Raw genomic sequence first — 72,089 nt, 5'->3', positions numbered from 1 at the left:
GGGTCTCTGGTGGTTGCAATCCCCCCTAATTTTGCTTCTGCGCAAGTGTGGTCGAGGCCTTCTTGTTTACAAGTGCAGGTGGCCTCAAGGAGAAGATATTGTTCTGGTTCTCACTGGACTTATCTCTCCTCTGGTGCCAGAGTTTGTGAATCAAGCTAATTTAGACATCACAAAATTGTTTTCACAGTCCTGTTTGTCTTGGCCCTTCTTTATAATTAGCAAGGAATTTAACAGAGACCTTGGATTTTCTAAGACTAAGTGCAAGCAAGAATCATTGACGACTATAACACTGTTATCACTCCCATAAGCAGACTCTATCTACAAAACATGCAGTTTGCTTCAGAACATACTGTTATTCTCTGTTATTCTAGCTGAAAGGAAAATTACTGACAGGAAAGTTGATTCTGTGTAAAGGTAACACAGAGTAGGCCTTTTAGAGCCTACTCTGAGGCCTACTCTTGCTAAACTGTTGCTAAACCATCTGGTATCAGGAGTGGGTGACATGTACTTTCTTTTTCCCTCAAGCCTTATCTCAATGGCTTTTGACAATTTTGCATACCCTTGGGATGTTTCAACCACCATGCTCATATTGTCAGGCCTTTTGAATGTGTTTCAGTCCTTGCTCTTTCTTAGAGTAGAACATAGGTATAGGGGTGGATACAGCACAGCTGCTGCAACCACTGTAAGGGGCCCCACAGCAGCCCTGGCCCCTACACCAGGCGCCACAGCAGCTCCAGCCCCTATGACAGACACCGCAGCTGCCCCAGCACCCACAACTAGAATCATAGATACTCAGACCCTGCCAGTCCCTAAGGCAGGCATCCTGGCTACCCCAGAGGTTATTCAGGTTTCTGTACTGGGTACTGTGATTACTCAACTCCAGGCAGCACTTGCTGTGATTACCCAGACTTTGGCAACAAGCACTGCAGCTAATCGGTCCCCAGTGATGGGAGGTGCAGCTAACCTAGGGATTCAACCAGTGCTGGTATCAGTTGCCCCTATACAGAAGACAAAAACCACAAAAAGAGCAGGTTGTGATGGCCTACCAGGGACATCAAAGGAGGATGAGCCAGAGGTAACCACTCGATCCATATCCCTCAGTAAGCTGTGAGATATAAGTAAAGATTACAGCCATCATAAATGTGAGCAACTTGTTACTTGGCTGCTCTGCTGCTGGGATAACGGAGCTGATGGTTTTGAGTTAGAGGGTAGAGAAGCCAAGCAGCTGGGACCAATGGCTAGAGAAGTGGGTATTGATAGGGGTCTTGCAACTGGTGCACAGCCCCTCGCTCTCTGGCGGTGACTCCTGCAAAGCATAAGGAACAGATATCCTTTTAGGGATGATGTCATGTACCACCAGGTAAGTGGACAACCATTGAGAGAGGGGTTAAGAATCTGAGGGAAATAGCTGTGCAGAGCTGATTTTTGCTGACCTGGATGATGCACAGGCATCACTAGATCCAGATGCACTCGAGTTACCAGACCCATGTGGCACAAGCGGGTACTGAGCATGCCACCGCTGTATGCCAACATACAAGAATTGCTATCGGGGTGAATATAGTCTCTAACATCAGAGATGTTTTCATGCCCCAGGTATAATAATCAGGTACTCGGACTCCATGCACCGCCCAATCAGGTCGTGCCTGGGGTCCATTACTTTCCCGGTGCCTTCTGTTTTGCTGAGGCGCTGAGAAATTGAACACTCTAGAAGGACACATAGTAGAAATTCCTATTCCACATTGTAATCCGGCATGTTGTCTCACATTAAGATGAGACTATAATTTTCCATTTGAGCATCTCCATAATATTCCCTGTGGGGCAGGGTACCATGCCATATTACGTTTGTAACCATCATCACTGGGTACCCGAGTACTCTGTAGGTCCCTATCCCACACCTGTCTGTGTTCCGGACCATGGCTTGTGGAAATACTGCACCTAATTGCAGTTCTTCCCGTTTTCCAGGTTCCGTTGCACCTTTTGTTCGGAAGCCCCAGGTAGGGTATCCCCAGCAAGTACACATATCCCATATAAAGGTTCAGAGTTCAGGGATATACCATGTCTCAATGGGGACTCCTGCACCCATTGTGCAATTTAGGGTTGTGGTATAGTTCATTAACTGGGAGTATTCTGGGCTAGGGACTTCAACATATTTCTCATCAACTGGATAATCAGGATTGGTGTCTCTATATAACATATATTTGATGGACCAAGCCAACTCATATCTGGTTCTATTAATTTTGCCATATTCCTGGCCTGGGTGATCCGGAATCTGTATACACCATGTAGAGGACTACTTAACAGTATAGGGGTGCTCAAAAGGTTCCGTTTCAGGAGGTGAAGGCCAGTAGGGGATTTTGGTACGTGATATTCTGCAGGGGGTTCACACAGTGAGTTTGGCTCCACCATTTACCTGATGTGTTTTGTATCTTCATCAAATCTTTAGGAAAAGGAGATATTGGCAATGTAGATGGAGCTTCCGGTATGGGAGTTAATGGATTATTCATATTCCATCTATTACATGTTTTGTTCCAAAGATCAGTCAATCTCCCGGGGGAATTTGATAAACGCATCCTGGTTTGCCCTCCAGGCCTTACTAAAGGTGTCATTAAGCTGATTTTCGAATGGAGCTTTCACTCTGCCCCAAGTTGCAATTGGCGTTACAGTCACTAATGATTGTATGTGCAAAGCATTTGACACTGGTCCCGCATGACATCCTTGTCTCTAAATTGGACAGACATGGACTTGATGGATGGACCCACTCAGTGGATAAAGAATTGGCTGGATGGTCGCACTCAAAGAGTTTGCGGTCAATGGCTCGATGTCCAAGTGGACACCAGTGACCGAGTGGCATTCCTCAGGGGTCGGTATTGGGACCGGTCCTGTTTAACATCTTTGTCGGCGACATGGACAGTGGGATTGAGTGTGCCCTCAGCAAGTTTGATGACGACACCAAGCTGTGAGGTGTGGTCGACACACTGGAGGGAAGGGATGCCATCCAGAGGGACCTTGACAGGCTTGAGAAGTGGGCCTGTGCAAACCACATGAAGTTCAACAAGGCCAAGTGCAAGGTCCTGCATGTGGGTCAGGGCAATCCCAAGCACAAATACAGGCTGGGCGGAGAATGGATTGAGAGCATCCCTGAGGAGAAGGACTTGGGGGTGATGGTTGATGAGAAGCTCAACATGAGACAGCAATGTGCGTGCTTGCAGCCCAGAAGGCCAACCGCATCCTGGGCTGCATCAAAAGCAGCATGGCCAGCAGATCAAGGGAGGTGATTCTGCCCCTTTACTCTCCTCTCATGAGACCCCACCTGGAGTATTGCGTTCAGCTCTGGGGCCCCCAACATAAGAAGGACATGGAGCTGTTGGAGTGAGTCCAGAGGAGGGCCACGAAGATGATCAGAGGGCTGGAGCACTTCTCCTATGAAGAGAGGCTGAGAGAGTTGGGGTGGTTCAGCCTGGAGAAGAGAAGGCTCCAGGGAGACCTCATAGCAGCCTTCCAGTACCTGAAGGGGGCCTACAGGAAAGCGGGAGAGGGGCTTTTTACAAGGGTATGAAGTGATAGGATGAGGGGGAATGGTTTTAAGATGAAAGAGGGTAGATTTAGATTAGATAGTAGGATGAAATTCTTTCCTGTGAGGGTGGTAAGACACTGGAACAGGTTGCCCAGAGAAGCTGTGGGTGCCCCCCTCCCTGGCAGTGTTCAAGGCCAGGTTGGATGGGGCTTTGAGCAACCTGTTCTACTGGAAAGGTGTCCCTGCCTGTGGCAAGGGGGTTGGAACTAGATGATCTTTAAGGTCCCTTTTCAACCCAACCATTCTATGATTTTCTAGCAACTTGGAGAGGTTAAGATTAACTATAGAAAAGCCAATACCTTCTCCTGAAGACTTGGGAATTGGAACACAAATTCCTTGGTTAGTATGTTTCCAGATGCATATGAACCCTTGACTTAGTTCCCAGGCAAGGTTTGGAGACTCATTTCCTCTTCCCTCACTGCAGCGGGCGGAAAAAGAAGGCACGGACTCTGCGATCGAGGATGCAAGGGCCAAAGCCGAAAGGCCTAATGTGGAAGACCCTCGGCCTGCAAACAGCTTGTGCTTTACTTGGGGAGCAGAAGATTTGCTTGGGAACACTGCATTGAGAATAGTTTTTGCTTCCTTCTAAGATAAAGGAGCCGAGACCAGTTCACAGGGCCTTTTGAGGCATGAAAGAAGTAAAAGTGTTGAAGGTCAGTTCTGAACACAGAGCTGAAAACAGGGAATGGTTGTTGATGTTTTGAGCCCAGGACACTGTGGCTCTTCCCAGAATGGGTGATGAGTGCTTAGCATGTGAATGTTGATGTTATCTTGAACTGCCTAGTCTGGCTCCTGCATTGTAGCAGTTAAATAGGGTAGTAGAATAACAATAAAAAGCCTTAGGCCTTTCGGCTCAGGCCCTTGCATCCTCAATCACAGAGCCCGTGCCTTCTTTTCTGCCCGCCGCAAATGGTGCCCGAACAAGGTTGAAGATTAACGAAGTGGCAGCGACTCTGTGATCGAATGATTGTCAGGGGCTAGCACGCGCCAGGAACAGAGAGTTCCCAGGAGTGGTGAGAGCGAGTCCCCAGGAACAGCGAGTTCCGCGATTGCAATAAACATAGGACAGCCTAGTTCTCAAGAGCATAAGCTCTACACTGAGGTATTACAGCATGATAGTGAAATTGGTGCAGTTATTAGTATGGATCAAAGACAACTGTGCCTGGTTCCCTGTATCAGGGACTTATGATGCAAAGATCTGGGCGAAAGTGGGGGTAGAAATACAAAAACAGAACACGTTGCAGTCTGATATTCTAAAGGATTTAGAAGCAACGTGGAGGGTTGTTTTATAGCAGTCTCTGCACTCCAGCCTGCAGAGGAGTATTTGCAATCTCTGGCATCCACTCCATTAACACCTTAGTGGATGTGAAGGAGCAACAGGAGCCTGTATATGAAACAGTCTCTGGAGAATCAGATGATCCTTACGATCTTGATTTCACAGATCCAGACATACAGTCCAATTTATACCCACCATTAACATCGGTAAAAGAAACGGCTGCGGCCTCCCTTCAGTGCGGTCTGCAGTCGGCAGCGGCTACGGCTAGAGCACAGTTAACACCAACAGCTCCTCCGTATCCTTCGTCTGCCGAGCCACCTATTGGCTTTGCTGAAAAGGTACCAGAGTCTGTAATGAAATCAAAACGCTGGCAGAAAAATGTAGAGAGGAAGCTGCTCGTAAAGGAGTTTTACCATGCTGACGGCGATGCCGGTAATCTATCACCCAAATCATCCTCCTGAGTATCATACCTTACTTATGAAATATTAAGGAAGTACGGGCTGCAGTGAGAGACTATGGTTTGCACAGTAACTATACTTCAAATTTATAACAGTCATTGGGGAATCCTATACTATGACTCCACATGATTGGAAGTCACTTTTACGGATGATTTTAACACCTGCACAGTATTCATGTGGCTGGCAGAGTACCAGGAGGCTGCTTCTGCAGACACTTGGAAAATAGGCAAGCAGGCTTAGAAATATTTGGGAATTAATCAGTATGCGACACCAGAGGTAGAGGCGGCTACCTCGGCAGTTTACAACAGATCTCTGCATTGGCTTTAAAGTGCCTGAAACGCGTTCCGGAGGCAGGGAAACGACAGCCCTCTTTTGCGGCAGTCAGGCAAGGAGCTCAAGAACCCTATGTTACATTTATTGATCGTTTACAAACAGCATTGATCAGGCAGATTGATGATGAAAATACAGTAGAAACGCTGTTATTACAATTGCTTATGAAAATGCAAATGCAGATCGTAAAAAAATTTTGGCCCCTCTAAGAAACTCTTACAGAAGTATAGCAGAATTTATTAAAGCTTGTCAGAACGTGGGTTCTGAAGAGCATAGAGCTACTTTACTTGCAAGTGCCTTGGCTCAGCAACTCGTTGTGGGACGAGCAGAAATGAAATGTTTTGAGTGTAATCAAATGGGACATATTAGAAAGAACTGCCCAAAGCTGACAGTAAAGAAAAAAGATGAGCAGAAAGGATCAAAAAGACCTAGAACACCCAGAGGATTATGTCCTAAGTGTGAAAAGGGCTATCATTGGAGCAATCAGTGTGATCAAGGTTTGATAAGGATGGAAATCCCATGCAGGGAAACTGGAGGAGGGGGCGAGGCCCGGTGCCCCTCAATACAACAGGGTCTGTTGTGCACATGCTCAGCCCGAGAATCCCATAAACGGACAGTCTCAGAACTCGTTGCCAGCACAGCCGGCAGCGCGTGATTGGATCTGGCCTCAGCCACCGATACAGAATTGAATGATAAAAGGACTAAGATCATAGATACCAATGTATATGGGCCTCTCCCTTCTGGACTGGTAGGATTAATTTTTGGGCGTTCTTCTGTGGGAAAGCAAAATATATTTGACATACAGGAGTTATTGATTCAGATTATATGGGCCAAATTCAAATCATGTTATGGACATCAGAACCACCTTGTTTTATACCTAAAGGTCAGTGTGTGGTGCAGTTGCTATTGATACCATATACTATGCCGGCGGCTAATCCACATCCACGGGCACAGGAGGATTTGGCAGTACTAATACACCACAGGTGTGTGGAATCAAAAGGTAACTAATGATCGGCCTATGCTCACAATAAAAATTGATGGACAGTTATTCACAGGTCTGTTAGATACGGAGCAGACGTGTCCATCATCAGCAAAAATGACTGGCTGTCAGATTGGCCTCTTAAACAAGTAGCTGCTGCTGTGAATGGAGTAGGAGGGTTGCAAATTCCATTGCAAAGTGCACGTACTCTGTGTGTGGGGCCCTGAAGGAAAAACAGCAACCTTAGTTCCTTTTTCTCTTCAGTCTTGCGCTTATTCCCTGAGAATCCAAGGTCTCTGTTAAATTTCTCACTAATTACAAAGAAGGGCCAAAGATAAACAAGACTGTGAACAACATCCTTGTAGTGTCCAAATTGACTTGATTCACACGCTCTGGAATCACAGAATCAACCAAGTTGGAAGAGACCTCTGGGATCATCGAGTCCAACTGTTGCTCTGACAACACCATGTCAACTAGACCATGGCACTAAGCGCCATGTCCAGTCTTTTCTTAAACACATCCAGAGATGGTGACTCCACCACCTCCCTGGGCAGCCCATTTCAATGTCTAATAACCCTTTCTGAAAAGAAATTCTTCCTAATGTCCAACCTGAACCTCCCCTGGCGAAGCTTGAGGCTATGTCCTCTTGTCCTATCGCTAGTTGCCCGGGAGAAGAGGCCAACTCCCACTTCACTACAACCTCCCTTCAGGTAGTTGTAGACTGCAATAAGGTCACCTCGGAGCCTCCTCTTCTCCAGGCTAAACAACCCCAGCTCCCTCAGCCGCTCCTCGTAGGTCAGACCCTTCACCAGCTTGGTCGCCCTCCTCTGGACTCGCTCCAACACCTCAACATCTTTCTTGAAGTGCAGGGCCCAAAACTGGACACAGTACTCAAGGTGCGGCCTCACCAGTGCCGAGTACAGAGGGACGATCACTTCCCTAGACTGGCTGGCTACACTATTCTTAATAGAGGCCAGGATGCCATTGGCGTTCTTGGCCACCTGGGCACACTGCTGGCTCATGTTTAGCCGGCTGTCGATCAGCACCCCCAGGTCTCTTTCCACCGGGCCGCTTTCTAACCACTCTTCCCCCAGCCTGTAGAGCTGCATGGGGTTTGTTGTGGCCAAAGTGTAAGACCCGGCACTTGTTCTTGTTGAACCTCATGCCGTTGGTCTCGGCCCATCTATCTAACCTGTCCAAATCCCTCTGTAGGGCCTTCCTACCCTCCAGCAGATCGACACTCCCACCCAGCTTGGTGTCATCTGCAAATTTACTGAGGGTGCACTCAACCCCTACGTCTAGATCATCTATAAAGATATTGAACAGCACCGACCCCAGAACTGAGCCCTGGGGAACACCGCTAGTGACCGGCCGCCAGTTGGACTTTGCCCCATTCACCACCACTCTCGGCTCGGCCATCCAGACAGTTTTTAACCCATCGAAGAGTCCACCCATCCAAGCCCCGGGCAGCCAGTTTGTCTAGGAGGATGCTGTGGGAGACAGTGTCGAATGCCTTACTGAAGTCTAGATAGACTACATCCACAGCCCTGCCCTCATCTACTAAGTGGTCACTTGGTCATAGAAGGAGACCAGGTTGGTCGAGCAGGACCTGCCTTTCATGAATCCATGTTGGCTGGACCCGATGCCCCGATTGTCCTGCATGTGCCGTGTAATGGCACTCAGGATGATCTGTTCCATCACCTTGCTGGCACCGAGGTCAGGCTGACAGGCCTATAGTTCCCTGGATCATCCTTCTGACCCTTCTTGTAGATGGGTGTTACATTGTGTTAAAGAAAATTGGCAGAGTCCGGGTCTCTAGGTTTGCTGGTTTTATTAACAACTCGGAGTTGGACCACCACCGCAGTGAATGGTACCTGACTCAAATTCACTATCGGTTTATATAGAAACTAATAATCAATTACATCATAAACATTTCATAAGCTTCTGTTAATAATCCACTAACTATTTCAATTCCTCTTTCTTCCTTCATCAAGAGTCCACAAAAGTCCATTCTTTTCCATTGTTTAGCTGATCTTTATGTTCTGGTTCCGCTCCGACTCCGGCCGACACCCTGTCCTCGATGTTCTTGCCGTGATCGGCGTCCTTAATGTTCTTGCCGTGATCAGCGTCCCGTCCTGATCCAGGTTGATCAGAGTCCAGTTCCCACCGTCAGTGTCTCCTAAACATTCAACCTTAAAAACAACTGAAGTTATGTTTAAAACCTTATCTATACTAATTTTTATTTCTAAGTATCCTATATTTCTTTTAAGGTAAAGAAAAGGTTAACCATACATCCCCTTTACTAAAATTATCAGAAGGTAATACTTCTAGGCCTACTCCTGTTTAGCTACTCATTAAGCTTTGATTGATGATTTGTTCAGTCCTAGGTCAGGATTACACAAGGAGCTTTGAGAACAATATTCATGGATTGTGAAAGCCCACCTGTGTTTATTCAGATAGACTTATATTAATTATTCTATTCTTCATTCTATTTCACCCCTATTGATTCTTGTTTCTCTAACTCATAAGAACTTTTTCATTAATCGTGTGGAAATTTCTATAACAATTCCCTCCTTTTGTTTTTTATTGCATCCCTGCAATTATTTGTATCTCCATGATGATTTTATTTTTAAAGCAAAGGAAGAAAAACATCGCACACAGCACTGTCCCAACACTAGTACAATCACAAGGACAATAATTATAAGCGAGGCAATTACAATCAGCTTCTTTATCCATAAGGCCAAGTCTGGGAACCAAGATGTGAGCCAAGAGAGTGTTTCAGTAGATCCTCACGAGGTGTCGTCTTTTTCTACTTTTTGCATCATAGAACTCACTTCCAAATTTTGTGCACATCTGTGAGCAGTTCTCCAGATATGTCTGTGTACGTACAGCAACTGATACTTAAAACTGTACACACTCCTCCTCGTGAGGTTAAATCACATCTAGAGTCATTCTGGTTTGAATTGTAATTTTAGAGAGTTTGTAATTTCTTTTTGCAATGTCAGAAATCCACGCATTGAGGCATTGGCTAATTTTTCTATCATCTCCCCAGATTTATTTATTATCGTTTTTTCCAAATTGATAAATAATTCCTCTGGCTCAATCTTTGGATAGCTAGATGTAAAAATGAGTTCCCCAGTCTTTGTCTTAATTGCTATAACAAAGCCTGCAGATCGCCAACAACCAATTATTATAAAGCACACTAGAGGCATTGGTATTGGAATCTTGGTAACGAATAGCAAATCTTACACAAGGTGAAACAGCAACATTTACAGATGGAAAAAAAAGAACAAACTACTAAATATTTCATCTTTCCTCGGGTTCCTTATGGACATGAGAATGACGGATCCAGGTCTCTTTTCCTGCAACTTTGACAGCATAAAAAGAAGTTAAAAGTACAACATAAGGTCCTTCCCATTTTGGTTCAAATCTATTTTTCCTCTTAAAATTTTTTATCAATACTTTGTCCTCCTGGTTGAATGTTATGTACTTGTATCTCAGGGAGATCCACCTTGATACCAACAGGCATGTTTTCGCATTTCAAAGAAAGAATTTGCAAGTACAGTATATATTGTGTCACTTGTTCATCTCCATCCATCTTTTTGCTGGCAAATAAGTGCCTGGAACAGCCAAAAACTCACCCAAACAATATTTCTGCTGGCGATAACCCAACAGGTTTGTCTGGGTGTGTTCCGAATGTCCCATAGAACCAAATTCAAAAGCCTCAGGTCATTTCAACCCTGTTGTTTACACACTTTAAACAATCTTTTCCCTTTCTGGTCCCATTCATTCTCTCTACCTGTCCAGAGGACTCAGGGTGATAGAGTGTATGTAAGTTCCCTGTGACTCCTAAAGCATTATAAACTTGGAACAGAATCGCTGCTGAAAAATGAGCTCCTCTATCCGAATCAATTACTTCAGGAACTCCATATCGGGGTATTAACTCTTTCAACAGCGCTTTCACTACAGTTTTTTGAATCATTCTTTCTTGCTGGGAAGGCTTCTACCCATCTGCCTGATAATTGATCTACAATCACTAACAAGTATGAATACCCCATTGCCTTTGGCATTTCAGCATAATCACTTTGTAATCCTTGAAAAGGAAACACCGTGGGCCGTCTTTTACCTTGAGGTGGCTGAATCCTAGTGGTAGCGTATTGTCAGCAAAGTTTACAGCTTTCAGTAATCCTTTTCACTGTGGAGCAGACTCCGGGTGCAGCCCACAGCCTTTGAATTCTTTGTGCAAGTCCCTCAGGTCCCCCATGGCATTTTTCATGAAACCACCGAACAACAGGTAGTAAATACCTTTTCGGGAGTAGGGGTTTTGTTGCCCAATGTCCATTGTCCATCCCGTTGTTCCGCTGCAAGTCGTCTCCAAAATTTCATTTCTTCCTCTGGAAGAGCCTCATACATCTCCTCTGCACTTGGAAGCCCGTCAGGTTTCTCTGCTGCACACAGAACTGCCATAACAAGATGAATTTGTTTGGCTGCAGCTTTCGCAGCTTGATCAGCCAAGCGATTTCCTCGCGACAGTGCATCTTGGTGGTTTGTGTGAGCTTTTAAATAACTGTATAGCTTCTAAAAGTTCACGTACCCTCCTTCCCGGGTGCAATGGTTTTTCTAGCTGAAGTCAAAAATTCCTCTTTCTTTCCACAGGGTACCTGTAGCATGACAAACTCCAAAAGCGTATTTAGAGTCTGTGTAAATGTTAGCTTTTAAACCTTTTGCCAACTTTGCAGCCTCAAAAGCGCTATGATTTCCACGCCTTGTGCCCCCCACAGCACTAGGAAGAGGGCTAGCTTTTAACACAGTTTTTTCTGTTGTTACTGCAAAGCCAGTATACCTTTTTCCTTCTTCATAAAAAAACAAGCCATCTGTCAAAAGGTTGATGTCTGGGTCAGTCGGGGTTGGTCTTGAAGATCATTGCGTGGTTTACTGGATACTGCTAATACCTGGGTACAGTCAGGTTGATCTTTTTCCCCTTCAGTCGGCAAAGGTATTGAAGTGGCTGGATTCAAAGTATTGCACCTTTGAAGTGTGATGTTGTCAGCCAAAAGTAAAACCAGTTCATATCTATGTGCCCGTTGCGGTGAAAGTGATTTTTCTGCATATTGTTTCAATAATATTTCAACTTCATGGGGTACGCATACAGTTAGGGGATGTTCCAGCACTATTGATCTACATTTTTCTATCACTTCTGCTGCTGCAGCTACTGATTTTATACAAAATGGTGTTCCTTGTGTAACTGGATCTAACTGGAGCAGAAAAATATGCTACTGGTCTTTCATGTGGTCCTAAAGTTTGGACTAAAAACTCCTCTAGCATTTCACTTTTGCTCATCACAATATAATTTGAAAGGTTTACTATAATCTGGTAAACCTGAAGCCAGTGCTTGCATTAAGGCACCTTTCAGAGTTGTAAAAGCTTTTTGCCTCTCCAGACCCCATTTGATGGGCTGCAATTTTGATTGAGATGCTCGGTGACCTTTTACAACCAATTTATTACACAAATACCGAGTGTCTGTAACACAATCCTTCCTTGAACGACATACTAACAATAACTCATCTACAATATTGTATCAATTCAGACTTACATGGAAAAAAACAGATCAGCCAAATTCCTTTTCAAAATTTGGGAGAATATAGTTGGTGAACTTGTAAATCCCTGGGGTAACCGAGTCCAGGTTAATTGTTTCCCTTGCAAGTGAAGGCAAATATGTGCTGGCTTTCCTCAGCCACAGGTATGCTAAAGAAAGCTCCAGTCAAATCCAATACAGTGTAAAATTTTCCCCAAATAGGTATTTGAGTAACAATCAAATTTGGATCAGGTACTACTGGATGGGGAACAATTACAAATACAAATCTATATTCTGGATTCCCCATCTTTGTAACTTTGACATTCTTTTAAAATCCCCTTTTCCAAAAATGATTTTATTTGTTTTCCAATACTTGGGATAGCTTCTGCCACAATTGGGTATTGTCTAATAGATGGGGGAGTCCCTCCTTCTGTTTTAATCACTACAGGTTCTGCAGATTTTAACGGTCCAATATCATCTCCGGAGAGACTCCATAATTTTTAAGATACATTCTTTAACTCTTTTGGGATTTTAAGCTCACCTTCTTGAATTTCTATAGTTTGCATTCCCATTATGATCAATCAAATTCCTTTGGGAGTTAAATCTATGCATGTTTCCAATTCCTGTAATAAATCTCTCCCAAATAGTGAAATAGGAGAAGTTGGCGAAATAACAAATCAACCTCATATCAAACGATCATCAAAAACAATAGGAAGGGGAAGAGAAAGCGGCAACTTCTCTTCACCCAAAATTCCAGTAACCTTTACAAATTCATCAGATAACTGTGACACATGAAAATTTAACAACGATAAAGTTGCACCAGTATCTATTAAGAACTTAACAGGAATGTCATTTACCTTAGCTGTGTGTCTTGGTTTGGCCTAAACCAGGCCGATTTTCCTTTCAGTGATTTTTACTTTCAGCTAAGTCTCCTCTAAGTAACTGCACTTTCTGAAACTAACTACATGTTTTGCAGACAGTGTCTGCTTCCAGGACTGATAACGCTCGAAGTTTGTAGTTATCGCTGAGGCACCGGTAGGGATGTTGTGCAGTAAGGCTCTTGCTGTAGTTTTTCTTAGAGAAACCAAGGTCACCCGCTGAATTCCTCACTGCTTACAAGTGAAAAGCCGAAGGGGGGGTCGCAGCTGCAGGGGGGGAGCAGACAGGGCAGGTGACCCAAAATTGACCAACGAGGGTATTCCATCCCATACACGTCATTCTCGGTATAAAGCGGGGGGATCACGAGGGTCTCGCTCTTCTTGCTCGCTCTTGCTTTTTCTGCTATGGCCGGTGTCCAAGGAGGGACTCCGACTGTTTTCCTGCTGCCCCCGATCCCGATCTGTGCATCCCTGAATCCAGCTCTCGACCGTCGCTAGGCCCAGCCTGGGCCTTCCCGGAGCCTGCCCTGCAGTGCCGGTGGTGACGTTGCCGACATCGGGGGAGCTCGATCTTGGTTTTGTATATATATTTGTATATATTTGATTATTCCAATAGTATTATTATACTCTTTTTCATTATTATAGGTTTATTAAAACTGTTTTAACTTTCCAACCCGTAAGTCTCTCTCCCTTTTCCCTTTCCCTTTCCCTTCGGGTGGGGGGGGGAGGGTTAACAGAGAGCGTCTGCTGCAGGTTTAATCGCCAGCCCAGCTTTAAACCGTGACAGATTTATTGGCGCCCAACGTGGGGCACGAGAGAAGCTCCAACAGGTTCCTCTGATAAGTCGAATCCCGGCTCCGGCGGGAGGAGACCTGGAGAGCTCAGCTGAGAGAGTCAGATTTCTTCCTTTGAGATTACGTGGGGTTGGAAATTAAAACAGATAGCGAAGATGCTGATGTCATTTTTGAATGCTGTGTTATCTCATCTGTTTATAAAGCCTTTTACAGAGTTAAGTGTAATGATACCTTACTTGCCGTGTGCACTGTTTGTTACTGTTTATGTGCAGTTTATCACTGCTGGGCACTGGTCAATGTGCATTGTTTTGTTATGGCGTTTCATACTGATTTATGTCGTGATAAACTGGGCTGTTACTATTCTGACCGCGGTAGCAGCGATTTTATCTGCGGACTCCGGGCGTCCTTTAGCTGATTGTGTTAATGATTACACTTCCAATTTTACTTCGGGAAATAGTACCTTCTCCTTTTCTGCCAAGCTGATTCCTCTAGATCTTGTGAAATTCGGATGGTGCTGTCCTAGGTGGCATGTTTTTTATTTTCGGTTGTCCTGAATGTGTTTCTGATGTGGGATAAGATTAAATATCGGTGCAGGGACAGGTGTAGGTGTTATGCAGCCACCTCAGATCCTACAGCGTGTGCTGCCGCTACAGCCACTAAATCCACTGAAACCTTAGCAGCCTGCACCACAGCTGCTACACACCCCCCAAGATGGCCACTGCAGCTACTCAGACTCTAACGAGTCTCAGCACTCCCATGACAGCCACTGCATCTACTCAGACCACCAGCATCTATCGAATCTGTACCAATTGCTCCTGTAACCAGGAAGAAATACCAAAAGAAATCAGCTCGTGAAGAGGAGGATGATGACTCAGAGCCTTCTAAGGCAGAGCCATCACATGACCCAGGTGAGGGCCCTTCTCAGGCAGAGTCAGGGCCTGACACAGATGGGGGTTTCCCTTGATCGTCATTTTAAAGCAGACCCATCACAGAAGAAAGGTCGTTCTAAAGCAGAACTATCACAGGAGGAGACTCGGATGTAGAGATAACCTACCACTCCTTATCCCTGAAGGACCTGAGAAATATAAGGAAAGATTTCAGCCGTTATGATGGTGAGCCAATTATTACCTGGCTGCTCCGATGCTGGGATAATGGGGCAGATAGCATGCAATTAGATGGCAGAGAAGCCAGACAGTTGGGATCCCTGTCCAGAGATGGTGGTATTGATAAGGCGCTTGCAAGAAAGTCAAACACTATCAGTCTCTGGAGGCGACTCTTGTCAGCTGTAAAGAGCAGGTATCCCTATAAAGATGATGTTCTGAGCACCTAAGCAAATGGACCACTATAGAAAAAGGTATTAACTACCTTAGACAACTAGCTGTGCAAGAGATCATTTATAGACACCCACGGAAATTGTAGATCCTGTAGATCCTGATGAAGTGGAATGCAACCGATCCATGTTCCGGAAGGTTGTGAAGAATGCTCCACCGACATATACCCACACATTGTCAATATTAGTCTGGGGAGAAGATGCTATGGCACGACCTAGTGTGGATAAAATGGCTAACTGTATGCGACAGTATGAAGATAGTATTTCTTCCCCACTGCAGACCCGCATCTCAGCTGTGGAAAAAACTGACTAAGGAAAACAAGGATTCATTTAAACAACTGTCAGACAAACTGTCCAGGATAGAGAATAAACTTGACTCTCTACCTACACAGGCCCGCATTGCAGCTGTTAGGAGAAAACGCCCTCCTACAGGACCAGCTCAAAGGAAACGGAACACATCACGAGGTATCCTGTGGTTTGCCCTGCGTGGTTATGGGGAAGACATGAACAGATGGCATGGACAACCTACCAGTACCCTACAGGCACGAGTACGTGAGTTGCAAGCTAAAAGAAATACCAGAGAGAATTTTTCTAGGAGGATGGCTGCTCCAGTTACCAGTGAGCAGGACCCCAGTCAGGGTAGATGGGCCTCAAATTCCTTTTTCCAAAGTGTGAATAGGAGAAATGAAGGTCCAGTCCCTGTGAGCAGCACGAATCCATTTCTTGATTAGGGGGGCCCTGCCTCCAGCCAGGTGGAGGAAAGGGACAACAGAGTTTATTGGACTGTGTGGATTCGATGGCCTTGGCACATCAAAACCACAAAGGTATCGAGCCTTGGTAGACACTGGTGCACAGTGCAAGCCCTAGATGCCCATTCGGATCATAAAGGGCAGAATCTATCAGTATTTCAGGCGTAACAGGAGGATCTCAAGTGTTATCTGTATTGGAGGCCGAAGTGAGCCCCTAACTAAAATGAATGGAAAAAGCACCCCATTGTGACTGGCCAAGATGCTCTGTGCATCCTTGGCATAGACTACCTTCAAGAGAGGGTATTTTAAGGACCCAAAAGGGTATAGATGGCCTTTGGTATAGCAGCTGTAGAGACTGAGGACATTAGACAGCTGTCTACCTTGCCTGGCCTCTCAGAGATCCTTCTGTTGTGGGGTTGCTGAAGGTTGAAGAACAACAGGTGCCAACTGCTACTACCACGGTGCACCGACGACAATATCGCACCAATCGAGACTCCCTGAGTCCCCATTCATAACTGATTAGACCAATTAGAAAGTCAAGGAGTGATTAGCAAGACTCGCTCACCCTTTAATAGTCCTATATGCCAGTGCAAAAGTCTAATGGAGAATGGAGATTAACTGTGGACTATCGTGGCCTAAATGAAGTTACGCCACCGTTGAGTGCTGCCGTGCCAGACATGCTAGAACTTCAATACGAACTGGAGTCAAAGGCAGCCAAGTGGTACGCCACTATAGACATTGCTAATGCATTTTTCTGTATTCCTTTGGCACCAAAGTGCAGGCCACAGTTTGCTTTTACCTGGAGAGGTATCCAGTACACCTGGAATCGACCGCCCCAGGGGTGGAAACACAGTCCTACTATTTGCCATGGACTGATCCAGACTGCACTAGAAAAGGGTGGAGCTCCAGAACATTTGCAATACATTGATGACATCATTGTGTGGGGTGATACAGCAGCAGAAGTTTTTGACAAAGGGGAGAAATCATCCAAATTCTTCTGAAAGCTGGTTTTGCCATAAAAAGAGGCAAGGTCAAGGGACCTGCCCGGGAGATCCAGTTTTTAGGGATTAAATGGGCAAGATGGGCGTCGCCAGATCCCGATAGAGGTGATCAACAAAATAACAGCTATGTCCCCACCAACTAACAAAAGGAAACACAAGCCTTCTTAGGTGTTGTGGGTTTCTGGAGAATGCATATTCCAGATTACAGCCAGATTGTACGCCCTCTTTATCAAGTGACCAGAAAGAAGAATGATTTTCAGTGGGGCCCTGAACAACAACAGGCCTTTGAACAGATTAAACAAGAGACTGTGCATGCAGTAGCCCTTGGACCAGTCCGTATGGGACAAGATGTTAAAAATGTGCTCTCCACCTCAGCTGGGGACAATGGTCCTACCTGAGCCTCTGGCAGAAAGTGCCAGGGGAGACTCGAGGTCGACCCCTAGGATTTTGGAGTCGAGGATACAAGGGTTCCGAGGCAATTAACACCCCAACTGAAAAAGAGATACTGGCAGCATATGAAGGAGTTAGAGCTGCTTCAGAGGTAATTGGTACTGAAGCACAAGTTCTCCTGGCACCTCGATTACCAGTATTAGGCTGGATGTTCAAGGGTAAGGTTCCTACTACTCATCATGCAACTGATGCTACATGGAGTAAATGGATTGCATTAATTACACAGAGGGCTCGAATAGGAAACCCTAATCGCCCAGGAATCTTAGAAGTGATCATGGACTGGCCAGAAGGCAAAGACTTTGGAATGCCACCAGAAAAGGAGGTGACACGTGCTGAAGAAGCCCCACCATATAATGACTACCAGAGGATGAGAAGCAGTACGTCCTGGTTCACCGATGGATCCTGCCGTCTTGTAGGAAAGCATCGGAAGTGGAAAGCTGCTGTATGGAGTCCCATACGACGAGTCACGGAAGCCACAGAAGGACAAGGTGAATCAAGTCAATTTGCAGAGGTAAAGCCATCCAGCTGGCTCTAGACATTGCTGAACGAGAAAAGTGGCCAAGGCTGTATCTTTATACTGACTCATGGATGGTGGCAAATGCTTGTGGGGGTGGTTAAAACAGTGGAAGCGAAGCAACTGGCAGCGTAAAGGTAAACCTATTTGGGCTGCTGAACTGTGGCAAGATATTGCTGCTCGGCTCGAGAAACTAGTCGTGAAGGTACGTCATGTAGATGCTCATGTACCTAAAAGTCGGGCAACTGAGGAACATCGAAACAACCAACAAGCAGATCAGGCTGCTAAAAGTGTTCCAAATAGATTTGGACTGGGAACATAAAGGTGAACTATTTTTAGCTCGGTGGGCTCATGACACTTCAGGTCATCAAGGAAGAGATGCAACATACAGATGGGCTCGTGACCGAGGGGTGGACTTAACTATGGACTCTATTGCACAGGTTATCCATGATTGTGAAACATGCGCCGCAATTAAGCAAGCCAAACGGTTAAAACCTTTGTGGTATGGGGGGCGGTGGTTGAATATAAATATGGGGAGGCCTGGCAAATTGACTATATCACACTCCCTCAAACCCACCAGGGTAAACGTTATGTGCTTACCATGGTGGAGGCGACCACCGGATGGCTGGAAACATACTCTGTGCCCCATGCCACTGCCCGGAACACTATTCTGGGCCTTGAAAAGCAAATCTTGTGGCGACATGGCACGCCAGAGAGAATTGAGTCAGACAATGGGACTCATTTCAAAAATAGTCTCATAGACAACTGGGCCAAAGAGCATGGCATCGAATGGGTATATCACATCCCCTATCATGCACCAGCATCTGGGAAAATTGAACGGTATAATGGGCTGTTAAAAACTACCCTAAAAGCAATGGGGGGTGGAACCTTTAAAAACTGGGATAAGCATTTGGCACAAGCTACCTGGTTAGTTAACACCAGAGGATCTATCAACCGAGCTGGCCCTGCTCAGTCAGATCTTTTACATACAGTAGAAGGGGATAAAGTCCCTGTGGTGCATGAAAGGAATCTGTTGGGAAAAACTGTCTGGGTTCTTCCTGCTACAGGCAAAGGTAAACCCGTTCATGGGATTGCTTTTGCTCAAGGACCTGGATGTACTTGGTGGGTGATGCTGCAGGATGGTGGAGTCCGATGTGTCCCTGAAGGTGATCTGATCTTGGGTGAGAATACTTAATTCTGAACTGCATGATGTTAATTGCTGCATAATACTAACAGTGTTCATAAGTGTCTTTCAGGTTAAGACAGTGGTGACGAGACCAGAGCTAGCTGCAAGTGGTGTCCAGTAACCTCCTCGAGACTGACATCTTTAACCTGCAACCCGTGGGCATGAACCGTGACAAAACTCATACCATGTCTCCTGCCCTGAGAGACTCCTAGCCAGATGGAAACCCACAATCCTGAACTAAATGAACTTGATGAACTTTTTTTTTTCTGTATAGAGATGAATCATAAACTAATGTTATCTGTATATATTTTAAAATGAAAAGTTAGTGGGTGATCTGAGTATGACGTGAATGGTATGGAATAAGGGGTGGAATGTCTTGGTTTGCCTAAACCAGGCCGATTTTCCTTTCAGTGATTTTTACTTTCAGCTAAGTCTCCTCTAAGTAACTGCACTTTCTGAAACTAACTACATGTTTTGCAGACAGTGTCTGCTTCCAGGACTGATAACGCTCGAAGTTTGTAGTTATCGCTGAGGCACCGGTAGGGATGTTGTGCAGTAAGGCTCTTGCTGTAGTTTTTTCTTAGAGAAACCAAGGTCACCGCTGAATTCCTCACTGCTTACAAGTGAAAAGCCGAAGGGGGGTCGCAGCTGCAGGGGGGGAGCAGACAGGGCAGGTGACCCAAAATTGACCAACGAGGGTATTCCATCCCATACATGTCATTCTCGGTATAAAGCGGGGGGATCACGAGGGTCTCGCTCTTCTTGCTCGCTCTTGCTTTTTCTGCTATGGCCGGTGTCCAAGGAGGACTCCGACTGTTTTCCTGCTGCCCCCGATCCCGATCTGTGCATCCCTGAATCCAGCTCTCGACCGTCGCTAGGCCCAGCCTGGGCCTTCCCGGAGCCTGCCCTGCAGTGCCGGTGGTGACGTTGCCGACATCGGGGGAGCTCGATCTTGGTTTTGTATATATATTTGTATATATTTGATTATTCCAATATTATTATTATACTCTTTTTCATTATTATAGGTTTATTAAAACTGTTTTAACTTTCCAACCCGTAAGTCTCTCTCCCTTTTCCCTTTCCCTTTCCCTTCGGGTGGGGGGGGGAGGGTTAACAGAGAGCGTCTGCTGCAGGTTTAATCGCCAGCCCAGCTTTAAACCGTGACACTGTGATAAGTCCCTCGTTATCTACCTTAATCCCAGAATCCCAATCCATAAATTTCTCAGCGAGAATGTGGACGTCCCGGTCTTTCCGCTCCGTCTCTCCCACCGTTGTTGGATGATGGTATCAGAGGACAATACCGAACAGTATGCCCTAAATTATGACAGTAAAAGCATTCAAGATCATTAGTTCGAGAGGGAACGAATCTTTGTCTTCCTCGGTCCCCCTCCTCACGACCTCCACGGCCTCGTGAAAAACCTCTTCCCCTGCCGTGTTGGTAATTCTGAGTAGTTGCGGTGCCGAAAGGTTGATCTCTCTCTCTCTCTCTCTCTCTCCCCTTTCTCTCTTTTCTTTGATCTTGTTTCTTTTGCTCTTCACTTCTCCCATCATATACAAAGGTGGCAATACTAAGAATCTTTGTAAGGCTTTCGCCTTGCCACCCTGGCATATGTTTCTTGAAATATTTATTAATATCAGGTGCAGATTGATCCACAAATACACTGATTGCAAGGGGTTCCTGAAAATTGTCCCTTGTCATTCCTCCATATTTCAGGAGGGTAGCTTTTAACCGAGTCCAGTAATCACTGGGATGTTCATCAGGTTTTTGTCTACATTCCATTACCTTTGTCCAATTAGTAATTTTTTTTCGCCAGCTTGCCGAACAGCCTCCACCAGTTGCTGTAAGGCATCTCGTTGGAGTCTGGCACCATCCTCAGTGGCCAAATTCCAATTTGGGTTTTGATCGGGCCAGGGCTGTAGCCCTTGAGCTTGACCTCTTTGTGCAATTTCCCGATCCTTTTGGAAGATTTTTTCCCCTCTCTTCTGCTGTAAAGAGCTCTCTCATAAGGGTCTTTACATCATTCCAATTTGGAGAATAATCAGTAAAAATGCCAGATAGCATCTCAGCACATTTTTCAGCATCCTCTCTGATGCGTGGCATTTTGATTGCCAGTTTACTAAATCTTCTTGTTTCCAAGGTTCATGTCTCACAACAGGTTGGACTGGTGGAACCTCTGGCGGAGCTCCAGGTCCAGCTCTAGGGTTTGGGATGTATTCCAGCCTCATGGGATACAGGCCAAATCCCTTGTCAGTGAAAGGATTCGATTTCTCCAGCACAGGTGCTGAAGGAATGGAAGGTGTCACTTGTTTAGGCTCTTTTTTTGCCTTTCTTTGCATTTGCCCAATAGTACCAAATATACCAAAAATCAAGATCTTGACTCCCTTCATCCTCGAGGATTACCCTTAAGAATCTCAATTTATGCGCATCAAAGGTCCCTTTAAAGGGTCAGATGTCTCTAGGTCCTCCACCTCGGACCCTAGTTAAAAATGGCCATTCTTCTTGACACAGCAAAATAAATCTCTTTTTTCCCACATGTCCCGGTCAACGGGATTCTATTCCAATTCTCCAACACCTCAGCAAGGGGCGTCCCCCTTTCAATGCTGGGTCCAATTCCCATTTTACCTTTTCCTTAATTTCCCGGGTTACCTTTGTTTCAAAAAAATTCCTCAGCAATTTTAAACACACAGGCTCCTAGTGTCTGAGTATACCCGCTCCCAAGACCACCAGGTGAACTCACCCTTGTTGCCGGCAATTAGGCGTTGGAGACGGGAATGCTCAGAGAATCGGAGCAGTGTCCTAGAGTCCCATCTGGGGTGCCAAATTCTGTTAAAGAAAATTGGCAGAGTCCGGGTCTCTAGGTTTGCTGGTTTTATTAACAACTCGGAGTTGGACCACCACCGCAGTAAATGGTACCTGACTCAAATTCACTATCGGTTTATATAGAAACTAATAATCAATTACATCATAAACATTTCATAAGCTTCTGTTAATAATCCACTAACTATTTCAATTCCTCTTTCTTCCTTCATCAAGAGTCCACAAAAGTCCATTCTTTTCCATTGTTTAGCTGATCTTTATGTTCTGGTTCCGCTCCGACTCCGGCCGACACCCCGTCCTCGATGTTCTTGCCGTGATCGGCGTCCTTAATGTTCTTGCCGTGATCAGCGTCCCATCCTGATCCAGGTTGATCAGAGTCCAGTTCCCACCGTCAGTGTCTCCTAAACATTCAACCTTAAAAACAACTGAAGTTATGTTTAAAACCTTATCTATACTAATTTTTATTTCTAAGTATCCTATATTTCTTTTAAGGTAAAGAAAAGGTTAACCATACATCCCCTTTACTAAAATCATCAGAAGGTAATACTTCTAGACCTACTCCTGTTTAGCTACTCATTAAGCTTTGATTGATGATTTGTTCAGTCCTAGGTCAGGATTACACAAGGAGCTTTGAGAACAATATTCATGGATTGTGAAAGCCCACCTGTGTTTATTCAGATAGACTTATATTAATTATTCTATTCTTCATTCTATTTCACCCCTATTGATTCTTGTTTCTCTAACTCATAAGAACTTTTTCATTAATCGTGTGGAAATTTCTATAACAATTTGCTAACTTCCAGTCAGCTGGAACTTCTCCAGTTAACCAGGACTGCCAGTAGATAATAGAGAGTGGTTTGGCAAGTTCATTTGCCAGTTCCTTCATTACTCTGGGGTGAATCCCATCCAGGCCCATAGCCTTGTGGGTGTCCAATTGGCACAGCAGGTCATTAACCGTCTCCTCCTGGATTACGGGGGCTTCACACAGCCCCCCGTCCCTAACTTTAGGGACTGAGTCTCCTGAGGACAACCGGTCCTGACATTAAAGACTGAGGCAAAGGCGGCATTGAGCAGCTCTGTCTTTTCCTCATCCCCTGACACTACACTACCCTCCTCATTCAGCAAGTGGTGGAGGCTCTCCTTGACCCTCCTTTTGCTGTTAATATATTTGTAGAAACTTTTTTTGTTATCTTTGACCGCAGCAGCCAAATCAAGCACTAATTAGCTTTGGCCCTTCTAATCTTCTCCCTACATGACCTGGCAACATCCCTATAGACCTCCCTAGTTACCTGACCCTTCTTCCAGAGCAAATAGGCTCTCTTTTTTTCCTTAAGTTCTAGCCTAAGTTCCCTGTTTAACCAGGCCGGTCTTTTTCCCCGACGGCTTGTTTTCCTACACACCGGGACAGCCTGTTCCTGAATATTTAGCAATTCCTTTTTAAAGCACGTCCAGCCTTCCTGGACTCCTTTGCCCTTCAGGACCGACTCCCAAGGGACTCGGTCCACCAGCCTCTTAAACAGGCTAAAGTCATCGCGCCGGAAATCTAAGGTGGAAGTTCTGCTCTTGCCCCTCCTTACTTCCCCCACTATCGAAACCTCTAACATTTCGTGGTCGCTATTCCCAAGACGGCCACCCACTCTCACATCTCCCCCTAGTCCTTCTCTGTTCACAAACAACAGGTCAAGCAGGGCCCCTCCTCTAGTGGGCTCATTTACCACTTGCATGAGGAAGTTGTCCTCCACACATTCGAGGAATCTCCTAGATTGCTTCCTCTCTGCCATGTTGTATTACCAGCAGACATCTGGCAAGTTAAAGTCGCCCACGAGTGCAAGGGCCTTCGACCGGGCGGCTTCTGACAGACGCTTGTAAAACGCCTCGTCCACCTGCTCATCCTGGTTGGGTGGTCTATAACAGACTCCCACCGTAATGTCCGCCCTGCTGACCTTCCCTCTGATCTTTACCCATAGACGTTCAACCTTGTCATCCTTGTCATCCTCGTCATTCTCATAATCTTCCTCAATTTCGACACAATCCAAGCACTCCCTAACATACAACGCTACCCTACCGCCTCTCTTGCTTCGCCTGTCTCTCTTAAAGAGCTTATAGCCATCCATAGCAGCACTCCAGTCATGAGAATAATCCCACCACGTTTCTGTGATGGCAACCACATCATAACCTTCCTGCTGTACAGTGGCCTCTAGCTCTTCCTGTTTGTTGCCCATACTGCGTGCATTGGTGTAAATGCACTTCAGCTGGGCTAACGGCCTTGCCCCCAATGCAGGCCTGTCACCCCTAGGTTCATTTGTGGTTGCCCTGGTCTTATCCCCCTCCCCCATCAAACCTAGTTTAAAGACCTCTTGATCAGCCCTGCCAACTTCTGGGCCATAACCCTTTTCCCCTTCTGACTCAGCTGTTCCCCATCCAGTATAAGCAGGCCTGGTGCCATGAAAGCCACCCCATGGTCAAAAAACCCAAAATCCCACCTACAGCACCAGTCTCTTAGCCACATATTAATCTGTTGTACTTTTATAGTCTTTTCCCTATTTTCTCCTAACACCAAAGGAATTGAAGAGAATATAACCTGTGCACCTACCCCCTTCACCAAACGCCCCAGGGCCCTGAAGTCCCTTTTGATAGCCCTGGGACTTCTCCCTTCAATCTCATCCCTACCCACCTGGAATATTAATAGAGGGTAGTAGTCAGAGGGCCTCACCAGTTCAGGAAGCCTCCTGGCAACATCCCTTACCCGAGCCCCAGGGAGGCAGCAGACTTCCCTGTGAGTTGGGTCTGGCCTGCATATGGGGCCCTCTGTTCCCCTTAGCAGGGAGTCGCCTATAACAATTACTTTTCTTTTCTCCTTTTTGGAGCTGGTTGCAACCCTCCTAGTTGGTTGCTTCTGTTTACGTAGCCCCGTAGAAGGTCCTTCACCTAGATTCGTGTCTTCAAGGCACTCAGGAAGACGCTCAGGTTCCAGCGCCTCATACCTATTCTGCAGGGGGATGTGGGGAGTGGGGGAAGGCCGGGATGGTATTTGCCTACCACTCTGAGCAGGGACCTGCCTCCATTCTCTCACGTCCTCTACGTCTCCTCCTGCTCCTTGTGGAGGAGGAAGAGGGTCCTCCACTTCCCAGGGAAGGATAAGAGCAAGTATATGCAAGTATACTGTTTCTTGTAGTGGAACTTATTTTCCTTTATGAGTTAATTTTTTTATACATACACTGATTTTATTAGGTAATGTGAGAAGTGAAATATGACTCGTGTCAGAATAAAGGGGAAAAAGTAGAGACTTCTTGGCAATGTATAATTAAGTGACCACAAAATACTAAGCCGCTATGATGAGGAGAAACTGACACTTAAGGGTTAATAACAGAACCATCAGGACCATTGTTTAGCTTAAGCTATATATCTATAATCTTAGCCCCTAAATAGGAACTAACTACTAACCACAGGAAAAACATAAGATAAGATAGAGTAGAATGTATACAAGGAAGGGACTCGTCAAGGAAATCACATAACTGCTGCCAAAAGAAAGCTGGTCTCAGCAGGTTTTGCAGTTGGGGTAAAAAGTGCACAGCGAGGAAGACATACGGCCTTCATCCCTGAGACCCCGGCCCACGACCACCAGGAGAAACTGCGCGTGCGCAACCAGGAGGAATTAAAGGCAGAGACTATGGAAATGATTTCTCGGGGCTCATTATAATAAAGACCGCCTTTTCAGGGACAGTCATGAATATGTATAGGCGTCCTTAAAATTATGATGAATATGTAACACTTTCACAGTAATTAATTTTGTATTTATGTGGTAAAGGCACGCATGATTTTGGTGGGATTACCCCCGTGCTGCCCAGCGCTGTTTTGCCTTTGCTTTGCAATAAACTGAAATTATGATTGGCGTTTCAGACTGAGGCTCGTTTCTCACAGGTAAGTTTAACAAACGTCAAGGTAAGAAACAGATCAACTCTTGAGCCTGCAGAGAGACCCACTGACTAAATCAAGAAAGCAATGAAAAGATATTTTTTTTCCTTTTCCTGTTTTTAATTACTTCACATATTAAGAAATGGAGCACTGAAAACATCTGGTGTATAATGCCAATAGTCATGCTGTATCCACTTGAATTACCATCTCATCACAAGGCAACTGCAGCTTAAAAAAGGAAAAGTAAGCGGGGAAAACGTCATAAAAACAAAACGAAAAGTAACTTCACTTGACAGACCAAAATCTTTAGATGTGGTGATAGAGCAGTTATGTAGGAAGTCAGTTCCCAGTAGCACAAGCTCTTCAGGAAAAGAAGGTATTTTGCCACGTTTTCTGGCGAAGCGTACGCCTGCGACCGAAGCCGGCGCACCGGTGCGGAGGGGAAGTCCTCTCGGATACCCCTTCGCCCCCGCCGGCCCCACCACCTTCCTCTCCCCTCGGCCTTGGCCTCTTGGGACAGAGCTACAGGAGGCACCTGCAGAGAAGTACTACCGCGCCAAAGCCCCGCAGCGAACCCTGGCGGCGGACGCGGCCCTTGGGACCGCACAGCTCTGAGGACACCGGTGCTTCTCCCTAGGTCACGCTTCTAGCGCCTCTGTGTAGCGGGGTGGGCGCTTGAGTGTCGGGTGACATCTAGGCGCCCACCCCGCCGCACAGAGGCGCTAGAAGCGTGACTCAGGTGTTGCACCTGGGCAGGCAGAGCCCTGCACCGCCACTCCAGGCGAGCGAGCAGCCCCTACCCGGCCTCTGGTACTTGAGGCCGCCGCCCGCCCCCGCCCCGAGTAGCCCTGGGGCCACAGGGCACCGCTTCGACAGGGGAGAGGGGCCGCAGCCAAGCAGGGCCTCTCGGGGGCAGCAATGACCGCTCAGTCTCACCTCAGCTGCCCCCGCGCTCCTCCCGCCGGTAGCGCAGCTGCAGAGCAGGGGAGGGAGTGCCGGCCGTGGCGGCGGCTCCGCAGGCTTCTACTCGCGAGAGTGGGCGAGATTGCCGGTGTTGTGACTGTGGGGCCGTAAACATGGCGGTGAGTCTCCGCGCACGCTCGTTGAGGCATCTCCGTATCCGAGGTAAGGGGCTCGGTCAGGCCGCTGCAGTAGGTTGCTTCCTCTCCCAGCGGCTCTTGCCCCACACCGGTACCTAGCCGTCCCCTTTGCTCTCCTTTCTTCCTCTCCCTTCTCCGTTTTCTTTCTACTTGCCAGCCTAATACGCTTCTCTCCCCCATCCCTGTAGGTCGGAACGATAGCGGCGAGGAGAACGTCCCCCTCGATCTCAGCCGAGGTATGGGCCGGTGGGGCGGGGGTCGCCGCCTGCCCTTTGTTGCGCGCTTGCCGAGAGGGGGGCTGCTGGTGGCGAGCGGCCTGGTGCTCTGGGCCGGCGCGGCGGCGCGAGAGGGGGGTGATGGTGGTGGGAAGATGGGGCGGGGGTCGCCGGGTGTCGGTGTCCTGTAGTGAGCGGACCTGCCCGTAGGTGGAAGCCTCTCCTCAGCCCCCATCGCCTGCAGGGCAGCACGGACGCCCCGCGGGGCCGTGCCGGGGCTACAGGGTTGGCCTCCCCCGTCCACGGGCGAGGGGAGCTCCTGCGTGTGGGCAGAGGCTCCTCGGCCGCTTCTGGGATTGTTTTCGAAGGGGGCTGTTGTAGACGGGGCTGTTTACAGTGTCCGGCCCGCGGTGGGGCTGCCTGCGCCGTGCCTGTCGGCCTCGCCGCCGGGGCTCCCTCTGGCCGTGGCTCTGCTCGGCGGGTCGGGACTGTGCGCCTCTGGGGAGCACCTCGGTGGTGGCGGCTGGTCCTGCCTCAATCCCTTGTCCTATATCTTTACCAGTCCTAGGCAGGCTGGCCGCGGTGCTTGCCGTGAGCCCCTGGCTGTGAGACCAGAAGGCATTTATCTCCCGTTTACTTGTTAAGTTGCTCTAGAATGCCCTCCACTGCTCTCAGATGTATGGGGAGGATAAGAGGAAGGAAACAACAATAACATTTGCTACACGCTAACTAGTTGTCTCTCAGACAAATAGCAACTCCTTCCCTACCCAAATCTATAGCTTAGCTTGTCTTGCTGAGGGCTAAGGTAAGGGTTAGCCTCTCCCCAAGAGCTGAATAAAATGCAGAAAAACTGGCCCACTAGCAGCGATGATTTTCCCTGGGGCAGAAGATCTTGATCTGGGGGAGGGAATAACTGTTCTGCTTCAGGAGATCCAGGACTGCTGCTATTCTGAATAGATCCATTTTATGAGGAAGTAGGCAGGGAAATGACAGAATCAATAAGTGGACTGCAAAATGTAAAGGAAGTACAAATATTAGCAGCATCAATAAAGTTTTCAGCTTAGTATAAGGCTGTATCAGCAATTCCATCTCTAATTCTTTTTTTTTTTCCCCAGTATGATCTGGTTTTAGAATTTTTTTATTAAGCAGTTTTACCATGGGCTGAAAGTTATCTCTGCGTATACATATCGTATTTACAAATGTATTTTAGTTCCTGTGAAAAGCTGTGAGTTTTTTTTCAGTTTAAAGCAGCAGGCTCTTATGTCTCCTCTCACCCTATCTCCAAATGGATGATTGCTTTAGTGAGACACTATCTTTAGAATTAAAACAAGTGGAACTTTTGTCAACAAAATGTGGGACAAAGGCCTTACAGTAAGTGTCATGTGTTTGAACTGTTAAGCAGTGTTATCTGTTTATGAAATTTACAGAATCAGGATTTTAATTAATGAGTTCAGTAACTTTTTCATGTTGTGTAGCATACTGAATTGTTTTGATGTGACAACACACAAAATTTAAATGCTGGAGCAGTTCCTATTTAGTGATGGCTTGCTGAACAATGAGTTAGCATACAAGTCAGACCTTCGCTAGTCCATAGCTGTGGACTGTATACTAACTCCGTTCTTTCCATGCAAGAAGCCAGTGCTGTGAAGTATTTCAGAACTAATAATAGATGTGGGGAGGGTGCTAGCCTTGTTTGTGCTGCTTTGTGTCCTACTTCTTGGCATTTTGTGCAGTAAGACTCGGGGAACGTGCTTTGCTGCATATAGAGCTGATCTAACTTTCTCTGTGTGCTTTTTGTTTGCTCTTTTCTCTGCTGCTGTAGTTTGAAGGGTGCCCACATTTTCTCAGAACACACTATGTTGTTCTCTTATGTATTTTTACCATGGTTGGTAAGTAGGTTTTACTCTTTGGAGCTTTCTGATGCTCTGCATTTTTAAAAATGATATATAGTAATGTTTATGAAAGGCATTTTATATGATGGTGCATTGTGTGTGTGTGTAAACACTCTATGTACAAGATTAGCTGGGTAAAAGATGATAATGTAAAGTCTGTGGTTTGCTGTTTCTGTTCTTTGTTTTTTTTTTTTTTTAAAAATAACTTCTGGGCCGCTCGTCCCTGGCTCTTATTATGACAAATCTTTTGGGACAATGATTTTCTTAACTTTTTCCTAGAAAATCAGTTTGCTGAAAGGATGATCAACTCTGGAAAAATTGTCCCCAGCACAAATATGGTTGGGCTATGGTTGGTATAGCAAGAAAAAAACTGTGCAGATACAGGTTAGACTGGTTGCTTTTGTCTACTTAAGGTCATATATCATGTCTTCTGTTGATTACAAAATTGCAATTAATAATTGGGATTCAGAGTACTCAGATTTTGGCCTTGCGTTATATTACCTGCTCAGAATAGAACAGAAAAGGGAAAGGAGGACAGACTCGCCTCCAGTGCAACTCCCATTGCAGTCATCTGGAAGGAATTGGCAATGGGATGAGGCAGACTGGTTTAATTAGACTACTGAAATCAAGCTTGTAACTTCATAAGGCCAGAAAGGACAATTGGCGTTATTGACCAGGTTATTGCATTTGGTAGGGATTCTTGTATTGAGTCCAGTCATGGTTGTGTATGTAACCATGCTACAAGTATTATATGCTTTTAGCATAATTCATCTCTGATTGTTTTACAGGGATTTCAGGCTGAATCACAGAAGCTTATATACCTTCCAAAGCTCTGGGCACTGTAAAAGGCTTGTGTAATCTACGCTTCGTTTGCTGCTAAGTCTTTGCTCATCTATGTAACTGAGTTTGAAAATTTGTTACTGTTTCAGTATTGCCTTATCCTGTTGGGTTACCAACACCCCTTCCTTTGTTGGAGTTTCAGCTGTTGCCTTTGGGCTGTGAAGGCTTGCTTGCAGCAAGGCAGTAGGAAACTGGTGCAGAGATGGTAGCTGGTATATACTTTCTTGGTGGCTCAAAGGCAATTCTTCCACACTAATGGCAAGACTGTTACGGAGAGCCTTTAAGTTCTTCTTTGTGTACTCTTGCAATACATGGTCCGGCTTGAAAATATGGAGAAGTGGACCTCCATTGCACCTTAGAAATGGTATTTTGAAAATACCCAAATAAACAAAATGTGTGGGCACCTTTAACCCTTGCTTTGCAATATGCCATCATTGTGATGGGTAACTATAACCAGATGCTTGCGTTAGAGCAAATTGCACAGAGCAATAGCTCTCTTTTGCTATCTTGTTTGTGAATCTGTAACAGAGGCCGTAATAGAAGCAAGGCAGTATTTAGCAACATTTTTTTTTTTTTGTTTCTTCTGAGATATAGAGGGGTAACTTGAAAAAACAGCTGGAGGGAGATCTTACTTGCCTTGCTATCTGAGAAATTCTCTACTGCATTATTCTTGAATATGTTTTGTTTTGTTTTTTTTTAATATAGTTGGAGACCAAAGGGAAAGTGATTGATGGTGGTGGCCTGCTAACTTTTTCAGCAACATGTAACCTTTTGGTAGGTTTTAAAAGTAAGGGCACTCCAAAATTAAGGCATACACTTAGCTTTCCTGTCTGCACTTGTGCTTCAGTTGACCGTTGTTTTGGAATTGTATAGCACTGGCCTGGTTAGATTAATAATACTTGCATACCTTTGGCTTTGCTTCCTAAGGTATTACTGCTTTTACAATCTTAAGACTTCTCAGAACTACTGAAATGGTGTGTGTTTACAGTATTTTCACTTTCATTTCTTGAAAAGAGGAACATCTTTAATGAAGGAAAGATCTTAAAAAAAAGGCAATTTTAAAACGCTGTCACTTGCTTACCTAGCGTTAAGGTATCTGTAGGAGCCAGGCACTACCGTGTCTTTCAAAATCTGTGTTCATGTCTGTCTTTAAAGTTTTTGTGGGTGGATTCTTTGTTTTTCCTGCTATGGTTCAGATTGGTCAATCTCTAATTTCCGTAACCTTCTTGATATGAATGTTTTAGTCTTTGCCATAAATGTTCTTCAGGGTTGTGTGTGGTGGTTTTTTTCTTCCCCTCTACCCCACCCCCTTTGAGATTAATGCAGTGCTTAGTTTCAGGATTGTGTGTGTGTGTGTGAGCCTATCCAGTGTAAATGATGTGTAAATAAACACACCCCTCATCATAATTACAGTAAATAAGGAAGCTATGTCAATGATAGCCTTCCCAGAAAGAAATATATCAGATATTTGTCCAATCTCATGATCTTCATGCATACTTTGCCAATTACTTGGCAATCTTGGAATTTTTTTCCCTAATAGCATAGAAGAGATGCTCAATATCAGGTAGAAGTGTTTGTTTGTTTGTTTGTTTTTCTTAAAAGTGGGAAGAAGTGAAATAGTAACTTATAGTGAAAAATGGCTGTTTACAAACTGGTTATATTCATACAAACCCAAACACTGCAGAAAAGAAAGGTATTCAAGAGGGTTACAGGATGGCTTGAGAATTTACATTGAAATGATGGCTGACTAGTTTTGAGGAATGTGCTGTAAAATCAGATATGCTTTTTATCTTTCATACTAATTGAGACTCCTGCCTGAGACTTTTAAAAAATAACAATAAATGACATGAATCATCTACTTTAAAGCCAATTAGCTTCTTACAACTGAGACATAAGTGTGTGATTTGAGGCTTTGATAACTACACAATAGACTACATAAAATAAGAGGTTTGCTTTTCATTAGAAGTCACTTTTACAGCATGCAGGTAGGCAGATGCTTATACCATAGTGCAGGTAACTTTGCATACTGAGCAGTGCTCCTGTGATGATTTCTGATACAGAAGGGAAGGTGCTGTAACAATGCTACACAAGTGCTGGCTGATACTGACAAATTGTTTTAACTGGAGCACTTTTAACTTTGACTCTCACAATAAAATGTATTTTGCTTTAGTTTAAAAATCTGTAGTATTAGTATATTCATGTATACTGCAGAAACAATTTTTTTTTTCATTTGCAAACCATCTGTTGTGATTAAAAATTTGTGTAGAATGGATCAGAAAAAAAGTAGGAATTATCAAAACTTAAGAGCATGATTAGTAAAGAGTGTATTCACTAAATCCTTGCAGCTGGTGAAGAGGAGGAATGCTGATAAAGATGTATAAGGGAGAAAATGGAGTAAAAAAACCAACACAAAACCCAACCAAAAAACCCCAATCCCAAAGAAGAAAAAAAAACCAACTTACAGTTGTATTTTCGTAGTTATGTGACTGAATATTACTATTAGCACATACCTAAGAGCTCTATAGGACTCATGGTCTTATGCTTTTGTTATATTCATCAGAGTGTAGCAAGCTGCATCTCAACAGTGGCTTGAATAGGTTTGGGTAACTAAATATTTATGAGGAAGTCTCTTCACCCAAACTCTACCTAAATAGCAATATCCTTGGAATCAACATTGTTCATTAATAAATTAGTCTGAGTGATGGAGCTTTTATGAAAGTTTTTCTGAAAGGGGAGATTTTGTTTCTAGAACAGAATAGTTCAGTTGGAAGGGATCTACAATGATTATCTAGTCCAACTGCCTGACCACTTCAGGGCTGACCAAAAGTTAAAGCATGCTATTAAGGGCATTGTCCAAATGCCTCTTAAACACTCAGAATCACACAGAATCACAGAATCAACCAGGTTGGAAGAGACCTCAGGGATCATCGAGTCCAACTGTTGCCCTGACACAACCCTGTCGACTAGACCATGGCACTAAGTGCCATGTCCAGTCTTTTCTTAAACACATCCAGAGATGGTGACTCCACCACCTCCCTGGGCAGCCCATTCCAATGTCTAATAACCCTTTCTGTAAAGAAATTCTTCCTAATGTCCAACCTGAACCTCCCCTGGCGAAGCTTGAGGCTATGTCCTCTTGTCCTATCGCTAGTTGCCCGGGAGAAGAGGCCAACTCCCACTTCACTACAACCTCCCTTCAGGTAGTTGTAGACTGCAATAAGGTCACCTCTGAGCCTCCTCCAGGCTAAACAACCCCAGCTCCCTCAGCCGCTCCTCATAGGTCAGACCCTCCAGACCCTTCACCAGCTTGGTCGCCCTCCTCTGGACTTGCTCCAACACCTCAACATCTTTCTTGAAGTGCGGGGCCCAGAACTGGACACAGTACTCAAGGTGCGGCCTCACCAGTGCCAAGTACAGAGGGACGATCACTTCCCTAGACCGGCTGGCTACACTATTCCTAATAGAGGCCAGGATGCCATTGGCCTTCTTGGCCACCTGGGCACACTGCTGGCTCATGTTTAGCCGGCTGTCGATCAGCACCCCCAGGTCTCTTTCCACCGGGCCGCTTTCTAACCACTCTTCCCCCAGTCTGTAGCCCTGCATGGGGTTGTTGTGGCTGAAGTGTAAGACCCGGCACTTGTTCTTGTTGAACCTCATGCCGTTGGTCTCGGCCCATCTATCTAACCTGTCCAGATCCCTCTGTAGGGCCTTCCTACCCTCCAGCAGATCGACACTCCCACCCAGCTTGGTGTCATCTGCAAATTTACTGAGGGTGCACTCAACCCCTACGTCTAGATCATCTATAAAGATATTGAACAGCACCGGCCCCAGAACTGAGCCCTGGGGAACACCGCTAGTGACCGGCCGCCAGCTGGACTTTGCCCCATTCACCACCACTCTCTGGGCTCAGCCATCCAGCCAGTTTTTAACCCATCAAAGAGTCCACCCATCCAAGTCCCGGGCAGCCAGTTTGTCTAGGAGGATGCTGTGGGAGACAGTGTCGAATGCCTTACTGAAGTCTATCTAGACTACATCCACAGCCCTGCCCTCATCTACTAAGCAGGTCACTTGGTCATAGAAGGAGACCAGGTTGGTCGAGCAGGACCTGCCTTTCATGAATCCATGTTGGCTGGCCCCGATGCCCCGATTGTCCTGCATGTGCCGTGTAATGGCACTCAGGATGATCTGTTCCATCACCTTGCCTGGCACCGAGGTCAGGCTGACAGGCCTATAGTTCCCTGGATCATCCTTCTGACCCTTCTTGTAGATGGGCGTTACATTTGCTAATTTCCAGTCAGCTGGAACTTCTCCAGTTAACCAGGACTGCCAGTAGATAATAGAGAGTGGTTTGGCAAGTTCATTTGCCAGTTCCTTCATTACTCTGGGGTGAATCCCATCCGGGCCCATAGCCTTGTGGGTGTCCAACTGGCACAGCAGGTCATTAACCGTCTCCTCCTGGATTACGGGGGCTTCTCACAGCCCCCCGTCCCTAACTTCAGGCTCTGGGGGCCGAGTCTCCTGAGGACAACCGGTCTTGACATTAAAGACAGAGGCAAAGAAGGCATTGAGCACCTCTGCCTTTTCCTCATCCCCTGACACTACACTACCCTCCTCATTCAGCAAGTGGTGGAGGCTCTCCTTGACCCTCCTTTTGCTGTTGATGTATTTGTAGAAGCTTTTTTTGTTATCTTTGACTGTAGCAGCCAAATCAAGCTCTAATTGAGCTTTGGCCCTTCTAATCTTTTCCCTACACGACCTGGCCACGTCCCTATAGACCTCCCGAGTTACCCGACCCTTCTTCCAGAGCAAATAGGCTCTCTTTTTTTCCTTAAGTTCTAGCCTAAGTTAACAGAGAGCATCTGCCACAGGTTTAGTAGCAGGCCCAGCTTTAAACCGTGACATCTGTTTAACCATGCCGGTCTTTTTCCCTGATGGCTTGTCTTCCTACACACCGGGACAGCCTGCTCCTGAATATTTAGGAATTCCCTTTTGTAGCATGTCCAGCCTTCCTGGACTCCTTTGCCCTTCAGGACCGACTCCCAAGGGACTCGGTCCACCAGCCTCTTAAACAGGCTAAAGTCTGCCCTGCGGAAATCTAAGACAGAAGTTCTGCTCTTGCCCCTCCTTACTTCCCCCACTATCGAAACCTCTAACATTTCGTGGTCGCTATTCCGAAGACGGCCACCCACCCTCACATCTCCCACTAGTCCTTCTCTGTTCACAAACAACAGGTCAAGCAGGGCCCCTCCTCTAGTGGGCTCATTTACCAGTTGCATGAGGAAGTTGTCCTCCACACATTCGAGGAACCTCCTAGATTGCTTCCTCTCTGCCATGTTGTATTACCAGCAGACATCTGGCAAGTTGAAGTCCCCCACGAGTACAAGGGCCGGCGACCGGGCGGCTTCTGACAGCCGCTTGTAAAACGCCTCGTCCACCTGCTCGTCCTGGTTGGGTGGTCTATAACAGACTCCCACCGTAATGTCCGCCCTGCCGACCTTCCCCCTGATCTTCACCCATAAACATTCAACCTTGTCATCCTCACCATCTTCCTCAATTTCAACACAGTCTAAGCACTCCCTAACATACAACGCTACCCTACCGCCTCTCCTGCTTCGCCTGTCCCTCTTAAAGAGCTTATAGCCATCCATAGCTGCCCTCCAGTCATGAGAGTCATCCCACCACGTTTCTGTGATGGCAACCACATCATAACCTTCCTGCTGTACAGTGGCTTCTAGCTCTTCCTGTTTGTTGCCCATACTGTGTGCATTGGTGTAAATGCACTTCAGCTGGGCTAACGGTCTTGCCCCCAATGCAGGCCTGTCACCCCTAGGTTCATTTGCGGTTGCCCTGGTCTTATCCCCCTCCCCCATCAAACCTAGTTTAAAGACCTCTTGATCAGCCCTGCCAACTTCTGGGCCATAACCCTTTTCCCCTTCTGATTCCGCTGTTCCCCATCCGGCATAAGCAGGCCCGGTGTCATGAAAGCCGCCCCATGGTCAAAGAACCCAAAATCCCACCTACGGCACCAGTCTCTTAGCCACATATTAATCTGTTGTACTTTTATAGTCTTTTCCCTATTTTCACCAAACACCGAAGGAATTGAGGAGAATATAACCTGTGCACCTACCCCCTTCACCAAACGCCCCAGGGCCCTGAAGTCCCTTTTGATATCCCTGGGACTTCTCTCTTCAATCTCATCCCTACCCACCTGGAATCCTAATAGAGGGTAGTAGTCAGAGGGCCTCACCAGTTCAGGAATCCTCCTGGCAACATCCCTTACCCGAGCCCCAGGGAGGCAGCAGACTTCCCTGTGAGTTGGGTCTGGCCTGCATATGGGGCCCTCTGTTCCCCTTAGCAGGGAGTCGCCTATAACAATTACTTTTCTTTTCTCCTTTTTGGAGCTGGTTGCAACCCTCCTACTTGGTTGCTTCTGTTTACGTAGCCCCGTAGAAGGTCCTTCACCTAGATTCGTGTCTTCAAGGCACTCAGGAAGAAGCTCAGGTTCCAGCGCCTCATACCTATTTTTCAGGGGGACGTGGGGAGGGGAGGAAGGTCGGGATGGGATTCGCCTGCCACCCTGAGCAGGGACCTGCCTCCATTCCCCCCCATCCCCTAGGTCTCCTCCTGCTCCTTGTGGAGGAGGAAGAGGATCCTCTATTACCTGGGGAGCATTAGGCCCGTCCGTTTTCCCCAGGACAGGCAGGGAACAGCACTGCCCGCCAACCTCTTCCTGGGATGCTCCTGTGCTCCTTAACCTTTCCGCCTCCTCCTTCAGTTGGGCCACCAAGGTGATCAGGTCATCGACCTGTTCACACCTCACACAGGTGAGGTCTCCGTTACCCTTGAGTGTCAGGGCCAGGCTGTGGCACTCCCTGCAGCCTGCCACCTGGACCTCCGCATGCTTCTGCAGCAGGTCCGTTTGGGTTGCCATGTCTTTTCTGGCACCCGCAAGGGACTTAGGGCCCCGCTGAGTGGAAACCATACCTTCCTGCCACAGGCGTGGGGCATCGACCACCTCTCCAGGAAACCTGTTCCTGTGTCTGATCACCTTCTTGGTAAAGAAATGTTTCCTAATATCAAGTCTGAACCTCCTCTGACGCAGCTTTGAACTATTCCCACGTGTCCTGTCACTGGATCCCAGGGAGAAGAGATCAGCACCTCCCTCTCCACTTCCCCTTCTCAGGAAGCTGTAGAGAGCAAAAGATTCTAAATTTCCTGATTTTGTTCTTCACTGTCTAGACTTCTCTAAACTCCTTGGTTTTGTCCGAGTGATACGTATTGTTACTGGTTTGGCCATATCTGACCATTTATTCAGGTAGCTGCTCCTGGAACGTTTCAGGAAGCTACTTCTTTTTTTTTTTTTAATAATTATTTTATTTTTATTTTGTAGAAATTAGACACTTAATTGTCTGAGGTGTAAAATGAAAAGCGCAAAGATTTTGAATTCCCTTTCAGTTGGAGAAATGGGTAGTTAACAAAATTTCGTGCTGTTTATCGGTGATACTTTGAGTAACCTTATGAGTCTAAGACCAAAAGGATAGCAAGATGGTAAAGATGAGATAGGACAGTTACCCACCCATACTAGAAATGGCTACTGACAGTTAGCACTTGTTTGGTTAATATGAAAGAGGTACATCTCTATACCCAATGTATATAGATTTTATTTGTTGTGAAATGAACTACAGCTGTTGACTTAAGAATACAGAATGATTAGTAGGAGATATTTGTGCACAGATGTACGGTATTTAAAACAAAACAATATGCCCTTGATTTATGGAAAAATATATAATTACTATAAAAGAGTAACAGAGAATAATTTCATTACTCTTTTCATGTAAAGATTTATGGTGAACAGTACAGGGATTTTGGTGTGTGTGTTTTTTTTTTTTTTTTCAGCTGCATGAAAGGTTGTCTTCCTGGTTGAAGTGTACACAGACTAGAAATAAAAATATGTATATTTAAAAAATGTAATTACTTCATAAAAATAGAAGACTATCAAGAACAGCTGTTGCCTGAAAATTACTGTTTTAAAAAAAAAGATTAAATGTTTAAGTCATCTTTTTCCTTTGTTACCTTCTGAGCATCAATGATGTCAGAATTCAGCTTTAGCAACCTCATATCTAGAGAATTTAAAATGAGTTCATCTCCTTCTTTATGCAAATCATATGTGATTCTCATGGATAGACTTAGTGGATTTTTTTTTTCATGAAATTAAAAAAGAGAAATGGAAAAAATGTTGCTGTTCCCATAAATGTGGTGTTTCCACCTCAGTTTTTTAGGTTAGCCTATTACTTCAGTGGGATAGGCTTTTCTAAGTTTAAATTTACCAATGAATTAGGTGTTTAAAAAGTTGTGCTTAGATCTTGTTGTGAAATTTATAAATATAATTATGACACTTCCTGTCCCTTCTCTGAAAACTACCTTTTCAAGAGGAGGAGTAAAAGGCTTGAACAGTCACGGCTGTGGACAGATGAGACCTGTCCTGTCCCTAGCGCAAGGGACTGGAGTTTCCAAGCATCATCACTATGTACTATTTTGAAATCTTCTGGTTATAACATTTTTTTTTTGGGGGGGGGGGGCGGGTAGTTATCATATCATACATTCACAAGAGTTTAAAGGTTTCCTGCTGTAGTTAGTGCTGCATTTCAACTATAAAACCTGTTTTTCAGAAGTTTTAGCAGTAAAGCAAGAGTCTTGCACACTAGGAATAATTAACATAATTCCAAGGGTGAGAATGTAAGGATGGCTTTTCTACACATGTAATCTGTGTCTTTGTTAGAAATAATATTATAAGTAATTTGGAAAGTGGTCCATTTTTGAACTGCTGTCACCACTTCAAGCTGACTGCACCACCAGAATGTATATTTCATGTGACATTTATCCATACTTAGGAATCTGTAAAAAAAAAAATCATTTAATTTACATTATTTTATGCACATCTGCAAAAGATAAATCTATACAGTCACAACAGGCATTTAAACTTTACTTTCTTGTTTACTTACAGAAGGATGTATGTATGTGCAAGTCTAGATGTATAGAGCTAAATATGAAGGATTAGACTCCTACATGTAATCCTGATACAAGACTTTCTTCTTATCTGAGGTTCTAGTGATTCCTGAATCCTACCTTGGATGTGCTGTCTTTTGTACTGCTTTCTAGTTAATAGACATTTTTGTAAATGTGCAGGTTAATTTCTCCCTGACTGATGTAGAAACAACAGGTTTTTTTACTTTGCTGACTGCCATGAAAGAGAGGAGGTATGCTTTTTTCCCATATTACTGAGCCACTTTCATCTATTCATAGGTTTCTTAAGCAGCAAGAGTGAAAATAATCTGAGTTCTTAGTCTTTATTTTTTTCTGCTTTCATGAACATGGGTTATTGGAACTTCTCTGTTGTATTCAAAATGAAATGCTTTATGTATGGTTCACCTATGAAAGCTATAGGAATCAAACTAAATAAATCTCGAGGTACGTTCTGCAGAAATCACTGGTTTCGGTAACCTGTACTTTTCAAGGGGGTGCTTTCAATTTTATAACTTAAGATTTGTAATACATTGTGTTTTTTTAATCTAAATTTTATGAGAATTATTTGGCAAAACTTATATGTCACACTATACCAGCACAAAGTATTTTACACCTTACTGATTCAAGTGTGATAATAGAACTTTAACAGTGATCATAGAGGATGGCTATCTGGCTTAGTATTCAGTATGTTTTTCAATATAATAGTAACTGCATGAATTTGCTATTACAAAGAAACAATTATTTCTATGTTTTTACTTTATAAATTGAGACATACCTTCAGTCTAAACATATATTACTGTGTTTTTGAAAATCATGCGCTAATTTTTTTGAATCTGGCAAAGTGGAGTTGATGTGTCAATATAAATAATTCAGGTGTGATCTGTGTCATGCAGTTTGCTTTTTTATGTAGCTTTCTTCCATTGTTCTAAGAACCTGGTTTTCTTCTGTGCAGTTTCCACATTTTGAATTAAATGTAAATTAAGAATACTTCATGTTATGAGAGATTACATAATTGTTCTGATTTTTTTTTTTCCCTGCAAGTTGATAATGGCAGGATGTGCCTTCTCATTGGTGTTTCATTTCCTTATTTAAGGTGTTGATAAAAAGTGTTTTAGCAGACTGATTATCTATCTTCTAGGCTTACATAGACACCTTTAAGTAACTGATTCCTAATGTTTCATTGCTTTTAATAACTGATTACTCATGACTATTTCAGTGGAAATGGAGAACAGTGCATTAATGATCCTAGTTGGTGTGTGTTTTACTTGTCTTCCTTTGTTTTGGCAGCATATAGTTTAGCAAGCCACCAAGAGCAGCTTTGCAATATACAGTTGCATAGCACTTAGACTTTAAAAATCTCTATTAAATGTAAAGATGTATAGTAAGCTAAGCAGGATCATCTATTTAAATTGTGATTCTTTCCTTCAGTAAGAGGAAAATCTATCATGTTCTTAGTCAATTATTAAATGCTTACCTGTAGTGAATACAACTTCCTTCTTTACGAGAAATCTTTAGACATATTTAGTCTTTTATTACACTTTTTGGCACTATGATTCTAGTAGGTGTGATAGCAGCTTGTTGCCGCTTGTCTGCGGCAAGCTCCGTTCGGTTGCTGGCTGGCCTGAGGCTATCCGCACCCCAGGGCCATTGAGCACTGACACCAATGTGAGGATGCAACAAATGGCGTTTATTTAACTGCGCAACAGCCTTATATAGTCATCTTGTCCCGTATGAACTCGCACGATACTTGCACATCCTGCTCCTTTCGCCACGCCTACCTTCTGTTACAGCCCGAGATTTTTCCGGTCGCCGTACCCTAATCTACCTACATTTCCCCCTCCCCATGCTTCAAGTCATGCGAAGTAAAGCGTATCGCTGATTCTGGAGCCTTGCGTCAAAGCGTAAGCGTAGCTGGCGGATACAACATCCCGAGCCCAGGTTCTCCAGTAAGATTCCCCTGCAACTCCTGAGATGCAAAGCAAAAGCAAGCTAATCATGAGCGCATTGTTCAAAGCTTTTGTTTCACTCAGCAACGGTCGCCGTTCCTCATCTTTCTTGGCACCCCGCCGCTTTACCAGACTCTCTGTACTGTCATGACTCCTCACGTCTGAAGGTCGAGGCTGGTGCTGTTTCGGCTTCCCCCACAGGTACTCCTGCAAAACATAAAGCTCGGACAGCGTACATATTACTTCGGGTTAGGATTTTGTTTTAAATCAGGGCGCAAACAGCGTGTAGGGACCCACTGTATAACATCATCCCGTTTGATGGCGGCATACCCCCTCCCGTGATGTAGCAGCTCCCAACCTGTTTCCCCAGTTTGTGCTGTTGCCCATATTACCTGTGAAAACGTATCAACAGATACATGAACATATTTGAGCCTTCCAAATTCTGCAATGTGAGTAACATCCATTTGCCACAGTTGCAACGCACTCAATCCTCGAGGATTTACCCCTATTCCAATTCCCATGCCAATTTTCTGACAACTAGGACAAGCACTAACTAATTCACGTGCTTGTGCCATGGTGAGGTGAAATTGTTTCGCTAACATTTTCGCTGATTGATGAAAGAATTGATGGGATAGGTGTACTTGTTCAAATAAATTTGGTGATATTTGCGTATAGGACACAAGTGTGTCTGCTTTATTATTTCCAATGCTCAAACCTTGATCAAATTGATGACTACGAATGTGAGTGACAAAATAAGGTGCCTCTCTGAGGTTTATTGCTTGATGCAACTGTAGCAAAATGGTGTAAAGTCGCATATTTCTTATTGGTCGTATAAAAGCTCTTTCAATTCGATTTACAATGCCTGCTGCATAAAGAGAGTCTGTCACAATATTTACAGGTAAATCCTTCCATTTTACAAAAACCTGATATATCGCAAAAAATTCAAGTGTCTGCAATGAGTCCTCAGTTTGTCCTGAGAATTTACAATGTTTCCATTGTCCATCCTCTTGCCAGGTAATAACTGCTGAATGTGATCGCTTTCCTGCATCAGTAAAAACAGTTAGTCCAGTCACAGGTATCTCTGATCTGATAGGTTTTTCTTCCCAATCCTGTTTGCAAATAAACTGTAGCTTTTTATCTTTTGGCAAATGTGTTAACAATTGTCCAGTAAAGTCCTGTAAGGCTATTTGAAAAATAGTTGACTGATTTGTTAACCACTGTAGATATTCCTTTCTGATAGGTAAATAGATAGTATCTGAGTCTAGTCCGGTAATGTCTGTAATCCTTTTATGCACTTTGATAAGCAATTGTGCTATTGCTTCCACTCTGGTACAAATTGTTGTTTTAGGATGAAAAACCAAAGAGTCCACTCGAGCATTGTCTTCTGCAATAAACCCAGGCAAATTAGTATGATTTCTTACATGTAAAACATAAAACAATGCAGTTCGGATTTGAATTTCTTGCCACAGAGCTCGCAGCAATTAAAAAACACACTGATTATATATATGCTCTATAACAGATCTATCCAATTGCTTTATAATGCCAGCTACATATGCTGAATCAGTAACCAAATTAAAGGGAATGGGAAAATTCTGAAATATTTTTAATACAGCTCGTAATTCTACCACCTGAGGTGAACCCTTTTGTTGTATTACTATAGATTCCCACTTGCCATCAGAATACCAGACAAGGCCCGCCTTGCCTGTGTTCCCAGATCCATCCGTAAAAATGGTAATTCCATCCACAGGAGTGTCTGCGCACCACACTCCTGTGGCAATTGGAAGTTCCACACTCAATTTTATAACAGGATGGGAGGGCAAGTGGTAAACAACCTGTCCCGAGAAATTCTCCATAGCTGTTTGCAAAGCAAAGCTATTAGCCATACACCACTCAAAATATTGAGCTGCAATAGGAACGGTTAGTGATGCAGGGATCTCTGGCCACAAGTTCCCGACATCGCATCCGTCCTTTGATGAATAATCTGTGCCAATAGCTCTGTAACGAATCTGATCATTCTGAATTCCATTGACCAATTATTGCATACGGAATTTGCCTATCAAACAAAGTGATAATTTGTATTTCCTGATTCAAATCAATATGATGTACAAATTTGGAATGTAGCCTGCTTTCTACTTCTGTAATCAGTTGATGTACCTCTGAAGTAGTGTGTCGTGGTGCTGTTAAATTTGTGTCCCCTGTTAATAATTGGAATATAGGCTGCAATTGTGACAACGTAAGCCCCAAGTACGGCCGCAGCCATAACTTGAGCCTTATGTTCCACAGTACCCACTTTTGCACATGCCTTTATCATAGCATTCAAATCTGTTTTTCCAGGTAAAGCTTCAATGATCTTTTGACAATCAGCATTAGCATTATCCCTGTTTGCCACAGGTCCAAGGCTTGGCAGCCGCGCAGGTTAACCCTGCGTGGAAACACCAGTCCTGCGCTCCCTGCGGTTCGGGCTGCGAGTTAACTGCTTAGGCCTGGAACTGGTTGGGAAGATTCATTTGTGTCAGCACACGGTTCCCCCCCCACGTTCTTTCTCCAGTTTCCCTGTATTCTGCAGCTGGTTGTTATCAGCTGACCTTGAGCATTATACTGAGACCTGCACAGCTTCACAAAATGCCCTAGCTTCCCACAGCAATGACACATCAAAACAGAGTTATCTCTCCCACTCAGCTTCAACTTCTTAAGGCAGTTTTTCTTAAAGTGACCTTCCTGCTCGCATGTATAACAACGATGAACTACCTTAACTGCCGCCGCAAAAGTTTTTGCTAAATGCTCCATCTGAAATGTGGTGGTTCCTACTTTCTCACAAGCATCCATTAGCTCAGTTAAGGTGGGGTTACGATTTGCCATCCCTGCAACAACTTTCCTGCAGTCCTCACCTGTGTTGTCTTTCGCTAACTGTAGTGGCAATGCTTCTTTTACAATTTTCCAATCTAACAGTTGCCAAATATTTCTTCCCTCAGGACCCGCACCCACAATCACCGGATATGCTTGTGGAATTATAACTCCTTCTAATCTAATAACGCATCTCGAATGACCCCTTTCCATTTCACTCCTCCCTCACCTCCCCCCCTTCCCCTGTATACGCGGGCGGAAGCTGACCCTCTCCCTCACCTCCCACATTACCAGATGGATGCAAACCTCCCCCCCGCCCTGATCTAAAGGTGGAGTAGGGAGTTGTAAAGGAGGTTGAGGTGGCCCTAATACTTGTCTCGAACACAGAGGGGGGTTTTGGGGGAGACATAGTCACGTGTCCCGAGGCGTTGGCTGAACGATGCTGCTGCAATTCCGTCTTTAATTCTTCCAGTCGTCTACCAAGCTCTGTCATGTCAAGTTCATGTCCATTTTGTGATGGTAACAGTCCTTTAAGTCCTTGTGACTCTGGTACTGCTGACTCCGTAAATGGCGAATCCGGTAAAGGTGGATACAAAGCAGGTTTACCCTCCTTCTTGTCCTCCTGCTCAGCCTCATCCGTAGAGAGATCAATGAGAGGAGGGGGTTTCGGCCAAGTCTCCTGTTCAGCGTCTGAATCAATTAGTCCAAATCGAGCTTGTGTTTTAGGGCGCACTACCGGTTCTAATGGATCTGTATCTATTTTACTCGCTCCCCGCTCCTCAGCTTTTTTCGGAGCCGTCCGTACCGACGGCGATAAAGGAGCTGCCACCGGTACAGCCACCGGGGCCGTGGGAGGTGTTGGTCCCGCAAACAGTGAGGGGGTAGTAGGCGCTTGCGGTCCTAAAGCCATAAAAGCTGTATGTGTGACTTCTCTCTCTGCTTTTATTCCTTTTAACGCTTCGCTACCCAGCCTCCATGTAGCAGACAATTTAAAGGCTTCCTTATCACCACTTGACACCGCATTCCAGAGGTAGTCACCAATCTTCTCCCATAAAGGCACTTCAAAGACATCATTAAAGGTTGTAAAATGTCCTTTATCTTTTGCCCAGAACAGTAACTGCTTGTCACGGTTTAAAGCTGGGCCGGCTATTAAACCTGCGGCAGATGCCCTCTGTTATCCCCCCCCTCCCCCCAGAGGGAAAGGGAAAAGGGAGAGAGACTTCTGGGTTGGAAAGTTAAAACAGTTTTAATAAACTATAATAATGAAAAAGAGTATAATAACAATAATAGAAATAATCAAATATATACAAATATATATACAAAACCAAGACTGAGCTCCCCTGAAGTCAGCCACGTCACCACCGGCACTGCAGGGCAGGCTCCGGGAAGGCCCAGGCTGGGCCTAGCGATGGTCGAGAGCTGGATTCAGGAACGCACTGATCGGGATCGGGGGCAGCAGGAAAACAGACGGAGTCCTCCTTGGACCCCGGCCATAGCAGAAAGAGAGCGAGACCCTCGTGATCCCCCCGCTTTATACTGAGAATGACGTGTATGGGATGGAATACCCTCGTTGGTCAATTTTGGGTCACCTGCCCTGTCCGCTCCCCCCTGCAGCTGCGACCCCCCCTTCGGCTCTTCACTCGTAAGCAGTGGGGAATTCAGCAGTGACCTTGGTTTCTCTCAAGAACAAGTACAGCAAGAGCCTTTCTGCACAACATCCCTACCGGTGCCTCAGTGATAACTACAAACTTCGAGCGTTATCAGTCCTGGAAGCAGACACTGTCTGCAAAAACATGCAGTTAGTTTCAGAAAGTGCAGTTACTTAGAGGAGACTTAGCTGAAAGTAAAAATCACTGAAAGGAAAATCGGCCTGGTTTAGGCCAAACCAGGACACTGCTTTAACGCAGCTTCGTCATATTTAATTCATCTCTCAGAGAGTATATGTTGGAGGAGTTTCACCACTGCCACTTCTGTCTTGGTCAGGGTAGACCCCATGTAAACACACCCGAGCCGCATCCCATGTCGCCCGGTCCTCCCGCGCAGCCTGTAGCAGCCACAAGGTAACTCCCCATGTTTTTAATTCTTTGGCAGAACCCGCTGCCATAGCTCGCTCAGCGAGCTTCATTGAGCACCGCTCCCAGGTATTCGGCTGTAAACAATCAGCTGGTCCTGCCACTGACCCCCCTTTAATGAGATGGTCCACACACTGGGCTACGTCTTTCGATTTCACAGAAATCTTAAATTCCCCGCCCAGTAACGAAATCACCTTTATCAAGGTTTCCATGGTTCGCGAACCCACTCCGACCGCCTGCGGTCCGCCAGCTCAGCAATCACGTCGGGGTCACCATTTGTTGCCGCTTGTCTGCGGCAAGCTCCGTTCGGTTGCTGGCTGGCCTGAGGCTATCCGCACCCCAGGGCCATTGAGCACTGACACCAATGTGAGGATGCAACAAATGGCGTTTATTTAACTGCGCAACAGCCTTATATAGTCGTCTTGTCCCGTACGAACTCGCACGATACTTGCACATCCTGCTCCTTTCGCCACGCCTACCTTCCGTTACAGCCCGAGATTTTCCGGTCGCCGTACCCTAATCTACCTACACAGCTGCTAGTGTAGTTTCTCGCTTGAGAGTTTACCGTACGTACATTGGTTACTGTGTTACAGCTACTGTCCTAGCATCTACCATGTGATGCATATAAAATATACGCTCCTCAGTTTAACTCATTATGCCTGACTTCAGAGTTACTGAATTATTTGTGTGCTAAAGCCTACCATTCTTTTTGTTTGTTTTTTTTTTATTCACATGCATATAACAGAATCGCGAACTGGCATGCTGCTAGCGTACTGAATGTGGTTAAACAATGCTGCTAAATCTGTCAGGGGAAAGGAGTCATCACTCGTGCTAATATCACAGAATGTTAGGGATTGGAAGGGACCTCGAAAGATCATCTAGTCCAATCCCCCTGCCGGAGCAGGATTACCTAGATCATATCACACAGGAACGCATCCAGGCAGGTTTTGAATGTCTCCAGAGGAGACTCCACAACCTCTCTGGGCAGCCTGTTCCAGTGTTCCGTTACCCTCACTGTAAAGAAGTTTTTCCTCATATTTATGTGGAACCTCCTGTGTTCCAGCTTGCACCCATTGCCCCTTGTCCTGTCAAGGGATGTCACTGAGAAGAGCCTGTCTCCATCCTCATGACACTTGCCCTTTACATATTTATAAACATTAATGAGGTCACCCCTCAGTCTCCTCCAAGCTAAAGAGACCCAGCTCCCTCAGCCTCTCCTCATAAGGGAGATGTTCCACTCCCTTAATCATCTTTGTGGCTCTGCGCTGGACTCTCTCTAGCAGTTCCCTGTCCTTCTTGAACTGAGGGGCCCAGAAGTGGACACAATATTCCAGATGCAGCCTCACCAGGGCAGAGTAGAGGGGGAGGAGAACCTCTCTCGACCTGCTGACCACACCCCTTCTAATACACCCCAGGATGCCATTGGTCTTCTTGGCCACAAGGGCACACTGCTGGCTCATGGTCATCCTGTTGTCCACTAGGACCCCCAGGTCCCTTTCCCCTACGCTGCTCTCCAACAGGTCTGTCCCCAACTTGTACTGGTACATGGGGTTGTTCTTGCCCAGATGCAGGACTCTACACTTGCCCTTGTTATATTTCATTAAATTTCTCCCTGCCCAACTCTCCAGCCTGTCTAGGTCTCTCTGAATGGCAGCACAGCCTTCTGGTGTGTCAGCCACTCCTCCCAGTTTGATGTCATCAACGAACTTGCTGACAGTGCACTCTATTCCAGCAATATATATTACCAGCAATATATATTACCAGCAATATAGATATTGCTGGTCTTGTTTCATCCCTGCATTAGATGGAGCGCTAGCTGTTTCGTGTAGCTGGAACTCTGTGGTGATATTTCTTTCTGGAGAATGGGATCTGTCAGTGCATTATGATTCTCACTGGGGAAAAACAATGTCATAGTCCTGAAGGGGTGAAAAAAATGAGTCAAGCCCTAAATGGTCATGAGAGTTTAAAAACAAACACCAGTACAACTTTAAAGATTTTTACTATACATTCATCTATGATTTACTTTAAGGCATAGAGAATCACAGAATTCTTGAGGCTAAGGTTTTAAAAACATAAATTTCACTGTGTGCTAAGGATTATCATTATATGTACTGGATGTTATTCAGTGCAAACAGGTACGGGTGAAGAACTGTGGTGTAATAGAAATACACAGAACAAATATCAGCTTCTGCAAAGTGCTTGCTGTCCAAAAAGGAAGACAGATATACAGAAAATGAGATGGTAGTGTTCAGCAAGTTAAGCCGTTGTTGCAGAACACAAGTAGACTTGCTTGAAATTTTTGTATATATCAATGAGTTTTTAGATGAGATTTGAGACAAAGTGGCTTTGTATACATTAATCGGGACAACTTGCCAGATGTAAAAGTGCAGGTAAAAAAAAAAAAAAAGTCTGACTTTAATGAGTCTCTTCTGCTGTGTGTGGATTTTTGCATGACTTCAGTATTCAGTTTGACTCAATAACCCAGCATAAAACTTACACAGACAAAAGAATGAAAAGTATTCTGCTGAATTAGCTAGCAGAATCATTTTAATGTGAAGTTGATGGGTGCCAGAGTAGTTTAAAGGATAGGATGTATTGTATAGTGGGACAGGGTAGAGGGAAGAAAAGTAAGGGAGGGGGTTGTGCATCTTTTGTCGGAAGCAAGCTATAAGATCAGCTCATTTTGCACAGTTCCACCCTCAGAAGCACCATGGGAAAGAATATGATAATGAGGTAAGTCAGGAAAGAATAGACTATTTAGGGGTCTTAAAATTATAATGAGTAGCTTCTCTTCTTTATTTTTTTTTTTCAGATAGAAAAGCAAGAACTTTGGAAAGGGTGTAAAGAGTAAGGGCTGGTTAATCAGAGCTAAGAAATCTCTGCAACAATGGTCTGAACTGGGGTTGTAAAAAAAAATAAAAATTGTCCTTGTCAACACCAACATGAGCTGTTAAGCTTGACAATGAAACGTTAAGGCCGTAATACTACTACTTTTGGGAGATCAGTCTCTGATTGTGTGCAGTGTTTTTTCCATTTCTACATTAGTCCATGTTCCTCAATGCTTTTGCATGAGATTTGTGTCAGGAAGATATGCAGTGCCGTAACTGATCTTTAAGACAAAGCCACATGGCTTAGTTGCTAGAATCTAGAATGTATTTAGTCCTTTTCAAGTCCATTTTAATGTAAGGAACAGAATAGCAAGAGACTATATCTCTATTTGTGAAGTCATGTTATTTTGTTTAAATTTTTACATCTGCAATGCGTGAAGTTCCATTAGACCTGCCTACCTTCCCTATTGACTTTATCTTTATTAAGAATGAGTCATGCTAGAGTAACTGAGTAAATTTTCTAATTCTTTCTAATATATCATGCATTTCCAGAAGAGGAGAAACAGGATAGCCCATCTTTCCTTGAAGTTAATGTCACAATTATTTTGTTAACTTTTCTGAAGAGATTTTTTGCAAGAAGGTTCTTCTGAAGTTTAAAACAAGATTTGAACTGACAAGGCTTGATGGAAAAGACTTAGTTCTTTCTGAGGTAATATGCCATTAGAGGGTATTTATTTTTTTACTGTCTTGTTTTTTCTACAGCACTAGTGTTGCTGATATCAAAGTGTGAGACAGATAACTTGCTGTATTCATATTATCCATTCGATAGTGGAAATGTCTGTCATGTTCTCAATTTTCTCAGTGTTGTAGATCTTATACTGGAGTCTCTACTTAGCTTCAAATTACTTATCTGCTAGTGAAGCTTCTGGGAAATACCTGGCTGCTCTGCTAAGCACTACAAAAGATGGTTTTCCTCAGACTTTTCTGTCTCTAGAAATGAGAGCTTTTCTCAGCAGAGAGAGGACAATGTGAGAAAAGTTGCTATAACTGCAGTTTTTCATAAATGTAGAGAGTAAAATGGGTTTAGTGCACACTTTAATTATGCAGCCTCATTATAAAGGTGTGCTATTGCTACAGAATTGTTAACACGGGAAGTGTCAGATTCATCATGTCCTGGTTTCTTCACATCTAAATTGGCTGCCTTTCTGCACAGCACACCTCGCTCACTTTTGAGTTACTGCCCGCAGTATCAGGTAGCTGAATAGAAATGTTGATTGCCAATGATGTATAAGAGGTTTCCTGGGCTAGTCTCGTGGTCTTTCCTGTCCATATAGCGAGCTTAGTTTTGGTAGAGGTTTACCTTGAGTATGTAACCATCTGCACTTTCAAAATTAAAACTTAAAAGCATATTTCCAGTCATTTTAGAAAGTTAGCATTGCTGCTTGTTCTTCAGGGAATTGAAGTAGAACAGTCTGGAGAGCTCTAAGGCTGCTCACCTGGCATCTTTCTTGTGGCATAATGGGGTATGTTACAAGTCCAAAAGTGGTGTGAGCCAGGGAAATTCCCAGCCATAACCCACAGCAGGCCAAAGCATAGAAATCAGCCAAACTGTATTTTCAGAGAAACCAGATTCTGAGAAAGTTATTTTCCTCTCTTCTTATGTTCCCTTGAAATTAAGAGTTATGATATAAACTATTTGTAGTGTCACAACGCTACCAACCTACTTGTCTTCAGTGTTTCTTTTTTCTTTTTTTGTGCTATTGCAAACCTCTAAAACCAAATTAAGCCCTGGAAAAGTAAACTATGTAGAAGAATCCTAAACTTAGGAGGAACCCAGTAAGAGTTTCATTGTCTAATTTCTGTGATCATATCAGATTTTTTTTGTTGTTGCAGCATGGGGGGGTCTAAACAGATGCATACACCTGTTCCAATTTAAATACAAAGTTATGGCACGTTTTATTTCACTATGCATCGTGTTCTGCAATGCAAGGTAGCTCGCTCTTTACTTGTGGCTGTGTATCTGACAGTTGACTTAGCTTATTGCTGTGACTAAGGTTGTGGAAAAGGATATTTCATACAGGCTGTTGATGATTGAGATTGATGCCTGTCTTCTCAAAATGCCAATGACCCTTTGTCTGAGAAAAGAAAAAAAATCCTAATTATGTGGTGTGGCAGTAGCACGACTACATGTGCTAAAGTCTCATTATAAGCAGTGTAGTCAATACAATTGATTCACCTTAGCCTCGAGTAGACACCTTGCAGCTAGTCAGGTTAATTGTTTTAGACTTCATTGGCTGATAAATGAGATCTCCCTTAACTACAGTGGGAGCCAAGACATCGAGCACAGGTTTACACACCTGAATTCAGGTGCCTACCTATAGGTGTCTGTCCTTGTTTAGCCTGCACCCAGGGCTAAACAATAAACAGTTTTTCTATCACCCAATGTCCCTTCCCTAAATAAGGGAATTGGGAAAAGGAGGGAGACTTGTAGGTTGAAGTTAAACAGATTTAATGAAATGAAGAAATCATTATAAATGACAACACAAAAGAGACAAAACTATACTGATCTACAGAGCACTGGCAAGTTGCTCCAAGAATCACAACTGTTGGAAATGAGGAAGAGGGAGAAGAGAGGAGAGGCAAGGAGAACAGGAAGAGCCCCACCTCTTTCCAGCAAGCCCTCCCTTTTATGGTGAACTTGATTGTTAATGATATAGAATACACCTGTGGGCCAGCCTGGGTCAGCTGCCCTGGATTTAACTGCTAAGGGCCTTGATCACCATGGCTGGCCACAAACTGAAACCAAATCCCAATGAAACCAGAACAGGATTCCACCCCTTATTCTATATCATTTACATCAAGTCACTATGATTTTCCCCATCCTTCAACATAAATACACATCCACATACATATATTCTCTCCTGTCCATGGACCATCTCTCCAAGAAGTCCATTGAATCAATTCAGTCCAAATCCATGGGTTCCATTTCTCATAATATTTTTCAGGACAGAAAAAAAATGGTGTGGGATTCACTCAGTTAGCAGCTCAGGACCAGGCCTCAGTATGGTGTCATGGACTGTCAAAGTTGGGCACAGCAGGAGGGTGTATTACATCTTGATCTTGCAGTGCATGTATCTGCTGCAGCCCATGTTCACAGTCTGGGGTGATTCTTACTATAATAAATGACACTTAGCATCATACAGTTATTGGCTATTTTCACCCAGAATCAAATCTCCTTGGGGTACACATTTAACTTCCCCATCCTCCTGCATCATCCACCAGGTGCACCCAGGCCCTTGAGCAAAAGCAATTCCACAAGTGGGTTTGCATTTGCTCAAGGCAGGAGTAATCCAAACTGTTTTCCCCAACATATTCCTTGCATGAACTACAGGGACTTGATCCCTCTCTACAGTGCACAACAGTTCAGATTGAGCAGGAGCAGCCTGATTGACAGATCCCCTGGTATTAACTAACCAAGTGACCTTTGCTAAGTGTTCATCCCAGTTTTTGAAAGTCCCCTCACCCATTGCTTTCAGTGTAGTCTTCAACAGTCCATTACATCATTCCACTTTCCCAGCAGCTGGTGCATGGTAGGGGATGTGATATATCCCTTCAATACCATGCTCTTTAGCCCAGGTGTCTATGAGGCTATTTCAGAGATGAGTCCCCTTGTCTGACTCGATTCTTTCCAGAGTGCCATGTCACCACAAAATCTGCTTTTCAAGGCCCATAATAATGTTACAGGCAGTGGCATGAGGCACAGGGTATGTTTCCAACCAGCCAATAACTTGCTTCCACCATTGTGAGCTCATAGCTCTTGCCTTGTCAAGTTCATGGAAGTAAGATGTAATCAATTTGCCAGGCCTCTCCATACTCAGATTTTAGCCATTATCCTCCATGCCACAGGGGTTTCAGTCATTTGGCTTGTTTAATTGCAGTGCATGTTTCACATTCATGGAGGACCTGTGAGATGGTGTCCACGGTCAAATCCACCCCTCCGTCACAGGCCCATCTATATGTGGCATCTCTGCCTTGATGACCTGATGTATTATGGGCCCACCAAGCTAAAAATAGTTCACTTTTATGCTGCCAGTCCAGGTCTACTTGAGCCACTTCAATCTTAGCAGCTTGATCAACCTGCTGGTTGTTTTGTTATTCCTCAGTGGCTCTGCTCTTTGGTACATGAGCATCTACATGATGTACCTTCACAACCAGCTTCTCTCATCAGGCAGCAATATCCTGCCATAATTTAGCTGCCCAGATGGGTTTGCCTCTGCACTGCCAGTTGTTTTTCTTCCAGTGCTTCAGCCATCCCCACAGGGCATTTGCTACCATTCACAAGTCAGTATACAGGTAGAGTACTGGCCATTTTTCTCAGTCAGCAATATCTAGAGCCAGCTGGATGGCTTTTACTTCTGCATACCGACTTGACTCACCTTCTCTCTCAGCCACTTCTGCCACTCGTCACGTAGGACTCCACACAGCAGCTTTCCACCTTCGCTGCTTGCCTACAATGCAGCAAGATCCATCAGTGAACAAGGCATGATGCTTCTCATTCTCTGATAGTTTATTACATTGTGGGGCCTCTTCAGTGCACATGACCTCCTCCTCTGCCAACATTCCAAAAATCTTTGCCTTCCAGCCAGTCCACGATTACTTCCAGAATTCCTGGGCAATTGAGGTTCCCTGTTCAGGCCCCCTGAGTAATCAATGCAACCCACTTACTCCATGTGGCATCAGTTGCATGATGTGTAGAGGGGGTCTGCCCTTTAAACATCCAGTTCAACACTGGCAATCTGGGTGCCAGGAGGAGCTGTGCCTCAGTGCCAATTACTTCTGAGGCAGCTCCAACTCCTTCATAGGCTGCCAGTATCTCTTTTTCAGTTGGAGTATAACAGTCCTCTGATCCTCTGTATCCCCAGCTCCAAAACCCCAGGGGTCGACCTCAAGTCTCCCCTGCTGCCTTTTGCCAGAGGCTCCAGGTAGAACCATTCTCCCTAGCTGCAGTGTAGAGGATGTTCTTTACTTCTGCTCCTGTCTGGACTGGCCCAAGAGCCACTGCATGGACCATCTCTTGTTTAATTTGCTCAAAAGCCTGTTGTTGCTCAGGGCCCCATTTAAAGTCATTCTTCTTTCGAGTTACTTCACATGGAGGGCTCACAATCTGACTGTAATGGGGAATGTGCATCCTCCAGAAGCCTACTACACCTAGGAAAGCTTGTGTCTCCTTTCTGTTAGTTGGCAGAGACATGGCTGTTATTTTGTTGATCACATCCATTGGGATCTGATGGTGGCCATCTTGCCACTTGATCCCTAAAAACTGGATCTCTTTTGCAGGTCCCTTGACCTTACCTCATATGATGGCAAAAACAGCTTCTAGAAGGATTTGAATGACTTTTTCCCCTTTCTCAAAAACTTCTCCTGCTGTATTACCCCATACAATGATGTCATCAATGTACTGCAGCTGTTCTGGAGCTCCACCTTTCTCCAGTGCAGCCTGGACCAGTCCACAGCAAATGGTGGGGCTGTGTTTCTACCCCTGGGGCAGTCAATTCCAGGTGTACTGGATGCCCCTCCAGGTGAAGGCAAACTGTTGCCTACACTCCACTGCCAAAGGAATGGAGAAAAATGCATTTGCGATGTCAGTCATGGCGTACCACTTGGCTGCCTTTGACTCCAGTTCATAATGGAGTTCTAACATGTCCGGTACGGCAGCACTCAGTGGTGGTGTTACTTCATTCAGGCCATGGTAGTCCACAGTTAGTTTCCATTCCCCATTGGACTGTCACACTGGCCATATGGAACTGTTGAAGGGGGAGTGCGTTTTGCTGATCACAGCTTGGTTCTCCAGTCAATGGATCGGCTCATGGATGGGGATCAGCGAGTCTGTTAGTCAGATATTGCCATCAGTGGACCTTTCTAGTAGCAATAGGCACCTTTTGCTCCTCCACCCTCAGCAGCCCCACAGCAGAAGGGTCCTCTGAAAGACCAGGCAGGGTAGACAGCAGTTTAATTTCTTCCATCTCCACAGCCACTACACCAAACACCCACCAGTACCCTCCCAGGTCCTTGAAATACCCTCTCCTCAGGTAATCTATACCAATGATGCATGGGGCATCTGGGCCAGTCACAATAGGGTGCATCTGCCATTCAGTTCCAATCAGACTCACTTCAGCTTCAATACAGTCAGCTCTTAGGAGCCCCCTGTCACGCCAGGGATAGAAATCGATTTAGTCCCTTTATAGTTTGATGGTATTAGGGTGCATTGTGCACCAGTGTCCACTAGAGCCTTATATTGCTGTGGTTCTGATGTCCCAGGCCATTGAATCCACACAGTATTAAAACCATGGTTGTCCCTGTCCTCCACCTGTCTGGAGGCAGGGCCCCTCTAGTCCTGAACAGAGTGTTCATTATCGACATCTCAGTTTGAGCAGCTCGTGGATTTGTTTCCCCATTACTCATGTCTTTCAACTAGGGATCCGAAGCCCATCTACACTGTCTGGAGAGCTTCCCATAGGAAAATGGAGCAACAAATCTCCTAAAAGAAGCCCCATTCCTACTCGGTTCACCTTACAACTCATGTATGAGTGTCTGTAAAGCCGAGGTAGCTTTTTCATCCCATTTTCTCATGTCTTCTCCATGGTCATGTAGGAAAAACCACAGGGCACCTTGTGATGTGTACCATCTGTCCCGAGTAGGTCTTGCAGGGGGATGCTGTCTCCTGATGGCCGAGACATTCTTCAGTGCAGGTGGGGAGCGGGGTCTGTCCTCCATCTGGGAAAATTTGTCCAACACCTTACCAAGCAGTTTTGGGGATTTGTCAGACGGTTTTTCCACAGCTGAGACACTGGCCTGTGTGGAGGAAACAAGACAGTCTGCATATTGCTGCATCCGATTATCTAGGTCACCCACTGTTGGTGCATCAGCATCTACCCAGCTAAATAACGCTAATGTGTTGGCATACAACTGTGGCGCAGTCTGTACCCACTTGCACCACATGGGTCCAGTAACTTTGAGTGCATCTGGATCTACTGGTGTCTCTAGGTCAGCAAAAATCAGCTCCCACGCAGCTATTTCCCTCAGATTCTTGACACCTCTCTCAATGGTTGTCCACTTGCCTGTGTGGTATATGACAACATCCCTAAAGGGATACCTGTTCTTTACGCTTTGCAGGAGTAACCAGCAGAGAGTGAGAGCCTCGTCACCACTTACAAGACCCCTATCAATACCCACTTCTTTAGCCATTGGTCCCAGCTGCTTGGCTTCACTACCGTTTAATTTGAGACCATCAGCTCAGTTATTCCAGCAGCAGAGCAGCCAAGTAACCAGTTGCTTGCCTTCATGATAGCCATAATCTTTATGTATATCTTGCAGCTTACTCAGGGATAGGGATCGAGTAGTTACCTCTGGCTCGGTCTCCTGTGATGTCCCTGGTCAGCCATCACAACCTGCTCTTTTTGGGGTTTTCGTCTTCTGTACAGGGGCAACTGATACCAGCACTGGTTGAGTCCCTAGGTTAGCTGCATCACCCATCACTGGGGCTGATTAGCTGTAGCCCTTGTTGCCAAAGTCTGGGTAATTACAGCAAGTGCTTCCTGGAGTTGAATAATTGCACTGCCCAGTGTGGAGATATGAATAGCCTCTGGGGTAGCTAGGATGCCTGCCTTAGGGACTGGCAGGGTCTGAGTATCTGCAATTCCAGTTGTGGGCAGCTGCAGTGTCCATTACAGTGGTAGCAGCAGCTGTGCTGTATCCACCCTTATACCAATGTTTAAGCAAGAACAAGAACTGAAAAAAAAACATTCAGAAGGCCTAACAATATGAGCATGGCGGTCAAAACATCCCATGGGTATTCAAAATTCACAAAAGCCATTGAGATGAGCCTCAAGGGAAAGAAAACATACAGGTCGCTCATTCCCATTACATAGAAAACAGAAAGGGTCCCAGTTCCAAAAGAATTTATAACACCATAAACCAATACCAAACCACATAGTAGACTGATACCTTTAAGTCCCTGCCCAGAAGGGACAAACCACACAAAACCAGTAACAAACAGCAGCAAAACCACACATTTGATTAACCATCCCAAAAGTGACGGTAAAACCAAACACCAGAGAATACCACCCAGTGACCCTGCTACCAACACGATAAATGCTTCTACCAAAACCAGTCAGATCTGTGAAAACTTCAACCCTATAAGACTCTTAAATCACAAGTCTATGGTCCTCTGAGGTGATCTATTTACATTAGGCACTAAATAAACTGTCCTCATTTAGCCTGCACCCAGGGCTAAACAATAAACAGTTTTTCTATCACCCCATGTCCCTTCCCCAAATGAGGAAGGGCATTGGGAAAAGGAGAAAGACTTGTAAGTTGAAGTCAAACAGATTTAATGAAATTAAAAAAAAAAAAAAAAAATCAATGTAAATGACAACACAAAAGAGACAAAGCTATATTTATCTATAGAGCACCAGCAAGTTGCTCCACAAATCACAATCAATAGAAAAGGAAAAGAGCAGGAAAGGACCCACCTGTTCTCTGCAAGCCTGCCCTTTTATAGTGAGCTTGATGTCAATGATATAGAATACACCTGTGGGCCAGCCTGGGTCAGCTGCCCTGGATTTAACTGCTAAGGGCCTTGATCACCATGGCTGGCCACAAACTGAAACAAAATCCCAGTGAAACCAGGACAGTGTCTTAATCTTTAAATACTATCTTGTATTCCTGATGGTAGTGCAAATACAGGCTCTTGTCTTTCCAAGTACGTTCTGGACTTATCCTGATGAGATTGCTAGATATGTCTGCTTTTTCAAATTTGTTGCTTTTTTAAGTTTTTAAACTAAAGAAGTTGATAACAAACTCAGCTTGGTTTGTAGAGAGGTGGTGAGAAGGTCCTTTCTTTACATCTGTGATACTTTTTATTTCCTTTGTGTAATGAAAAATATACAAATATCCTTTCAGGATGAACAGGGAAATAAAAAACTATTATATACTCCACAAATTCAGCTGTAGCTGTTTGTACTGTAGTAGGAAGCAAGTTTCTTTTACTCGAAGTTAGTATGGGGTGCCACACACAAAACCCTTCTCTGCTCCTTTCCAGATGTCCAGTGTTTGGGCTCTTCTTCAGGCTTTTTCTAAAGACTTTATTTTATGTAATGCAATTTTTTTTTTTAATTTTTTGGTTATGTAAAACTTTTTAACAGTTCAAGTCTCCAGCATAGCCTTGGTATTTCAGTTATTTCAAACTACAGTGCTGTTGATAGTGTTGTAGTACGTATTGCAGAATAGTGTCTAATCCAAGACTGCACAAAAATCCTGCAGTCAAGCATCTCCCTTTGAAAACTGTCCTATCACAATACTGCTGTGTACAGAGCTTATTGCAGTTTCTGTTACAGTAGCTCTGCGTGCAGCTCTCTGTGCCCAGCCCCACTCTGTGCTGCTTGTCCCACTGCCTCAATTCATAGCCTTATTCCTAAAGGCAGGGCAATATTGTCTCTTCTCACCATGTTTGGTAGTCCTTTTCCATTTCCCAACAAAATGCAGGATTGTCAACTGGTGTCTGAATCCTGTTTTTTTTCTTGTTGTTGTTTGTTTGTGTGCTTTTTTTTTTGTTGTTGGAATGGTGAACCCTTAGGAAGAAAGGAGAAGTTCCTAGTCCCCCTGCTTACCTTGTAGTTCACTTCCTGTGTCACTGGAAAGTCCCAGCCCTCTAGTAAGTTTAGGGTGATTGTGGACAGAGATTAATATGGAGAGTAGAAGAGTCCTGTCTTCCCAAAATCTCACCGACCCTTTGTCTGAAGGGAAAAAAGAAATCATGTGGTGTGGCAGTAACATGCTATCTTTTTACTTCTGTCTTTAAGTTTGCTTCTTGTCTTTCAATTACAAGGGGATTAAGGATAAAGGTGTTCAGTTATGAGATGCTAGGATTGGAGTTTCAGGCACTAAATGGATTTCTTTGTCAACTGTAAATCTAAGATATTGATTGAAATCTGCTTTAAAATAGGAGTCTCCTCCATAGGCTTTAGCATTTATTCTAGAGAACTTGGATATGCCTGATTTTGGTTCTAGGCATAAATCAAATTGATGCTTCTTGAGGAAAAATGATCTGCATCCTTAATCAAGACCAGGAGAGTACCTGTTATATTAGGAAACTGTATGTTGAATGCATGTTTAGATTTTTGTGTTTTTTTTTTTTAAACTGTATCTGCTAATAACCTGTTTTCTTTTGCAGAACCCTGTGATAATATGAGAGAGATTCTCCAAAATGTGGCCAAGTTACAAGGCGTTTCAAATATGAGAAAACTAGGTCACTTGAATAATTTTACTAAGGTAAGAGCTCAAATGATGTCAGAACAGGTGATCATATGGGCAAATATTTTATATGTACTCTATCAGGTGTTGGCTGGGAGATTTATGTAACAGCTTAGTATCATGGAACAGTACTTGGAATCTATGTACTGTGGGAGAGGAAAGGAGCAAATAAGGACAAGTAAATATGTGAATGCAGGGTTATGCTGAAGTTTGTCTACATGTCCTACTGGCTGTTTTTTTGTAGTATTTTAGTGCTTAGAAGCCTGAATTATCTCTCAATTCATGGGTTAAGTTGCACAGATAGAGCTAAAGATTGGTTCCTGCTCCACAGAATTGAATCAAAAATGTGAAATGCCAGACTCTGGATGTAAACTGACAAAGTATGATGAGGGAGAGGACTGTATCGATGAGCATGATATGCAGTGGTTTGGGCACTAATAGAATAGCAACTGTCAACTTTCATTGCAGGTTTCATAGTGAAAAAGATTTAAAGGGGCGATTTCTAGAAACGGTCTGTATTGCTGATTTTTGAGGTGCTTTTTCCAAATATCAGCTTCTGAATCATAGGAATGTGAAAGGTACTTGCCTGAAAGTATGACAGATAAATTGGACGCTGATGTTGTGAGCTGACAGGAGGCAAGAATTAAAAACTTACTGCAGAATGAGAGATGGTAGTCTGAAGAGAGACCATGAAAGGCCTTCAGAAGGAGAGCAAGTACCATTTCTTTGTTAGAGGAGGAACACGTGGAGAGCAGCAGAGGACTGATGGGATGTGAGCAGGTGGTTATGAAAGGGGTGTTTGTTGTAGCATACTGAATGGTTGTGGTTGGACCAGCGTTCCATTTGTCGAGGCAAGGGAAAAGTGCATTGCAGTCAGCGAGCTAGGAGACATTGAAGCTTCCATGTGAGCGTTACCCAAATGGATGGACTGATACATAGAAGAAACTGGTAAGTTGTATACCTTTCTGATAGAGTGCCACAGATAGGGCAACATGCCTGAAGAAGAAACCCAAGTTTCTGTGACAGAGGATGAATCCTGCAATCAGCAGTAGCCAAGAAACAAGTTAGTAGTGGAGAATTTTGTGGGGAAAGTAAAGTTTAAATTATTGTTGTTGTAGAGGAGCTGATAACAAATCATTGAGTAAGATAACCGGGAGGCTGCTTGACAGTTTTGAGACAATCTCAAGTGAAAGAATAAATGCTCAAGGGCAGGTTTGGGGGACCAATCGATATGAGAAGGACAAACATGCATCATAATCTTCAAAGTAGGCATGCTGCTTGGCTGTTGAAAGCACTCCTTGTAAAATGGAACATCACTTCAGTGGTAGTATATAAGATTCAGTTAGCAGGAGGGTGAAGACTGAGAACAAAATTACAATAGCAAATAAATTTATCTTCTAGTGCATTAATAACAAATCTGTAAATGCTCCATTTTCTGAGTTAGTTCAGAGCACATGTAGGTGCATAGCATTCACTGAGGACCTGAACTTAATTATACCGTGTCAGGGTTTAAAGCGGGGCCGGCTATTAAACTGATAGCAGATGCTCTCTATTAACCCTCCCCCCCCTGCTCCAGAAGGGAAAGGGAAAAGGGAGAGAGACTTAACAGGTTGGAAAGTTAAAACAGTTTTAATAAACTATAATAATGGAAAAAAAAGTATAATAATAATAATAAAAATCAAATATATACAAAACCAAGATCGAGCTCCCCCGATGTCGGTCATGTCACCACTGGCACTGCAGGGCAGGCTCCGGGAAGGCCCAGGCTGGGCCCAGCGATGGACGGGAACTGGATTCAGGGATGCATGGATCGGGATTGGGGGCAGCAGGAAAACGGACAGAGTCCTCTTCAGACACCGGCCATAGCAGAAGGGAGAAGAAGGGGGAGAAGGCTCGAAAAGAACAAGCGAGGTGAGACCCTCGTGATCCCCCTGCTTTATACTGAGAATGACTTGTATGGGATGAAATACCTTCGTTGGTCAATTTTGGGTCACCTGCCCTGTCTACTCCTCCCTGCAGGTGCGACCCCCCTGTGGCTCTTCACTTGTAAGCAGTGAGGAATTTAGCAGTGACCTTGATTTCTCTAAGAATAAGTACAGCAAGAGCCTTTCTGCATAACATCCCTACCGGTGCCTCAGTGATAACTACAAACTTCGAGTGTTATCAGTCCTAGAAGCAGACACTGTCTGCAAAACATGCAGTTAGTTTCAGAAAGTGCAGTTAGTTAGAAGAGACTTAGCTGAAAGTAAAAATCACTGAAAGGAAAATTGGCCTGGTTTAGTCCAAACCGAGACATACCAAAATCTTTTCTTTGAGTAATTGCCTTATTGCATCTGTCAGTCTATGTCAGACATCCACCACTGACAAAATGCTGCTGTTGTTACTGAGATTCCAAACTGTATTTCAAGAAAGCCCATTTTTCTACTAGAAAAGGCTGAGGCGTAGCTCTATTTTCTTTTTTTACTGACCTGGAAACTTATAAATGTAGGTGCTTCCAAATTCTCTAGTTGCCTTAAAATTAAAGAGCTGGATTAGGTTTGTAGATGCATGATCATAGAATCATGGAATGGTTTGGGTTGGAAGGGACCTTAAAGATCATCTAGTTCCAACCCCTCTGCCACGGGCAGGGACACTTTCCACTAGACCAGGTTGCTCAAGGCCCCGTCCAACCTGGCATTGAACACTTCCAGGGAGGGGGCACCCACAGCTTCTCTGGGCAACCTGTTCCAGTGTCTCACAACCCTCACAGGAAAGAATTTCTTCCTAACATCTAATCTAAATCTACCCTCTTTCAGTTTAAAACCGTTACCCCTCGTCCTATCACTACATGCCCTTGTAAAAAGTCCCTCTCCAGCTTTCCTGTAGGCCCCCTTCAGGTACTGGAAGGCTGCTATAAGGTCTCCCCAGATCCCTCTCTTCTCCAGGCTGAACAGCCCCAACTCTCTCAGCCTCTCTTCATAGGAGAGGTGCTCCAGCCCTCTGATCATCTTCGTGGCCCTCCTCTGGACTCGCTCCAACAGCTCCATGTCCTTCTTATGTTGGGGCCCCCAGAGCTGAACACAATACTCCAGGTGGGGTCTCATGAGAGCGGAGTAAAGGGGCAGAATCACCTCCCTTGACCTTGATACAGCCCAGGATATGGTTGGCCTTCTGGGCTGCGAGCGCACATTGCCAGCTCATGTTGAGCTTCTCGTCAACCATCACCCCCAAGTCCTTCTCCTCAGGGCTGCTCTCTGAGGAGAAGGAACACGCCTCCACACAATCCAATGTGAATCAAAGTGAAGACGCTTTATTAAGCATAAGCTGTCCCTTTTATACATTTTGTACTTTCCCTGGCTGTAAGCATGTGCATTGCTACTGGTTAATGTTACTAAACATACTCTTCTTTGATGTGTTGATTGGTCACTGCTCTGCCACTGGTCTTTTCTTAATTGGCTCCATCAGTTCTTGTTTCTTCTCCTCCGTGTTCGGCTCCCACCGGCTACTCCCTCAATTCTTGTTTGCTCAGCTACTGTTTTTCCTCATCTCTCCAAGGTCGGCTTGTTGACACTAGCTACATGAATCTTGTCACGCAGCTAGGCCCTCACTCCATACTCTCATACTTCTGGCTCATTACATGACCATTCTCCTCCAAAAACCCCTCTACAGCTCTCAATCCATTCTCTGCCCACCCTGTATTTGTGCTTGGGATTGCCCCGACTCACATGCAGGACCTTGTATTTGGCCTTGTTGAACTTCATGTGGTTCGTACGGGCCCGCTTCTCAAGCCTTTCAAGGTCCCTCTGGATGGCATCCCTTCCCTTCAGCGTGTCAACTGCACCACACAGCTTGGTGTCGTCAGCAAACTTGCTGAGCAAGTGCTCTCAATCCCACTGTCCGTGTCGCTGACGAAGATGTTAAACAGGACTGGTCCCAATACCGACCCCTGAGGAATGCCACTCATCACTGGTCTCCACTTGGATATCAAGCCGTTGACTGCAACTCTTTGAGTGTGACCATCCAGCCAATTCTTTATCCACCGAGTGGTCCATCTGCCAAGTCCATGTCTCTCCAATTTAGGGACAAGGATGTCATGCGGGACAGTGTCAAATGCTTTGCACGAGTCCAGGTAGATGACGTCAGTCGCTCTTCCCCTATCCACCAGCGCTGTAACCCCGTCGTAGAAGGCCACCAAATTTGTCAGGTATGATTTGCAGTTAATGAAGCCATGTTGGCTGTCACCAACCACCTCCTTATTTTCATGTGCCTTAACATAGTTTCCAGGAGGATCTGCTCTATGATCTTGCCAGGCATAGAGGTGAGGCTGGCTGGCCTGTAGTTCCCTGCGTTTTCCTTTATTCCCTTTTTAAAAATGGGGGTTATGTTTCCCCTTTTCCAGTCAGTGGGAACTTCACCAGACTGCCACGACTTCTCAGAAATGATGGGTAGTGGCTTAGCAACTTCATCCACCAGTTCCCTCAGGACCCGTGGATGCACTTCATTAGGTCCCATGGACTTGTGCACCTTCAGGTTCCTTATGTGGTCTCGAACCTGATCTTCTCCTACAGTGGGTGGTTCTTCATCCTCCCAGTCCCTGCCTCTGCCTTCTGCGACTTGGGCAGTGTGGCTAGAGCACTTGCTGGTGAAGAATGAGGCAAGAAGGTCATTGAGTACCTCAGCCTTCTCCATATCCCAGGTAACCAGGTCTCCCGTTTCCTTTCAGAGAGGACCCACATTTTCCCTAGTCTTCCTTTTATCACTGACATACCTATAGAAGCTTTTCTTGTTGCCCATGACATCCCTGGCCAGATTTAATTCCATCAGGGCTTTAGCTTTCCTAACCTGGTCCCTGGCTGCTTGGACAATTTCCCTGTATTCCTCCCAGGCTACCTGCCCTTGATTCCACCCTCTGTAGGCTTCCTTTCTGTGTCCGAGTTTGTCCAGGAGCTCCTTGTTCATCCATGCAGGCCTCCTGGTGTTTTTGCCTGCCTTCCTCTTTGTTGGGATGTGTCACTCCTGAGCCTGGAGGAGGTGGTCCTTGAATACTAACCAGCTTTCTTGGGCCCCTCTTCCCTCCAGGGCTTTAGCCCAAGGGACTCTCCCAAGCAGGTCCCTGAAGAGGCCAAAGTCTGCTCTCCTGAAGTCCAGGGTGGTGAGCTTGCTGCATGCCCTCCTTGCTGCCCTATGGATCTTGAACTCCACCATTTCATGGTTGCTGCAGCCAAGGCTGCCCTTGAGCTTCACATTCCCCACCAGCCCTTCCTTGTTGGTGAGAATGAGGTCCAGCATGGCACCTCTCCTTGTCAGCTCCTCTATCACTTGGAGAAGGAAGTTGTCATCCACGCATTCCAGGAACCTCCTGGATTGCTTGTGCTCAGCTGTGTTGTCCTTCCAACAGATATTGGGGTGGTTGAAGTCCCCCATGTGGACCAGGGCTTGTGAATTTGAGGCTACTCCTATCTGTCTGTAGAGGGCCTCATCTGCTTGGTCTTCCTGGCCAGGTGGCTTGTAGCAGACGTCCACTATAGTGTCACCTGTCCCTGACTTCCCTTTAATCCTGACCCATAAGCTCTCCGTTGGCTCCTCCTCCTCCATCCCCAGGCAGAGCTCCATGCACTCCAGCTGATCATTGACATAGAGGGCAACTCCCTCTCTCCTCATCTCCCCTGCCTGTTCTTCCTAAAGAGCCTCTATCCTTCCATTCCAACACTCCAGTCATAGGAGCTGTCCTGCCACCTCTCTGTGATGCCAATAAGGTCATAGCCTTGCAGGTATGTGCACGTCTCTAGCTCCTCTTGTTTATTTCCCCATGCTACGTGCATTTGCATAGAGGCATTTAAGTTGGGCCTCTGATGAAGCTGACTTACTGGCTGGAGTTCCTTTCCGCTGTTCTTCTTGCACTCTCCTGCTGACCTGTGATCCTTCTCCAGGCTCTGGGTGTCTATTGCTGGCCCTGGCATCAAACTGGCTGAATTGGGATGGACTGAGGTTCCCCTCCCCTGGCAAATCTAGTTTAAAGCCCTCTTTACCAGCTTGGCAAGCCTATGACCAAAGATGGTCTTCCCCTTCTCTGACAGATGGACCCCATCAGCTGCCAGTAGGCCAGGTTTCTCAAAGCAAGTCCCATGGTCTACGTAGCTGAACCCCTGGCTGTGGCACCAGTCCTGTAACCATGTGTTGATTTGCCCGATTTGATTGTCCCTTTCAATCCCCTTCCCTTTGACCGGGAGGATTGATTACAAAGCTACCTGTGCTCCAGAGTCCTTTACCACTGCTACCAGGGCTCTGTAGTCCTTCTTGATACTCTGAGTGAATGATGATACTCTTGATACTCCTAGTGATGATCCTAGTGAAAAGTCAATATTTGAAAGTATGGATCTTAAAACAATGTTGATTTTACTACTACAGATGTTAAGAGATTTCTCCTCCTCACACAACAAAGGGCTACTGGAGAGCTCAGATGCTGTCCTGGTTCGGCCTAAACCAGGCCAATTTTCCTTTCAGTGATTTTTACTTTCAGCTAAGTCTCTTCTAAGTAACTGCACTTTCTGAAACTAACTGCATGTTTTGCAGACAGTGTCTGCTTCCAGGACTGATAACACTTGAAGTTTGTAGTTATCACTGAGGCACCGGTAGGGATGTTATGCAGAAAGGCTCTTGCTGTACTTATTCTTAGAGAAACCAAGGTCACTGCTAAATTCCTCACTGCTTACGAGTGAAGAGCCAAAGAGGGGTTGCACCTGCAGGGAGGAGCAGACAGGGCAGGTGACCCAAAATTGACCAACGAGGGTATTCCATCCCATACACGTCATTCTCGGTATAAAGCGGGGGGATCACGAGGGTCTCGCCCTCTTTCTGCTATGGCCGGTGTCCGAAGAGGACTCTGTTTTCCTGCTGCCCCCAATCCCGATCCGTGCATTCCTGAATCCAGCTCTCGACCGTCGCTGGGCCCAGCCTGGGCCTTCCCGGATCCTGCCCTGCAGTGCCGGTGGTGACGTGGCTGACTTCGGGGGAGCTTGATCTTGGTTTTGTATATATATTTGCATATATTTGTATGTATTTGATTATTTCTATTATTATTATCATACTCTTTTTTCATTATTATAGTTTATTAAAACTTTTTTAACTTTCCAACCCATAAGTCTCTCTCCCTTTTCCCTTTCCCTTCGGGGTGGGGGGGGAGGGTTAACAGAGAGCATCTGCCACAGGTTTAATAGCCAGCCCAGCCTTAAACCGTGACAGATGCCCAGCATATGGCAAAAGCAGGAAGAAGGCAGTCTTGTGCTTGGTAAAGCCAAAGAAAAACCTCTCCAAAAAGAACAGAGAAAAGGAAACCAAATGCTGAATTGTAATCCTGTGGAGTCCTACTCATTCCTGCTGCTTCCAGCAAAAGCAGAGATCTCTTGACACCTTGCAGAAGTTCAAGAACACCTGGCTGGCTCTCAAGGGTAAGTCTAAACCTGTGTATGAGTTCACTAGAAAAGCACTAGCATGTTTTTTCTTTTTCCACCTGATTTTTCTTTTCAGCTTGCCTAGAGAGGCTCTGGTCAGTGCAGGTTCTGCTTCTCAGAAACTCTGCCAAACAAATGCTGATACGCTTGTCTTGCAACTTAAAGTGCCAAGTTAAGCAGCTGTCCTGAAGGTCTTAGGCTCCCTTGGGTGCCTGAGGTTTCTATGTCCTTGCAAAAAGAATAGAGAAGATGACATCAACACACACTCCTTTATTTTTCTCTTTTCAATGGTTTGCTGGTCTGGGGACAGCATGTACTAGCTAACAAGTTCTGTCCTGTGCTATTGTTATCCTAAATTGCTACTCTATGGTCAGACAATTAGATCAGGCAGTTACAGGGCTCTGTTGTTAGGCTCCCTTTTAACATGAATTTAGATTATGGGCAGCCTAAAAAGACTACTGTGGGTGTCTGGCTACATCCATACAATACGGTTCAGAACTACTCAGTCAAATTAATTTCCACCCCGAGCCAGGAAAAAATTTAGGGTGTCTAAGAGGGAGGAAAGTGAGGGGTTTCTCACTAAGCTGTAGTCAGACTATTAAGGAGTGGTGTCTATGAATGAACTTAGGGAAAGCTGAGAATTCTTACAGAAGAAAACTGCTTTGGCCCTAAAAAAGAGGTGTGAGCAAAAACCTTTCAGACTTTGGCTTTCTTCCCACTCCCACTGGAGTAAGTGTGAATGTCTGTAATTGATTTCAAAGGGAGAAACCCATGCCAGCATTTTCACAGAAATGCTATTTTTCATATACTTCAATATGTGGGGTCAAAGTTCTGGCCCTTCTGTAGCTTATGGAATCAAGTAACCTCCAAGGAAAGGGAAAATTGGCTGCTATACAGATGTGGAAACATTCATTAATCACTGGATCAGCACTCTAAACATTTCCTGTTTACATCCAGAGTGATACTTCTTTAAATTATGTTGCCAGCTCCAATTTGGCATCAATGTCTTATTTTGTAAAAACAAGCTGTTATCAAATTTAACAGAAATAGAAAGGTTTCCACAAAGAAAAGGATTTTGAATGGCCTTTGGTTCAGATCTTGTTTCATAAAACAAACTTTCTTCAAGAGTTGCAATCCAGCCACCTCAAACTGAAAAACTGATGGGAATCTGATTGAAAAAAAAACAAACACGTTTGGTGTTGTCCTGTACTGTCCACTCCATGAGAAAAACAAAAAAGAATTATAGAGATTTCCAATTGATTGGCTTGACTTATGGTAAATGAGCCTTTGATGGATGTGTTTCTAAAGAGAAACTGCAGTTGTACTGCTCACATACCCAGAAAACATCTGTTCTGATTCTTACTCTTTGTCACTGTTGTGGTTTAATCCCAGCTGGCAACTAAGAACCACACAGCCGCTTGCTCACTCCCCGCCCCAGGTAGGATGGAGGAAGAGAATTGGAAGGGTAAAAGTGAGAAAACTCGTGGGTTGAGATAAAAACAGTTTAATAATGGAAATAAAATAAAATAGTAATAATAATAAATTGTAATTAAAGGGAAAATAACAAAGAGAGAGAAATAAAACCCAAGAAAGACAAGTGATGCAAAAGAAAACAATTGCTCACCACCAACCGACCGATGCCCATCCAGTTCCCGAGCAGCACCCCCCCTGCCAATCGCCCCCCCTAGTTTTATTGCTGAGCATGATGTCATATGGTATGGAATATCCCTTTGGTCACTTGGGGTCAGCTGTCCCAGCTGTGTCCCCTCCCAACTTCTTGTGCACCCCCAGCCTACTCGCTGGTGGGGTAGTGTGAGAAGCAGAAAAGGCCTTGACTCTGCGTAAGCACTGCTCAGCAATAACGAAAACATCCCTGTGGATGTAGTCTATCTATACTTCAGTAAGGCATTTGACACTGTCTCCCACAGCATCCTCCTAGACAAACTGGCTGCCCGGGACTTGGATGGGTGGACTCTTTGATGGGTTAAAAACTGGCTGGATGGCCGAGCCCAGAGAGTGGTGGTGAATGGGGCAAAGTCCAACTGGCGGCCGGTCACTAGCGGTGTTCCCCAGGGCTCAGTCCTGGGGCCGGTGCTGTTCAATATCTTTATAGATGATCTAGATGTAGGGATTGAGTGCACCCTCAGTAAATTTGCAGATGACACCAAGCTGGGTGGGAGTGTCGATCTGCTGGAGGGTAGGAAGGCCCTACAGAGGGATCTGGACAGGTTAGATAGATGGGCCGAGACCAATGGCATGAGGTTCAACAAGAACAAGTGCCGGGTCTTACACTTTGGCCACAACAACTCCATGCAGCGCTACAGGCTGGGGGAAGAGACCTGGGGGTGCTGATCGACAGCCGGCTAAACATGAGCCAGCAGTGTGCCCAGGTGACCAAGAAGGCCAATGGCATCCTGGCCCCTATTAGGAATAGTGTAGCCAGCCAGTCTAGGGAAGTGATCATCCCTCTGTACTCGGCACTGGTGAGGCCGCATCTTGAGTACTGTGTTCAGTTCTGGGCCCCCCGCACTTCAAGAAAGATGTTGAGGTGTTGGAGCGAGTCCAGAGGAAGGCGACCAAACTGGGGAAGGGTCTGGAGGGTCTGACCTACGAGGAACGGCTGAGGGAGCTGGGGTTGTTTAGCCTGGAGAAGAGGAGGCTCAGAGGTGACCTTATTGCAGTCTACAACTACCTGAAGGGAGGTTGTAGTGAAGTGGGAGTTGACCTCTTCTCCCGGGCAACTAGCCATAGGACAAGAGGACACAGCCTCAAGCTTCGCCAGGGGAGGTTCAGGTTGGACATCAGGAAGAATTTCTTTACAGAAAGGGTTATTAGACATTGGAATGGGCTGCCCAGGGAGGTGGTGGAGTCACCATCTCTGGATGTGTTTAAGAAAAGACTGGACATGACACTTAGTGCCATGGTCTAGTTGACAGGGTGGTGTCAGGGCAATGGTTGGACTCGATGATCCCAGAGGTCTCTTCCAACCTGATTGATTCTGTGATTCTGTGATTCTGTATTACAACACTGTTTCCAGCACAAATCCAAAACATAGCTCCGTACTAGCTACTATGAAGAAAATTATCTCTACCCCAGCCAAAACCAGCACGTTCTCCACCCCTTATTCCATACCATTTACGTCATGCTCAGGTCCCACACTATCCAATCCATCCTCATTAACCACCACCCCCATTCCCATCCTTTGATATAATACACAGATATCATTCCCCTAGTCTATGGACCACCCCTGTAAAATGTCCATAAAATGTCCACAAAATGTCCATTAAGTTAATTTAGTCCATGACTGGTCTCCATCTGTTATGGTGGTCACTCAGGACGAGAGAGGTGGTGTGTTGCATGGAGTTACTGGGCACCAAAGCCAGCTCAGGTCGAGTCGCTGCTGCACTTGCACTGCTTTTTGTAAGGCTTGTCCTCCATTGGTTCAGGTGGTTCCTGATATAGTAATTCCCATAACATGCAACTCAAATCACAGGTGTGGAATATAACCAGGCTTGTTGTGTCAAATTGCCAGTGATAAATTAAAGGAGCAAGGACACGAGTTAGGCAATGTGCTTATCTTACACCAGATGTGGTGAAGGACAGTAAATCCACAACTTGCTTGCGGATAATTAGCACTACAAAGACCAGCAGATAGCTGAGTGGCGCCTGGGGTGTGGTGGAGGCCTCACAGACCCGTACTGCATCAGTCAAGCTGGAGAGATCATGAAAGCTGCCTTGTGTAGCAATTGCACATCTGTCCTCATCCTCCCTCTCCTCAACTTATCCTTAACATAACAAGCCTTGTTAAAGAGACAGTACATATGACTCAGCCCCACCTCATCAAGAGTATAAATCTGACCTTTAGAAGTTTCTTTTTTGGGAGGATGAGAGCTCCAACTAACGGACAGGTCGACGGGCCTGGACCTCTATCCCTGCCCCAAGCAGGGACACCTCTTTGGTAAGAATCGTGCCTCCAACTCTGTCGGATGATACCTGGGTGAAGTGAATTATTAATATAGCATGCTTAGTAGTTGACTAGTCTTAGGATATTTAGCGCTAATGCAGTAAGTGCATTTATCAACAGCAATCTTGAACTTGTTATTTCTGTCACCTTAATAAAACATTTATCTTTTCAACTTTGCGAATCTGTCTCAGTGAAAGTCCTGGAAAAGGCTCTGAAATAGGCAAACGCTGACTCTGGTAGGTGGCTGCACACATAATCCTTCAGATATAAACCATTGACCAAGTCTGGGACTAGGATTGGATCTAGACACATATAGACTCCTCTCTGAGAAGGTGTTTAGAAAGCAAGGGGGTCCTTTCTGAGCCTTGTGACTAAACGGGAGGGTTTTCCCCAGCCACCTTACAGACTCATTACCCCTTCTAATGCAACAATGGGTTACAACAATTTAAAGGTATATCCATTACAGTTTCCACCCCTGGTCCCTTTGGACCAGACCATAGGGTTTAACACTGCAGTGAACTCCTCCCCTTGCCACTGCTCCGGCTTGGACTTATCCACAGACTGCAGTCCCTTAGGGATGCACATGTTTCAAGTGGAGCCTTATCTATGAGCCACAGTCTCTCCAGGGGTATACCTGCTGCGACATAGACTTATCCACAGCCACAGTCGCTTTGAGGTGCACCTGTTCCAGCGTGGCCTTCTTCATGGGCCACAATGTCTTCAGAGATTATCATAGAATCATAGAATGGTTTCAGTTGGAAGGGACCTTAAAGATCATCTAGTTCCAACCTCCCTTCCACAAGCAGGGACACCTTTCCACTAGACCAGGTTGCTCAAAGCCTCATCCAATCTGACCTTAAACACTGCCAGGGAGGGGGCATCCACAACTTTTCTGGGCAACCTGTTCCAGTGTCTCACCACCCTCACAGTAAAGAATTTCTTCCTAATATCTAATCTAAATCTACCCTCTTTCAGTTTAAAACCGTTCCCCCCTCATCCTATCACTACATGCCCTTGTAAAAAGTCCCTCTCCAGCTTTATACCTGCTCCAGTGTGGCCTTACCCACAGCCACAGACCCATCAGAAGTAAACCTGCTCCAACATGGCCTTGTCCATGGCTGCAGTCCCTTCAGGGGAGTACCTGCTCTGTCATGGGCTTATCCATGGCCACACGCTTTTAGGTGCTCCAGCATAACCTCATGCACAGCCACAGATTCTTCAAGGTGTACCTTCTCCAGCGTGGACTTATCCTTGGGCCACAGTCCTTTCAGAGGTATACCTGCTGTGGCACAGACATAACCATGGCCACAGACACTTTGAGATGTACCTGCTCTGGCATAGGCTTATCCACGGCCACAGACGCTTCGGGGTGTCCTGCTCCCATGTGGCCTCATCCACAGGTCACAGTCCCTTCGACTTGAGTTCACACTGGAGTTCCAGCCTGTCCAGTATAGCAGCACAGAAACAGCAGCGATGCCCTGGCCATCTGCCAGCCCAGGCGCATGGCCATTGCTGTTATCAAAATGTTCCCAGGCACAGCAGAGTAAGATGATAAGCAGTACAGCAAGCAGTGAAAGCAAAAAGCAGCCACTAATGAGCACTAGACTCTAATATACAGTAAGGCAAGCAAGCCCCATGGCAAGCACAGGAGCCTGCCAATTAATAGCTAAACAGCAATAACAGCTATAAATTTGGTCTAGCACATTCCAATCAAATCTATCATTATCTTGAACCCTTCAAGCCCCACGTTGGGCACCATAAAGGACTGTCATGGTTTAACCCCAGCCAGCAACGAA

General features: G+C 45.2%; 1 long non-coding RNA gene across 1 annotated transcript; it reads left to right on the top strand.

Moving 5' to 3' along the window:
• The first annotated feature begins 26,895 nt into the window (after nucleotides 1-26,895).
• Nucleotides 26,896-58,911, top strand: LOC137675757 (uncharacterized). Its single transcript, XR_011049985.1, has 3 exons — nucleotides 26,896-26,952; nucleotides 27,116-27,163; nucleotides 58,820-58,911. It is a non-coding gene; the product is annotated as an uncharacterized lncRNA (long non-coding RNA).
• Nucleotides 58,912-72,089: the final 13,178 nt, after the last annotated feature.

Source organism: Nyctibius grandis, chromosome W, assembly GCF_013368605.1.
Source record: "Nyctibius grandis isolate bNycGra1 chromosome W, bNycGra1.pri, whole genome shotgun sequence".
NCBI lineage: Eukaryota > Metazoa > Chordata > Aves > Nyctibiiformes > Nyctibiidae > Nyctibius > Nyctibius grandis.
The sequence above is the reverse complement of the archived record's forward strand: the minus strand, read 5'-3'. Positions and strand labels throughout refer to the sequence as shown.